Below are 62,603 nucleotides of genomic sequence, written 5' to 3' on the forward strand. Positions count from 1 at the left end.
CAACTTTTTGAATTTTATGTCAAAAAATTAATTTAAAAAAAAAACAAGTGATTGGAGCTGCTTCGAAAGAAAATGGCTCCATTTGGAGCCCTTTTGGTAGAAAACGACTCCATTTGGAGCTGTTTTGGAAGGAAAGGGCTCCAACTGGAGTCGTTTCTTCCAAAACAGGTCTAAATTTCGGGCGTACAGCAAAAAAAAAAAAAAATCAACTTTTTAAATTTTATATCAAAAAATTAATTAAAAAAAAAAAAGTGATTAGAGCCGCTTTGAAAGATAAATGGCTCCATTTGGAGCCCTTTTGGTAGAAAATGGCTCCATTTGGAGCCGTTTTGGAAGGAAAGGGCTCCAACTAGAGCCGTTTCTTCCAAAACGGCTCTAAATTTCGAGCGTACAGCAAAAAAAAATCAACTTTCTAAATTTTATATCAATTTTTTTTTTTTTTTTTTTTTTTTTTTTTTTTTTTTTTTTTTTAAAGTGATTAAAGCCACTTTGAAGCAAAAGGGCTCCATTTGGAGCCCTTTTGATAGAAAACGACTCCATTTGGAGCCGTTTTTGAAGGAAAGGGCTCCAACTAGAGCTGTTTCTTCCAAAACGGCTCTAAATTTTGGGCGGACAGCAAAAAAAAAAAAATGAACTTTTTAAATTTTATATCAAAATATTAATTAAAAATAAAAACAAGTGATTGGAACCCTTTTGGTATAAAACGACTCCATTTGGAGCCGTTTTGGAAGGAAAGGGCTCCAACTAGAGCCGTTTCTTCCAAAACGGCTCTAAATTTTGGGTGCCCACAAAAAAAAAAAAAAAAAAAAATTCAACTTTTTGAATTTTATATCAAAAAATTAATTAAAATAAAAACAAGTGATTGGAGCCGCTTTGAAATAAAAGGGCTCCAAATGGAGCCCTTTTGGTAGAAAACGGCTCTAAATTTTGGGCGGGACACGAAAATTTCATGTCTCGCGCGCACAGTAAAAAAAATTCAAATTAATTAAAAATAAAAACAAGTGATTGGAGCCGCTTTGAAAAAAAAGGCTCCATTTGGAGCCCTTTTGGTAGAAAACGGCTCCATTTGGAGCCGTTTTGGAAGGAAAGGGCTCCAACTCGAGCCCTTTTCTTCGAAAACGGCTCTAAATTTTGGGCGGGACACGAAAATTTCGTGTCCTGCGCCCATAGCGCAAAAAAAATCAATTTTTTAAATTTTAAATGTTTTTTTTCCTTTCTCCCACCCTTTAAATATCTAGATGTCTTTCTTTACTCTCTTTCTCTCATCATCACTCTCATGTCTCCATAACTCTCCATCATCTTCCTTTCTTTGTTCTTTCATTTTCTTCTTCTCCCTTCTCTCTCTCTCTCTCTCTTTCCCTCTCTCTCTCTCTCCGATCACTGTCTACGTGGGACTCTTGAGACCCAGCCATGGGTCTCAAGTGACCCATGTACGGGTCCCTTGAGACCCACATCCTGGGTCTCAATAGACCCACGTCTTGGGTCTCTTGTGACCTAGGAGTAGGTCTATCCTGCGTCTCAAGAGACCCGGCTGTGGGCCTCTTGAGTTTTGAAATTTTGATTGAAAAAAAATTAATGTTGCTCATTTTATGGTTTTCTTATTTTTTTTTTTGACTAGGTAACTCCAGGATCTTTCTTGGTAATATTGTAATTGAATTTGATGGAAACCTGTTGAAAGCATCAAGGAAATATTTGCTATTTTGTTTAGTTTTCTGTTTTTGTTGCTTTGTTGTTGCGGTGTTGGGTGTTTCTATTATAAAGGTTTTGGTGTTTTGTATTGTCTTTTGCTTTGTTGTTGCAGTAATGTAATGGAATATTTTTTCTCTTAATTGTGATTCATCTAGCCGTATTCATTCATAAAAAAAAGAATTTTTTTTTTTTCTTTTTTTTGTTTTCTTTAGGCCGTGAATTATGTTTGTAAAATGGATATGTTATGTTTGGTTGTTTAGAAAATGAGGAAAATAAAAGAAAAAACGGTGCATTTTAGTTTTCTAGGTAACCAAACGTTGCCATGCAAGTCTCTTTTTTTTTTTTTTTTTTTTTTTTTTTTTTTTTTTAAATTTAGAGTCGTTTTAGGGACCCTAAAACGACTCACATTTTTTTAATTTTTTAATTTATTTAGAGCCGTTTTAGGGTCCTTAAAACGACTCTAATTTTTGAACCGTTTTTCTAAAGCGGCTCTATTTTTTTAAAATTTTTTAATTTATTTAGAGCCGTTTTAGAGTCCTTAAAACGGCTCTAATTTTTGAACCGTTTTTATAAAGCGGCTCTAATTTTTTAAAATTTTAATTTATTTAGAGCCGTTTTAGAGTCCTTAAAACGGCTCTAACCGTTTTGAGCTGCTTTGAAAAAGCGACTCTAATCATTTTGAGCATCTTTTATAAAAACGGTTTTAACCAGTTAGAGTCGTTTTACAAAAGCGGCTCTAACAAGTTTGAGCCTCTTTTCTTGTTAGAGCCGCTTTTGTAAAAGCGGCTCAATTTAGAGTCGTTTTAAGTAAAAAGGGCTCAATTCGGATTTTTAATACTTATGTGTTGACCCGTTCTCAAAACGTTTCAAAAAAAAGGGCGCAAATTGTTTAAAGCCGTTTTAAGGACTTAAAACGGCTCTAAAAAAAGTGCTCTAAATACCTTTTTTTTCGTAGTGGCGTGTGTGTGTAAGTGAGTTTAATATTTGCATACTATATATTATAAGTGAGTTTATAACATATAAGATAAACATATAAAATTGAGATTAATTATTTAAAATTTGAGTTAGTTTTTTTAATTATTCAAATAATAAATTTTAACTACAATTAAATTAGTAATAATTAGTAATAATTTTTTTTTAAAAAATAACATTAAATAATTACAACATTTATAAATTATATAAAGAAAGAAATTAATTAAATATTTCGTTAATATCATTCGAAAAATAAGTGATTAAGTGAATGGTTATAAGCATGTGGAGGTGGAGTGCAATCTTCTTGAAATGCGTAGGCACAGTGCATGAGTGGTACACATACTGGGCAATGCTGACTTGCTCCTACCATTTGGCCTACAAAAGAAAATATGACCTTTACCATTTTCTCCTAAATTTGAGATTCGTCGCAAGAGTCTCCTTTGCTAAAGAGAAATGATGCATTTATATTTTTTTATAGGGAAAATTTTAATTTACTCCTACTAAGTTGTCACCGATTTGTAATTTACTCATCAATGTTTTAATTGTGTTAATTGCACTCTATTAAATTTTAAAAAATTTCAATTTAGCAGACGGATGCTCCTATTATACTCATAGTCTCTTAAAGATGAGAACCAACTATGTAGCATCTACATCAGGAATTCAAATATTGTCTACGTCATTAGCTCGATCCTTTGTAGGAATTACCCGTAATAACGAACTTGCAAAATGAATCTCTTTATCATAAAGAGATTCGTTGTTCCTGATCCTACTTCACCTTAATTGTTATTTGAAAAAGTAGAAATTATGTCTTGGTCTGGCTGGGTATAGCATTTCTCTTCTACATGTCCATGGAGTTTTAAAAAATCCAAACAGCTTAGAGATAGATAGAGAGGTAGGAATTTATCGAACAAACCGCACTGCTTCATCTTTAGTCTCTTAAAGATGAGAACCAACTATGTAGCATCTACATCAGGAATTCAAGTATTGTCTACGTCATTAGCTCGATCCTTTGTAGGAATTACCCGTAATAACAAACTTGCAAAATGAATCTCTTTATCATTGTTCCTGATCCTACTTCACCTTAATTGTTATTTGAAAAAGTAAAAGTTATGTCTTGGTCTGGCTGGGTATGGCATTTCTCTTCTACATGTCCATAGAGTTTTAAAAAATCCAAACAGCTTAGAGATAGATAGAGAGGTAGGAATTTATCGAACAAACCGCACTGCTTCGTATACGTCAAGAGTTCATTGATGAGAAGGGGACGAGAAAAGCTTGAACCCAATTCCAACAATGATGAATATAAGCGCAATTGAAATTCTTGAGAAATTGTACATTTGTGTATTGATAAGACCATTTACTATTTCTTGAAGCTCGTTCAATACCCCTGATGAGCCATATAGCCAAGACAAAAAAGTGAGACCACGTGTGCATCATGTTGGCTTTGATACCCGATGGCCGTCTGATCCAGACTGGCGGCTTCAACAACGGTGAACAAAGGGTCAGGATATTCTCTCCGTACGCTAGCTGTGACTGGCAACTGGCAAGAGATAGAAAACGGACTAGCGGTTTGCCGATGGTACGCTACCAATCATATTCTACTAGATGGACAGCAGATTGTGATCGGCGGTAGAAGACAGTTTAACTACGAGCTTTATCCCAAGAGTTTTATCAGTGCTAACACGTATAGTTTTGCCATTTCTGGTGCAAACCCATGACGCGAGCATAGAGAACAATCTGTACCAATTTGTTTTCCTCAACGTTGATGGGAACTTATTCGTTTTCGCGAATAACTGAGCCGCGAATTGAAGTAGTTATGTAGAACCTAGCTGCAGTAGTTACCAATAATTGATTTGAACTTCTCTATATTTATGCTTTTGTTTTCTGCATGAAAGTTTCACTTTCAGAATGCTTTTATCATAAATTCATAATGCATGTTGTGTTTATTATTTTATGGCAGGTATGTCTGCCTAGCTTCCATTATAGATGAATTTCTTGTCTATTCACCTCATCTGAGGAGTTTGTTTTTAACTACTCACTGGAGTCAGAACATTCGAGGGCTTTCGCGTACGTTGTGCAGATGGAAAAGATGAAAGCCCATGACACTCTGTTCTCCCCTGTTCTACACAACAAAAACAGGGGCCACGTACGCTTGAGTAAGACAAAACGACATCAACTGAAGCCACTTCTTTGTTTGCTGTTACATGTTGGGGTATGGAGGAAAGGAACCCACATAAGTTTTCAGTTTTGATTATGGAGCAGAGCAGGGACAGTTAGGGAGATATTTATCCCCTATTCAGAGTGGGGCAGATTAGCCCCCAAATTAGATTCCGGACTCCGGACCCCGGTTTAGCTCTCGGACCTTGAGCCTACGTCGCTAGCAACCTTCAGTATTTATTAGGTCAATCAAATGATCAAGTCAGAGAAAATATCATACGTCTACATTGAGCCTTATACTCGAAAGGGGTAAAATAGACATATAGCATATAAGGGTATAAAAAGGGGTATCCGGATCTATTTTACACACTCTCTCTATCTCTCTCTTGCTTCTTTAGACACTTGACTGACTTGACCGTCGGAGGAGGCTTCGCCGGCCAACCCCGACGAATCTTTATTATTTTGCAGGCAGAGACACGAACTAAGGAATGTCTAGGATGATGCCACGCCACCGGACAAAAATTGCATCAACAGGGACCATTCTCACGTGGCCGGCCAGTGGACTTTGGGTGAGAGTATATAGTATATACTTACAAAAAATCACAAATGGTGGATGCATCTTGATATACACAATGCTCGTAATTTGGTTCTTGGAGCGTCCATGTAACCCAGAATTTAATGGCCCGTGGAAGAACAAGATTAGCAATGCACTTTGGTACTGAATCTTTCTCTACCTGCGTGTGGTTGGAGGCATGTGAGAGAGAGAATAAGTGAAACAGATGAGATAAATGGGGGTATTTTCGTCAAGTTCGGACCAAAAGTTTTCCTCCAAAAAGCAACGTTTTTTTGTGAAAAAATGACAGCATTTTGGGTAAGATTGAACTAATAAATCAAATAATTCAAAGGGTTATATATATATATATATATATATATATATATATATATATATATATATATATATATATATAAATAAAAAATAAAAATAAATAATTTGGGGTGGCCCAGCCACCCCCATTTTGGCTTAGGGGGTGGCTTAGCCACTCCAAGGCCATTTTTGGGGGTGGCCGAACCACCTCCAAGGCCGAAACCATCCCTATTTGGCTTGAGAGCCACCCCCGTGGGCCACGGGGGTGGCCGAACCACCCTCATAGCCCATGTGGGTGGTTGAACCACCCTCAAGGGCCAAAACGAAAAAATAAAAAATAAAAAATAAATTTCACTTTGGCCCTTGGGGGTGGCCGGCCACCCCCATGTGGACCAAAGGGGTGGCTCCTAGAATTTTTTTTTTTTTTTTTAAAAAAAAAAAATCCTAAAAATTAAAAATCACAATTTTTTTTTTCCAATATATACTCATGTGGTTTTATACATTTCATGATGTACCCCATATGGTTTTAATAAGTATAAAAAATGGAACTTTAGTTTTGTAATTATATCACAAATGGTATTTATATAAAAGAAGTCATTAAAATAATAAAAAAAAAATGGTGGCCACGTCAGCACTGAGGTGTGCCACGGGGACAAGTGTCGCGCATGTATGCCGACACCTGTAGAATAACGTGGCTAAACGTTAGTTTTGGACGGAAGTACCATTTTCGTCTTTTCATATATCACAGGTACCAAATTTGATAAAAAGTAAAACTGAGAGAGCAAAAAATAAAGATCGTAAAGCACATGAGGCAAATAAATGTTTAACCCTAATTCAAAATGACTCTTTAAATTAACGAAATTTTGATTCCCGAATACCCAACCCATTGATAAAGTTTTTATAATGTACTCTATTTTTCTTGGACCCTTTAGCAGTCTAGCATTCCCCTAATTGGTCTAGTCCATAGTAAATAGGCGCAATCAGTACGAGGATTAGTTGAATTCAAAATTTTTAAAATTTAATGGGGGTGCATTTGATACAATTAAAATATTGGTAAGTGAATTGAAAATCAATGACAACTTTATAGAATAAATTGAAGTTTTTCCTTTTTATATATTTTTATTTTGTACATCTACATATAATTAAATTTTAAATAATTTATTATAGAATTTGTAAGGTTTAATATCAGAAATCCATTAAAATCTCCCTTAAGCTAGGCAGAGTTACAGTGGGATTGACCCTCTTCTCCAAATTGAACAATCATTCCGCCATTGGTAATGATTTTGCCGCTTCACTTAACTTCACACTATTTTTTTTTTATTCAAAGTTCCTTCTAATATACATCAAGAAGATCAAATGGTCAAATGTCGGTTACTAAGATTTTCTAATAAACCGAGTGCGACGTACAGAAATAGAATTTCTTCCACTTTGACAAAGTCTACAAGTTCTACCTAGACAATAGAATGATGTTCTACATGACATAAACTTTTATTTGATCTAGAGAAATGCTAGGGGTATTTACAAACTCTTACAAAAAAATTTTACAAACTGACATGACATGCATGTGGCAATTTATTAACTAAAAAAAGTTAAACATGTAGGATTCACATCCGCACTAAATCTAGGTGGAAGTTTTCGTGTACAGAGCTACCATGGACGGCTCACGATGAGCTTGGGACAGGACGGCCGGCAAGAGGGGAGAGATTGCGGGAGAGGACGGCGTGCCGACAGCCCTGTGGTCGGGGTCGGGCGCACCGGCCAGATTTGATATCCAACAAACCCACGCCGGTGTGCGTGGGTTTCGTTGGTCCGACCGGAAACGCAAATCCGTCTAGAGATCTGGCCTTCTCGAACCCATATTCAGCCAAGAATCGATCGTCCATTCCCGTACCCAGTTCCGGCTGAGCATTGAGTGTCCATTCCCGAACCCAGATCCAGCCGACCGTCCATTCCCGAACCCAGATCCGGCCGAAAACCCACCCCTGTCGCCGTTCTCTTGCTTCGTCCTCGCTGGCTGTTCTCCGTTCTCGCTGGTGAATCTGGGTTCAACCGGATCTACTGGTCGGGCTTCCACCGAGCTGGTCAGGGTCGTGGTCAGCCAGTGTGTTGGATTTTCGACGGTGTCTGGGTTTAACCAGCCGACAACTCGAGGGGAGAACGGGTCTGAAACAGCGACTATAGGGGAGGAGCATTTTTGTATTTTAACATTTATTCCATGTAGAACACCACATCAGTTTATAAACTTCATTTTGTAAATGTTTGTATGTACCCCTAGCATTTATCTTTGATCTAAGGGAGGACACACATGCTGAACTAAAAAATAGCTTTTCTATACCAGGTTCGATCTTCAAATACCGACCATACTTGAGGTAAATACAGAAAAAACAAACAAAAGTTCAAAATCTCCGGCTAAACCAAACAGTTAAAAGACCCCTGTTTTTGGAAACTGTCGCCCATACGACTGCTATTTCTAAATAACCCCCACGTCAGTAGCAGTGGATCCAAGTGATCCAAGTAGCCCATACATTTGCTTTCTCTAAAGAACCCCAACGTCAGTAGCAGCAGTTGATCCAATTGACCCAAGTCGCCCATACAACTACTATCTCTAAAGAACCCCCACGTCAGTAGCAGTTGATCCAAGTGACCCAAGTTACCCACGATAACTCCTTAATCGCCCCCTGAATATGCGCCGAAAGTAGAGCTCCCTGACTCGCTGTACCCGTTGGAGCACGTCTCCCTGACTCACAGCCGGCGATTCCGCCCATAGTGGGGAAGTTGCCTTGACAGCGAAACTGCTACTATCCCTGGCCACCGGCACGACAACGATCCTCCTACCGCCTTCGCTGCAATCCACCATGTGCAACCAACGTTTAGGGGCCACGATTATTCCATCAGCATTATCTCCTTGGACAACAGATCGACTATCCTCCCCGGCTTGGCTAAAGCAAACTGCCCACTAACTGTTCGGTAGATTTACCAATTGAAGCTCTGTCGTTTTAAAACCTGCCAAAATCAGTACGATACTGCGGTTGTACGCAGCATCATCTCCGTGGACACCAGATCGACTACCGGCAAGCTTCTTCACCACCTGGCCGTAGAGGGTCCATCAGCCTCCAGCCACCTCCCAACCCACAAGTGTAGCAAAACTGAGGAACCTCCAACGGAGAAAGAACCACAACAACATCATAAATCTACATCTCAATCCCAGAAAAGGACGAGACAAAACAACCCTGTCCACTAAAGGAACATGGCCTGCAACACCACCCTGGAACAGAAAACTAATTTCACGCAGGACCACGGTGAATCCATTCGTCCCCGGAGAAGAGCCACAAAAGAAACAGAACAAACTACAACTCCATCCCATAAAAAGGAAGAGACAAAAACTACTAAAATCTAAAAATGCAAACACAAATCACCATGGGAGGAGGAAAAGCTTCCCTCCTCCCCAAACAAAGCTAATCTCGTTGCTCTCCTGGAAATAACTGCTGCTGAGCTTTTTAACTCCACGCTTTAGTTCCATCAATCACTCTTGGAAGTTGGAAAAGGATTTCTTCTTGACATAATAAAATAAACTAAAATTCGAACACAACAAAAGCATACGCATTCATATGATAGAAGAAAATTTACATCACAAACTAGGCTTCGATTTTCACAACACAGAAAACGATTGCCTAAACCCCCACCACACCAAACGATATTTGCCATAACCCAAACCCTAACCACCGTACTCGGCAGCACACAATAGTCTAGCCAGATATGTGAATTGACCTCACATCAGGATTCTTGGCCTCCACCTTGGGCACGGTCACGGTGAGCACCCCGTCCTCCATGGCAGCCTTGACCTCCTCCAACTTGGCGTTCTCCGGCAGCCTGAACCTCCTCGAGAACTTTCCACTGCTGCGCTCCACGCGGTGCCAGGTGTCAGTCTTCTCCTCGCGCTTGTGGCTCCGCTCGCCGCTGATCTGGAGCACCCGGCCGTCCTCCACCTCCACCTTCACCTCCTCCTTCTTCAACCCCGGCACGTCCGCCTTGAAGACGTGCGCCGTCGGGGTCTCCTTCCAGTCCACCTTCGTGTGCGCGACGGACGAAGTCTCGGTGGAAAGGAAATCGGAGCGTTGAGGGAAAGAAATGGGGAAGCCCTCGAATGGATCCCAAACCTCCAGTGAGAACGGGTCGAACACGTTGGATCGGCGCCCGAAGATCGATGGAACCAGCGACATTGTTGAGTGAGAATAATATTTGATTGGGAAATCTGTTTCTTTGCAATTGGAATTGACGGTTTTGGTTGCCAAAGGGAATTTTTTTATACTTAAGAGTGATGCTTCCAGATAATTCTACGTGGCATGTTCTGGAACTTTCGGGAATGGGGGCCTGGCGGGTGCCCATCCGACGGTTGTGATCAATACCAGAAATTCCCCATTGCGTTTCCTGAAATTTCGAGGAGCAACATTGGGTTTTCCTGGTACGGGATCCCAGCCCCATAAATTTGCTATCTATGGGCATATTTTCGTAACACTTATTTTTTATTATTTCTCAAAAATATGTTTGGGTTATTTTTTTAATTAAAATTCTACTAAAGTTTTATCTAACTTTTTTTAATTTTATTTCAAATTTTTTAAACCATCCAAATATAATTTTAAAAAATAATTTTTATCGGTATTCACATTTTTAAATATAATAAAGAACTGTAAAATATAATGAAGAAAAAAAAACGCACATTCAAATTAGCCCTAAATTATTAAAAATTTGGGCAACAATTATAGAAAGTTCATATCGAAAAAATTATCGTGAAAGAGAGCATTTCTAGCCATCAACACACAAAATCATTTCCTACGGCTTATAACAAAAAAAAATTTGTAAATAAACAGAACTCGTTAATAATAGTGAGTATTTGTTCCAAAAAAAAAAAAAAATCAATAATAATGAGTATTGTTTACCCATCAATTAATTAAAATATCATTAAATACATTTTAAGCTATTAACCACCTACCTAATAAGGTAAGATCTTTCGCAAATGCTTCTCAAATTGTTAACAAATTATTAGATATTTTTAATTCGGTAATACTACGTACTCGCAAATGTCTCGGTGCGATCGGGATTGGGATCTTGGCCTTACCAGCTTCGGATGGGTGGCCCTGCAACTTAAGTTGTTTTGGAGTACATATGTAAATCTTGTAACTCTTTTGTTTTATGGATGCTTTGAATTTTACTGAAATTCAAAAATTAAATTGTAGGGAATTCTCATTTCTTATTAGTGTGGTAATGTGCGTGACATGAACACTGTTTTGCTAATCATGTACGTTATAGCTACGAGTTGGCCGGGTGGAAATTTCGAGCGATAATGTCAAGAGTTCTCCTCTTAATTAAGGTGTTTGGAATTATGTTCAATAAGTTGTATACGTACACTATTCTTTTTCTTCAATCAATTTCACAAAAAATAAATGTTAAATCATTTTACCAAAACCATAAAATAATTTTGATCAAGCAATTGAAAAGGATTCTAATTCACATATACATATATATATTTTTTGCTTTGCCCTCCCTAAAAATAAAAGAATAATTTGCAAGAACATATTAATTTCCTCATAATGAAGGTATTTCTAATATTATAGCTCTTACATTATGGACAGGAGATCATGAAAAAAAATCATAATCTTGATTTTTTGGAATCATAAACCATAGATGCAGTTGCTTGATCATACCACCATGTCTTGATGGTATGTGATCTCATGGTACACAAAGACCATGATGTTGAGACGTCTCAATGTCGCATGTTAAATCCTTAATAATAAACCTATACATAACAACTAAATTGCGCATGTATATCGATCATGCATGTGATGGTGTACGTACGTATTTACAAAATGGAAACGTACATATTCATGACTCTTCATGATCACTGTCAATGATGTCCGAGTCTTCGACATTGAGAGCAACTACCTTTGAGGAACTAATCCTAGAAGAAGCTGATCGAATCCTTAATGGTAGCCGCGTATTAGTCGTTACAACGCATACTTCTTCCTCTTTCTTTAGGTCAGCAGGAGGCAAGAAGCAATCTATGGACAATCCCTTTATGTTGAAATCGACTTCTTCGATGGTCCAAGCCTCTTCCATGCGGGTCCTAGAATGGCTTTCCGGGCTCTCGCCGAACCTAAACAGAGAAACCGAGGTCTTGCCGGCGTGTGCAATGTTGATGCCGTCGATGGTTCGGTAGTCTTGGATCAATGACTCCATGGTGGTCTCCCAATAGATGCTGTCATTTCCGGAGGCTTTGATTCTGAGGAGGTGGGAGTCTTCTAGTTGGACCAAGAGGCCTGTTCGTTGGCTGAAGTAGCCCCACACCGTGTGCCTTAATATTTCCACGTTGCTGCCGCTTCTTGCTCTTAGTGTTGAGGATTCAGCCTCAAGTTTTAGCATGAAACAGTCTTCACCGTTGATTGCCTTCTCGCCAATGCAGACAGAATTGGAGAATAAATTTGCTGTGGACATTGGATCAAGACCCTGTTGAGTGTCACACTAATATGAGTAATTTGTACAGAGAGAAGAACTGTATATATACAATTCTATGACCAAAAAAATAATAATAATAAAGAAAAGGATGGTGGGTATGAAAGCATGTAGGTGATCAGAGTGGTAGACCGTTGAAACTTGAACCGAAACTGGGCTAAATTGTAGGGTCTAACTGGCCTGTTATTGGAACAGCCTGTTGTTGCCTAAATGGGTCAAGACTAAAGCCGAACCATGAAGGTACTTAGATGCCAAGAGAGCCCATATTCTCAAATTTACTTGGTGGATGAGAGCCCATATCCTTAACAAAAAAAAAAAAAATTAATAAAATAACAAATAAGTTGCAGAACCCACTTGTTCTAGGTAACCGAAGATGCTGAATTCGTTTGTCTTAGTAAGTTGAGTTTTGCAACCACCTCTCTTAGATGGAAATTTGGGCACCCTAATAACATGAATTCTTAGGAATAATAATTTACGTTTGCGTATCGAATTTAGGTTGTATCAAGATATAGGTATAAGACTATATAAGTCAATCTTAACTTGACTCATTTTAATAAAACGAGTCTAATCGCTCAACTCTAACTCCTAATTTTGTGTTGGGTTTATTTCGATTTGCAGGTCGTATTAAAAATTATTAACTCTAAATGTCGTGTATCGTGTTCATATCATATCAATGTATGAGTGTAAAGTTATACAGATCGATCTTAATCTAACTCATTTAATTAAATAAATAAAACCTATTAAGAAGACTTTTAAAGGAATGAAAGACCAACTACCGTGGACTTTTGTTTCTCGTTTCTCATTTCGGCTTCTAAAGAAAAAACAATGTTGTTGGACATTTGATTTTTTGTCCTAATAAGTTAAACAATGATTAAGACTGTTGACTCTGAGGGATTAAAATTAAAATTGAGAACTTTTGTCTAAGAATACAACTCGAGGAAGATGCAAACTTATAATCTTTGGTGGGCTAGGCTCCACATTGAAGTGGGCCATAGAACGTGGAAAAGTTGATTAACTGGGGCGAACCAGGAACGTGAAGCTCGAACCCAAGAAAAAAAGAATATTGACAAAGTGTGAACATGGAATTGGTGGGAAAAGAAAGGGATTGAATTTTCCTACAAATTCATAGGAAATTTTATACTATTCATATATAAAAGTGATAAGTATTTTTTAAATATGTGAGAAGTCCATATTTTTTTATTAATGCTATTAAAATAGTATGTGAGAAGTACATTTTATTAAAATAAAATATATTTCTCACATGTCAAAAAATACATGTCAATCTTATACGTGAATTATATAAAAGTGACAAGTGTCTTTTAAACATGTAACAATCACATAATTTTTTTCATTAATGTTATTAAAATAATATGTGAGAAGTACATTTTATTAAAATAAAATATATTTCTTACATATCAAGAGACACATATTAATCTTATACCTGAGTTATATAAAATTTCTTACATATCGAAGTGAATGAATTTTTTTTTGTCCGGAAAATAAAAAAAAAAATAAAATAAAACAACATAGAACTCTCATGCCCTTGTCCTTCTCTTCGAGAAGTAAAAAAGGACTATTAAAGAAAGACTTTATCAGCTTTGACGCTAGGATACAGCTAAGACTAAGCCATGAGAGCCAATGAAAGCACTCGGACATGGGAATTCGTCTCAATGATTATTTACAGGTGTCAATTCGTGATTGTATCAAAAATGGTTAGCCCTACAATTAACTTCATGAATCAATTTCATCACAGCACGTTTTTCTTCAAAATTGTAATTAAAAATAAAATTAGTTTATTAAGTTGACATGTCATATGAGAGAGAGAGAGAGAGAGAGAGAGAGAGGGGTGGGTGGGGTTACCTGTAAGAAACGGCGAAGAGGCCTAGGTGGGCCACGGGAGGCGTGAGAGTGGTGCCAAGGGGTCTGCCTCCAAGCCACCTTGCCATCACTCCCGGCGCTAATCTTGCACCCGGAGACGACGAGCTCCAGGCACCAAAGCTCTGGCCTTTTCTGCCACAGTACAAACGCTCCCATCTCTCCACCCCCATGTCTCACGCTCTTCACCTTCACCACCTTACTGTTGTTCAAGCTCCCTTCTCCTGCGCAGAACTCGGAAGCCGCCATTCTCACCTTCCCCATCGCGTACATGCTGTCTATGGAACTTATAGCATTCTCTCCCCCTACTGCCGCTATGTACTGTTGCACTATATATTTCGCCATCGAAACGTCCTACATATATATCATAAGGCCACCCAGAAATAATTAAACCCCAATAAGTAGAACTCTATCTGTAACAACGTACATAGTTTAACGTAATGTATTCATAGAGAGACAGAGAAATGGAAAGGACTTGATTAAAGAACAAATGGGAGATCGAACTGCGCTTACAATAGGATGGTCTTTGATGTTGCGGTTGATGGGTTGGTGATCGCAGTGGATAGGAAGAGGGATTAATGGAGCTCCGACGACGCCAAGCAAGAGCTGGATCTCGGCGTTCCGGCTTCCAAAGACGGTTGCCAGGGAGTGCTGTGATTTTTCAGCGGTTGGCTTCATCCATGACTTCATGTTTTGCCATGACCTGTTGGTGCTCTTGTTGCAGAACATTTCTTCTGGGATTGGGACCTCCAGAACTGTATCGAGCCCATCTTCACGATCATAGTTGGGGCAGAGCTTCCTCATCGCAGTGTTAATTAGATTGGCAGAGAAAAGGTGATCGATGTGGGTTCTGCCACACTGATCGATGAATGCTAAAGAGAGAAGAGAGAGTCTTAGATTCAAAGGGATGAGGGAAGCTGGTGCAAATCACCAACCGACCATGGCCCCCTATGTAAACGTGGTACGCTTTGTCTATGTCGTGTTTGCACGCTCTCTCATTCTCTCTCTCTCTCTCTCTCTCTTTAGAAAATTAGTTTGCTCCTAACATATTAAATTGTCAAGGAGTACTGCTCATTAGATTTCATTAAAAAATTTAATGGCATATTAAATTAATTTTCCTAATTGAAAATAAGTTTCTCTCACCCCCACCCCCCCCCCCCCCCTCCCCAATTAACTTCCGTTATTTAATTGCAATAACGTTTTTCAATGATAATGACTATGATTGATTTAATTCTGTTAGAGACTTTTAATCTCTCACATTATCTTGTATTTTCCACCCTTAATCATGTGGGTGTCTCTAGTTTATTTATAAAAAATATGCTAAACATACACATGTCAGCATGTAGTTAAAAGATCGATGCTAAAAAAAAAAAATAAATAAATTATGACTTTGACTCCAGTTTCATGCTAACAAGTGTCAAGAAGTTTACCTACATTTGTTGTTGAAGTTCTTTCAAGTTCCTTAACAAATTCCAAGATTAGCGCTTGAATTGTGTAGACTTTTAACAATGGATTTAAATGGCTCAACTTACATATATATGTGCTATCAACATGTTATAATTAATCATACTTGACTCCACAAGGTTGTTAGAGAAGTTTCATTTTTCAACTCCTAGGCTCTACTTATGGTTAATTAGTCTTAATCCTATACTTTCAAGGAATTACGAAAATGTTAATTCTCTTTCAGAACTTCTTGGAATTTGGCTTGTTTTCAATGAAAAATTTACTGGAAATTCTTCTTTAAAAAATTAAAAAAATAAATAAACAGTAAAAATTACCTCCAGTGAAAGAATAACTGGAATTTTCCTTCAATTATTTTATTATCACTGTTTATTTTTTCTTACAAAAATTGTTAATAATTTTTATTATTGGAGGCCAGGCAAGCTATATAAACTCATTTTCCATAGCAAATGAAGCATCTTATTTTATAAAACAAAAGGGAAAAAGGATAAAAGCAAAAGAGGTTCAGTTACAGTCTTACAGAGGGAGGGACATATCTTTCTTTTTGGTAAATGTGTCTCCTACGTTGGGGATGGCACTTTGCGACCTTTGACGGAACTGGAAGCATATCTAACGCAAACTTTCACGCATTTAATGGATAAGAATATATATATATATATATATATATATATATATGTACAACCTTTGATTAACATTGAAATTGTCGGCGATACATGTCCGGTTGCCGGAGCATGGTACCGACATTTTAATTGAGGTTGCCACTTGCCAATCAAGCACGGTGGTTAGGAAGACACTCAATCTGATTGCTTCCCAGTTGCCGCGCCGGATTAGCTGGGTTCTGAATTAATTTCCATACTATAATTCAACGGCGTCTTTGGGATCTGACACGTAGCTAATGGACCTAAAAGAGAGGGCAGGAGAACCTAGCAGCTTAATAATCGTTTCCAATCATGACAAGCACGTCTGATGGGATAAACTTTTTTATCCATGGAAAAAATGTTTGGGATAATAAATAGACGGTAGGCATAAATTATACTTTCATTTCAATTAAATTTTAGATTTTTTTTTTCTTTTTTTTTTTTTGTTAAAAAAAGATAAAGAAATGGATTGATCCTAAGTTCTTAACATTGCCATGTTATCGAGGTGTAATAAAATAATATTTAATAGACTGTTATACAACTACCATATAATTAGGATGATGTGACATTAAATAATAAAGTTTAATTGTATTCATCCACACAAAAAAAATGACAAAAGTAAGATAAAAATGTAATTTTTATAATTAATCATAAACCCTAAAAATAATTGTAAAAACTACATTTTTATCTCATATTGAAAATGTGACACTGTCAATCAACTATTTAATCTTTTTTTTTTGGTAGTGCGATATAAGCAAAGTGAGACATATAACATTTCTCTATAGCTTTCATTGCAAATCCTTAAAAACTAGGAATTGTAACAAATAATTGACATTTTAGTGAGAGATTATTACATCAATTTATAAACGGGATAAATACAAAATAAGCTACTAGGTGATAATTTATATTTTAGAGGTAAGCTGACGTGTCATATCAATTTGTAAAGACTCGGTAGTACAAAAAGCAGTAGTAGTTCCAACATGCGAATCCGAATCCCAAGATATTGCAATGCAATCTTGCAAATCTAGATTTTTAATGTTTTTGCAAATAAAAGCCGGAAGATTTGTGCTGTTGGACCCCAACATTATTCTGTTTTAAAATATTCAATAATCAAAGAATAAGAACTAGAATAAATAACAGTCTAAAACCATTTAAAAAAGTAAGATAATGCTCACTATAGTTCTATCCATGACAAGTAAGTGGAATTTTTTTTTTTTTTTTTTTTATTATTATTATTAATTAAATGATAGATGCTTTTTTATTTTATTTTAATTCCTTTATAGTCTTGTTTAAAAAAAAAAAAATTGGATGATAATTCATAATATTAGATTGCATAAACAAAGTGTTGTGGGAAATGTGATTAATGTGTTTACTATATAGTGTAATATAAATTTGATTTTGTTGCTTGAAACGTGTAAAATAGCTGAATAAGTCATAATGTTGTTACCATGTCCGTGTTAGTGAAAAATTTTGTATATACTAATTTCTAAGCAAGCGCCTTCAGTGATGAAGTTATGAATTCATGCTTCAGTTTGGTCCCATCAAGCATAAATTCCTATCTACGTCACTGATGATATGATTAGTGCCACGTAAACTGTCATATCAATTTGTAAAAAACTTATAGTTGAAGTTGTAGTATTCTTAGCACTCCAACTTAATATTCTAAGTTATTTAAGGGTCATAGCTATTAACTAAATCTCAATAGATAACTCAATCGATTGAGAACCACATCTCATAAAATGAAAAATCGCTAATCACATGAAAAATAGCTAGGTTTCATGTGATTACAGTTTATATAGATTATGATTTCCGGAGGGCAAACACCCAAAGTTGATACCATACAAAAGAATGTAGATAGAGTAAAGCAGATTTGGAAACATGATTGCAAATCTCTTATAAACTTTAGATTTATTTGTCGTTTATGTGACATTTATATTGTAAAATAATATTTAATATACTATCATATGACTATCATATATATATATATATAACTAGTATTTGTTATAAAAGGGGAATTGGTAAGTACACAATTGGAATAGTGAAAATTAAAGGGGAAAAAAACAAAGTTATCAAAGAATAAGTTTCTTTATGAATGGCATTCATGAGCATAGCACGCGCCTCCATCCGTGGTGAAATGTGATAATGACAAAAGAATTATCTATGAATTCTTCTTTTTATTATTATTAATCATTTAATTAATTAATTTACTCGTTCTGAGGGACGTTTTATGAGTGATCACCCACTAACTAGGAAGGGGAATGATATTGACAAGGATACAACATTCCAGTAAATAATATATATTTCACTAGCTATAGAAATAACGATCAGAGTCTGTTTAGTATAAATAGTTAAATATGTTAATATATATATATATATATATATATATATATATATATATATATATATATATATATATATATATATATATATACACATATAACTTACCGTTAGTGGCAGTGGTTTAGCGGTTTCATTAAAGCGTGAGTTCGAATTCAGCAATAAGAATTCTCACACAATCTTGATCAGAGTTAGCTGCTCATGAGTATAATAATATTACATAGATCAACCCTAATTTGACTTTTTTAATTACTGAAAATATGTGTCAGTTTAATAGACTGATTGATGAAATTTATTCTAACTCATTTTTTTTTTTTTTAAAAAAAAAATATTATATTTTTTTCTAGACCTTTTAAGTCTTCAATATTACCAATTCGGCAACTCGGGCAATTCCATGTATGTTGCTGTCACAAATTTTAATTTACTACTTTGATATACTCATTATTTTTTATTTGTAAGATCAAAATACAATTTTCATCTAAAAAATTTCTCACAACATAGAGAGTAAGAATTTGATGAAAATATACTCAATTCACAACTATAACATGTCACATTTTTAATATGTGACATTTTTTAAGTGTTTTGATGCTTAAAAACGACTAAAATTGCATAATTCAAAAATTTAAAATTCCTTTAAAATTGTAGAGGATCCAATTTTTTTTTTTTTTTTTTTTTATAACCAATTATGATAAGTTATGTGCTATATTGTTCATTAATATAATCACATATTTTATTGGTTTTAACAACGTCATAGTTAAATATATAAGAGTATAAGACTTCCTAAAAATCATTAATTTCAACTTTAAAGTCAAGGTAAATGAATGACTGTCTCCCTACCACGAGCTTGTCTGTGTCTCTGGAAGATCGAGATTGAGACCATGAATCACGGCATATTCATCGGTAGCCACTCGTGCAACGACCAAACTTGACCTGAACAGCACATCTAATCTAATCATACTGAGACCGGCGGTGTTTGTCTTTAATGGCACCTAATCTTACTTTGGCACCCTCAACCATGTTATTGATGTCTGTCTGAATAATTTTATTTTTTTATTCTAACTATTATTCAAAGAAAAAGCTAATCACATCTAAATGCAGGGTTCTAATCACGTACATCTATGTTATAACTATAAAAGGATTAGTCAAATTGCAATTAGAGTAATGAATCGATGTAGATCTTAATACTCATAATAAGTGCCTTAATAATCGACCCACTTTATGAGGACTATTCACTTTCACTTGTTCATTTAAAATATTCTTTCTTGATCTACTTTCATTATTGTTAAAGAAAAAAAGAGAATCAGATTGATTTTTTTTATTAATATAAATTATACATTGTTGAACTACGATGCTTAAAAAAATAGTTAACAAACCCTTAGCTATTTTGATTAATTTTTTTAACTAGTTGAATATAGAGCTTTTTGTGAAAATATTTTGATATGGGGGCCGGGCTAGCCAAAATAGTTAAAAATGGCTAGCCCAATATGAGTACTCTAAGCTTGGATCCCATGACCTCAAGGTTACTTACTTATGTCTTCTTCCAGTTGAAGGCTTCCAGGATGTCTAAACAACGTGGATGGTCAATATTCATAGTATTGAGAAGAAAATATACTTTTTTTTTTGTTGCCAAGTAAAAACTCAAAGAAGAAAGAAAATATACTTTAGCTGTTTGAACTCTATTATCATGTTTTTATTTACGGCTCCAAATTTTATAAAGTGACATTGGGGCCTTTTATACTACAATCAGCATGTAAAATTCGACATATTTTCATTTTTCTCTAAAAAAATACCCTTAAAAGTTATTAAAAAATTGCCATTTGAAGGAAAATTAAAGCATATTTTTCCCTAGTTTTTATTTAAGAAAATGTATACACTTTTGTGCCTTTTCTCTTCTTTCTTTCTTTCTTGTGGCCAAGGGTTTCCAAAGCTGCCAAGGTTGCAATTGCAGCTGAAAAGAAGCTCCATCCTCGATAGCTTTCATTTCCCTTGGTCCCATTAGACTAATCCTACTTTGTTCTTCTCTGATTACTAGGGCCTTCTGTGCTTTGCGGCTTTGGAATGCAGCTGGGGGTGGGTGGGGATTGGGGGGCTTAAACTTGAACTTGTGGGCTAAAGTTTCAGCGAGTAAATAAGCTTATTCAGGGTTTTTCCAGGCCATTGGAACCTCGACTCAATTCTAAGTTTTTAGAAGTTGGTGATCTAGATGCCTGTAATAAGAACATTTGCTTGCTAAGAATTTGATATTCATAGACATGTATTAATCTAGTTGAACAAAACTTAATTGATGCAACCATCCAGCTGGTCTACCCAATACAAATTCTAGATCCCAGAAGAGACTGAGAAGACTACATTGTGATACAAACGTAACAAAGCAAGTAAGGTACAACTGTAACATGATGCAGTTTTGGGAAACACAACATAAATTAGAAAGTCTGATGAAGCTCTGTTACTAGTATAAACATCAAAGCAGATAAGAGAAATACTAACTCCAAGTGTGGAGATGCGGGCACTGAGGATGGTACCTGTGCAAGTGCTAAAAACCATAAGCTTGCTTGCTGCTTCTCAATCATCAACCCCAGAAAAATGTTTTTGTTCTTTTCTTTTTTTTCTTTTTGCCACAGGATTTCATGAGGGTACATTGAAGTGAAAGAGCCAAGAGATGACAAAGGCAAAGACCATACAAGCAAGCAGAAAATTCAGAAACCGGTGACCCTGCCAGAAGTTTCGAGTCTCTGTCGGGTTCACAGGTGCTGCTGCTGCTGCTGCTGTGGCAGCAGCATCATTTGTCTCGTTCCACCGTTCCATCAACTCAGCCTCATTTGCACCAGCAACATTGCGTGCAATTGATCCACAGATCTCACAGGTCCTGCATTTATAGAAAGAAGATTAGTAAACGGTTAGAGAGAAAAAGAATACACAGAGGTTATTCCTAAAGAAGAAGGTATAACATCTTCACATTTTGTTTTGAAACATGATGCTGTAGGTAGATGAATCTGAAACAAATAAGAGGGTAAGAATTTCTACTTTCTGAAAACAAAAGCAAAACTAGTAGGATACGATACCAACCAAGTCAACAAGCCTCCTGATATGTTCTCCATGACCCACAAAATTTTCTGATAGTATACATTTGTTTCATTGGAAAACCATTTTCTGAAATAACTAGAGAATTCAGGTACAATGCATAAATGTTCATAGCCATTATTTTTCATACTATGTCCAATCATCCATAAGCATGGTCAATCCCCTGTCTCCCATCCACACAAACAAGCATCAGTTCTTTCTTCTAAGAAGGAAAACAATATAGACAGAGATATCAGAATATCCAATATTTTCATATTCAATCTTGATAAGAACATTTATACAACAAATAAACGCATAAAATATGTTGCAATCTAAAGATAAAGTAACATCTTAGGAAAACTCACACATCTTAAACCAACCATTAAAGAAAAGTTTCTTTTAATTGGGTATCGAACACCTCAACGCATTTAGCGTGTTTGAGTTTCACCAACTCAGTCGAATTGAACATAGTTTCTACAAAAGATTTTCACAAAAAAAAAAAAAAAAAAAAAACCCACACACACACACAAAGACTTCAGAATAGCAATCAATGAGGTCATTAAGATACTATAGATTGCATTCCACAGCTCATAAGTATAGATAAAAGTTAATAAGATCATGGCTAGTACTTACCTTTTCAAGATCGGAAAAAAAATAAACATGAATTACTAATTCATGACAACAACAAATTTGAATTACCAGTTGGGAACTCAGTAGGATAAACGTAAGAAAGCACATAAGATTGTATGGACTCAATATGTTGGTTTCTTTCCCCCTTGAGGAAGCTTGTGTAGGACCGTAGGTTTTGATGCATGGCATTTTAGTTATTTTAGTTCATGATACTTTACAACACCAGGAGAAAATTCTGTGTCAATTTATGTCTCGAGTGTCCAAAATTGGAACAGAGCTAAAATAAAATCCGAACGGTGGACGGCTTTTTAATGCTGCCAGGCAGGAGGGTATCATTACTGTTTCTTTGTGCGGGGCACATATATAGTTCAAGTTTGACAAAGAGACAACTAGGAATCATTGTATGGAAAAGGAGTGAGAGAGATGCAATATGTCTGCTAATGTAATTAAATACGAGGACAAAGAACAGTGAAGAATCATTTGCACGGCTAGGAGCAGGACGACCATGCGCTTTCTACTTTTGCTTTATTAATTTTTGATTCCCTGTGCGCAGTATACTATAATCTACCATTAACTTTTTTTTATAAGTATAATCTACCATTAACTTTTGCTTTTATCTTCTAAAGCAGAGATTTCATTCTTATTAGGGTTCCCATTATCATATTCCTTGCATTAAGCATGGCCCTTTGCCTGAATTATCCCCAAATATTTGTCCAATTTCGATGAGAAGCTAACCAATAATATCCAAGTCACGACACCCCAAAGATCACAGCTTTACACAAACAGTGTCTCCAACGAGAGAGCATGGCCTCCAAATATGAAAATATCCGCAAGTAAAAATAACAAATTTAACTAGCATTTCACTATAAGCACATCCACATATCATTTAAACAACCAAATTGATGAAACTAACAAAACACTAAGAACCCCAAGATACAAGACAATTCTAAAAAATTCACAATACCCAGAATAAACTAGAAAAACGAAAGAGGGCACATTTTCTGATGATATCCAGACGAAACGCGAGAATTCAAAAATTGCAAAAGAACCAACATCTTCAAAACATACATGACATCATTCTTTTTTCTTTGTTTTCATTTTTTGGTCTCTTTTTGGACTTAAGCAACTTACTTGTTTCCCTTGATCTTGAACCAAGCCTCAGCACACTGCTTGTGGGCAGCAGCTAAATCATCCTTACAAGAACATCCCAACTCCATGGGAACCCCAGATTCCTGATTGGCTGCATCAAAGCTCAGATGACAAATTCTACAATCCCTCTCCACTTTTGCCAAATGCAGCTTAATCTCTGGCACCCCACATTCCAGATCCACCTCCGCAGAACACACTGACAAAGAGGATCCGCTCTCCTTGTCAGACACCCCCACAATCTCGTTCCCGGACCCGCTCGAACACATGTGCTCCTCATCTGACCGATCGCCGGAATCGGAGTACAGGTCAAAGCCGTCGGCTCCGGATCTCCGACGACCACTTTCCTCCACATCAACAACATGGGATTTCTCTACGGTTGCCATTGTCAAGACCCAGAAATAGAATCTTCATGTAATGGGTATGTGAGACTGAGATCATTAATGCCCACAAAGGTCAAAAAGAAGCTCTCTTTGAGTTTCTCTTTACCTCAGTAAGCAAAACATAATAGATTTTTTGTCGGGTTTTCAACAACTGGGCTACTATTTCGTGGATCTGTGGTAGGTGATCTCTCTCTCTCTGTTCTGTGTCAGTCCTGAACAGGACTTGGAAGAAGTAGACAGAGAGAAAAAGATCAAGAAAGATCTTATAGAGAAAATACTGCACTATTATGCAGAGAGAGTACAGGAACGTATAAAAAAAAAAAAAAAAAAATGCAGAGAGTATAGGAAAGAAGGAACCTTTTTCTTGTATTTTCTTTTCTTTGAGAATTTCTATGTTCTTGTAGCTTTTCTTTCCTTTTCTTTTTCCTGTTTTTAAGAGTAAGGACAACATGGCTGCTCTTTTCTTTTATATTTTTTAATGTTTGTTTGTTCTTCTTTTTGGGCATGATGATTGAGGGGCTGCTAAATCATCGTGAGGAGAGAATAAAAAGAAGAAAAAGAATGTGGGTATTTCCCTTTCGGAAATGTTTTGATTGAGATGACTCTGAAAACACTGTTCGTTTTTCTCAGAGACTCAGACAGCACGGCTTTAATTTATAATAATTTTCTTTTCTTTTGTTTCTGATTGCGTCATCCCCATCCTATGCCTCCCTAGCCTGATTTGACCATGCTTTACTCAAAGACAAATGGCTGTATGGAGGGCAATTTTGACTTCTTCCATTTGCATGTTGATTGTTGGGAGGGCTAAAGCAGAGGTGCACAATGACGAATTTACCACTTTTTTTTTTTTTATAAGAAAACAAAATATCCTAATTTATACATTCTGGTCAGTAGTCACTGTCATTAACACAGCCGCGTCAGACAGATCAACAACTTTATTGTTCAATTAACCAAAAGAAAAAAAAAGACACACACACAAGAGAAACAAGCCAAATATCACAAATACATATAATAATAATAATAATATGGGACATATTTAAATCACGTGGAAGGACATTTTTATTATTTAGATACTTTTCTGTTGGCAGCCCACGTGAAAACCATGTACCGCCCAAGTTGTTTGGCTGTCCCAACATTATTGGAGCAACTTAAAAAAAAAAAAAAAAAAAAAAAAAAAACTATTATTGGAGCAAGGACAACCCTATTATCCCCAAGAGAAATACTAAATATTGTAATTTTACTTTATATTCATTCAATTAGATTGGCGTGTGACATTTATAATTAATTCATTTTTAATAAAAAAATTCTAATTAATTGAAAGTTTCACATCAATATTAATGAACAATTATAAAATAAAAATATAATACATTACCCACTACGAACCCCCCCCCCCCCCCCCCCCCCAAATTCTGAACTTAGTTATTCATGAGTACTTTTTTTTTTTTTTTTTGCCTTTTGATGTTTGGAAATTCTATTGGTCTCAAAATCCATAGCACCATCCATGCCTACCATTCTTCGTAACAAGGAAAGCATGCCACAAGGCCAAATCCACGATTTTCATGGCTTTAGAAGTCTCACGGCTAAAGAGAAAACAAACAGAGATATGGAGTCCATTGGATAGAGATAGGATTAGGAGTGTCAATTTGTATTTACGTGTCGACTTCAGATTTTGTCAAGACATAGATATGAGATTATATAAATTAACTATAACCCGACCAATTAATTAAATGGGTGGATCAGATCCCTAAAAACTAACTCACTAAATTTGTGTCGAGTTCGTAACAAATTCGCAAAATTAAAACCCTAAATACCAAGCCCACCTTGCCCACTCAAAATTTTTTGAAATAGGCCCGGTTCGGCCTCTTAATGGTGACAACACTGACAATCCAAGAAAAACATAATATATATATATATATTAGAGGTTTATATCTCTATCTAACAAAGCATAACCATTTCAGTAACTGCTATACACGAGATTCATTTCTTTAGTGGATCGAGGAGGAATATATTTTCAGAAACATGTCAGAATTTTTGTCAGCCAAAATGTATTGATATCTTCACCTGGAATGAGGAAACCTCTTCACAAAACTGATTCCCCCGCCTTCTATAATGTCGCAGATAATTGTCACAACTCACTAATTTGATAATAGTGCAAAAAGACAAGCTGTAAGCTGGTCATAACTTTTAGCTCAAGCCCTCAACTTCGGCTGGCACTGCAAATGTTTGCCTAGGCATCTGGGTAGATATCATTTCTGTCATCATGCCTATTAACTTGTTCCGTCCCTCTTCAACGCACACATGGTCATTCTTTATACTCTGTTCAAATGTTCCCGTCTGAGGGGCTGCAGCCGCCTTTCCAGACACCCTCTGGCTTGCTGCGTTGTCTGGCATTGTAGCGCCATTCTTCTCAAGGCCACTCTTAATCCATGCCATATTGTTCAAATCTGTAGCTATGGAGATCAGCTCATGACTAGAAAAAGATGGAGGCTCTACATATTCAACAAACTCAGGCCCCAACAACGAGCTATGAGAATGATGACCCCCACTACTAGCATCTGCACAACAACCATGGCCGCATTGCAAAGGAACCATTGGCTCACCATAAACATCTTCAAGGAATTTGGAGGTCCCAAGCTCTGGTTTGGAAGCTTGGACCAATGGCCCTTGAGCTGGAACTGTCCTTGAAAACACAGAATGGTTTGGCCCACTAGGAGGGTTATAAATACCGAACGCACTGACACGTGCCACTGGACGAGGAAGAGCAGGATGCTCTCTCGCTTCAGCAACAAAACGACCCTCCTTTGTTTGAAATTTTTCTTCACATGAGTGGGGTGTATCCACCATTGGTACATCTCTTCCTTCATTATCTCTTTCTTCAGCAACAAAATGACCCTCCTTTGTTTGAAATTTATCTCCACACGTTTGGGGTCTATCAAGCATTGGGACATCTCTTCCTTCTGGGGTATTGAATAGATCGATAACCCCAACTGACACAGTTTCTTCTGAAGATACCCTTGTTCTGTCAAGACTGCCATCTTCCATCTTGTCAGAAGATGCCAGGTTAAACTTCTCTGTGCACCTGCGCCTTAGTGTAGAATTCCAGTGGTTCTTGATTGCATTATCTGTTCTACCAGGAAGAAGCTTTGCAATTGCAGCCCATTTGTTTCCATGAATCGAATGGGCCTTAACTATAATTCGATCCTCTTCATCTGCAGCCATTCAAGTTTGTAAGAATCCATTGAAGTGCAGAATATATGTATCACATTTATGATAAGAATGACAAAAGAATTATAAAATTGCAAGTTTACTTCCATGACATATTACTTAAAAATAAAGATAACACACTCTTCGGATATAAAATAAAAACAAAGACAACACACTCTTTGTCTACGAATTAAACATTCAAGTCAAGTTGAGCAGACAAGCTTGCCTTTTTGAACCCCTTTACAACATTAATAGAAAAACAAAAGGAATGAATTGAAATTCTAGCTTGGCTTCTGATTTGAGAACCGCTTACACCACAACAGAAACATTACCACTGAAATGACATTCATTTACCATGAGTTTGCTTCTTCTTTTTTGGTTTGTGGTATGAATCGTGTGGCTTGCACAACTGAAGAATGGGTAGGAAGACCTTAAATAAAAAGAACTTTTTTTACAAAATAATTGCAAAATGGAAGAACGCGTAAAAGCTAGGAAAAATAAAATTATGAAAAAGCATTTTGATAGGACAGAGTAAGAGAATGGTTTATATGACTTCAGGACTGCAAATCTAGGATAAATGAAATTATGAAAGCTCAAAAGAAAACTCAGTAGCATCAATATATTGAACATACACGCCTGCCCATCACACACACACACACACACAGAGACACATATATTATGTTAATATGTATATTCTGGTCAGTTTCTAATAAATGGAATAAAACTACAACATTATCGATTTGAGATAAAATAGTTTTATATGAACGTTAATCTTCTTGATGCCTGAAACTGAACACATGGTATCAAATTCAGCTGGACTGAAAAAAAAAAGAAAACAGAGAAAATTAAAAGAAAAATATTTTCTCAACAGCAGCCTGCAGAGAATATTCCTACAAAAGACCTATTACTGGGGAGGTGCAAAAGATTGGTATCTCCTTTCTACTGTTATGTCCCCCGTTTTGACAAATTCTTTGTGTTAACATATAACACAAATAACCAAACTCAAAAATTGCCCAGCCAACCCAAATACCCATGATTTTTAGCTAAGTAAAAATTCACGAATTGGCTACAAGTTTTTGCTGATATTGCTCTAAATAAAGGTTCAACGCCAGTTATCAACCTGAAAAAATCTCATCCTTCACAAGAATACCTGGATAGAAGACATTGCAAGTAAACTTAGTTGGCAAACTTCAGGCTCTTGATATAAGGTTTGTGGAGTTAGTTGATTCATATCAATAGACAATAAGGCTCTTGATATAAGGCTTTGTAAGGCTATAGACTTAAAGAGAGGAGCAGAATGCAATTACAGCTTAGCTGAAAATGCCCCAAACCAGGAAAAGATCCTGCTATAGAACTACAATTTCACGTTTCTCACCTACATATTTATAGTTCAATGTATGCTATGAAGTAAACATATATCTAATATGAGAAATATCTAGAAAAATAGAAGAGCATGAGATCAATTGTTGCAGACAGAAAGCATGATAAATACATGAGTGCCTCTATACAAAAGTTTACTTCCTGTCCATATCCTATATAACATAGTGCCCCCAAACATGAGTGCCTGTGTACAAAAGTTTATAGACACTCCTATATCCTATATGAAATAATTAAACAATAAGCAATAACATGAGACCTGCTACAGTTCAAAACGATTGTGAACAACCCTGAAATTTCCAGAGCTAGTTAAGCCGTCATGATGATCATGGACACAATGAACCATTCCGACAACCATTTCTCCAAAATATAGATCCTAGCCTTCAACCTATCTTGTGAAGTCCAACCATACTAAACTACCTTACAAATTGAGAATGAAGGACTATGATGGGCCCTTGATAACCTTCTTTTCCTACCAATTAAAGCTTCAACTTACATCTGAAACCACCAACTACCTAATATAACCTGCTCATATTATGTTGTATGCCAACATACACTGAAATTTTGAATGAATATAAACAACAATCATAAACAACATACACCCTACATTCTAGACATACTAGGCATTACTTACAAGTTTATTCCTTTCTTTTATCTGATATCGGTTAAGTCCTTATAATCCAATGCAAAAGTGATTTACAAGCTGTCCCAATATCCAGCATGTAGTTTGACTGCATCCAATAATTGTTCTCATTACCATGTCAAATTTCCTCCATAAACACGAAATAATAATAATAATAATAGTTCCGTGTCCATGGTTTGCTTTGGTTCTAATGGGACTCTATAAGTCATCAGTTACTAAAAGTTCGGTTTCTAATCTGAACTAGATAGCACTAAAATGGTACACCATCATTCACTTCAAAGTCTGCTATTTTCTTAAGGAGTTCCATTTAAGACGATGGATTTATGCACAAACTTATACTTAAAACACGGGTAATTCAGTTGGTATAGGAGCACACCTTTAGAAGCTGTGTCGTCATTGATTTAGAAAGTTACAGCGGAGCTTAGAGACCAAGGCCACCATTGCATTGACTCCGAATCAACACTGTCATCATATAGACATGTTCTTTTCATATATGGACATCCAATATAAAATTATGGCTCTTGACCATTAAAATACATGAACATCTACAACCCAAACCATGATTAAAAGACAACAGCTCAAAGCCCAACAAATTTTCTCATTAAAACTTCAAACCTAACCAGACATCAACAGTTGTTTCTTTGTTTCTTTTCTCCAGTGTTTCATTTAACTGCCATTATCGAAAGCTACGGTACCTCCTTAATTGACTCCTTGAGTCCCTCATCAAAACAGAGAAGAACCTAACTCTGTATGCCAAATCCCAAATACCTCAAAACAACAACGAAAAACCAACACCCAACTCCGTACGCCAAGAAGAACTCCAACAAATTCCAAACCCCAAACACCAACATATGGTTTACCACCTTCGCAAAAGAAAATAAATAAATAAATAAAAACCCCGCAATACAAAAACCGATATACATACTACATATATAGGTAATGGCGTTTACCGGTGAAGGGCTTGCGCTTGAGGCAGGGGTCGAGCTGATTACACCATCGGAGGCGGCACGACTTGCCAGAGCGGCCGGGGATTCCGCGGGCGATTAGGCTCCAATTTCTGGCCCCGAACTGCCCCACCAGACTACTCAGCACCGCGTCCTCCTCCGGCGACCACGGCCCCTTGACTTTCCCCCTCCCGCTCACCCCCTCGCCGTCTCCGAGTCCCGCCGACTCGCCGCCGCATTTGGCGTGCTCTTCTTCGCTCATGGCGGTTTAGCTTTTTGGGTAGTGTCAGTCTCGTTCGGCGTGGTTTATCAGCCTCTCTGTCTTTCTCTCTACTCTGTCACTACGGCACTACCTACCTGCCTAACTGCAAATGGGCACGAATTGAAACCGAGTTGTGCGGGGCAAATGTTTCGGACTCTTCTTTCGAAATGACAGACATGTCCCTATATTCTATAATACATTAATACGACTTCATGTTCAAAGATCGAGCCGGCGTCGTTTTATTGGAAGATGTACCCACTTCCGTTGACTTCGTTTGGACCAAAAATGCTCCTGCTCCATTATTACCCCTGAAATTGTGCTAATTTACTGTGAGAGTAGTTTACTTGTATCGTGAGGAAAGCCATCGAAACCGCCTCCAAGAATTTTTCTAAATTCCAAAGTTTATGAATTGGGGGACGATTGAGATTCTGTGATAAATTAATGTTATTTAATAAATTGGTATATAATTTATTTATTTTTTTTAATTTGAATGATGGGGTAATAAAAATGATTTTGTAATTTTTTTTAAAAAATATTTCATTTCATTCTCTGACACATCTTCGGCTCATCTCCTTATAAGAGATGCACAATTTTATCATTGAATTTATGGGATGTGAATTTCACAGATTCAATAATAAATTTGCAAAAGAATAACACCAAACACGTTTTTTTTTTTTTTTTAACAAATGCTTTTCTAAATGTTAATTTTTACTGCCATATTATAAAGTTGAAAGACAATTATATAACAATTTATTAAATAGAATTACTCTTCTCCAATAACATGCTGAAATTGGTCCGGCCTAAAAGAGGGAGTTGTAGAGTGTTCATTCGTTCCCATGATTTATCGGTTTAGTCGTTTAGAATAGGTGAGTTCTATAGCCCTATTTTTTAAATTTATTCAACTTTTTGTGAAATTCAAGCAACCTAATAAGAGAACGGTAAAACTAATTTATCTCCTTACTTAAATAAGATATGTTATTTGCACAACTCTTATACAACAATTACATAATAATGCTAATGTGTCCGACCTGAAATATGTTAGCTACACAAAAATTACACAACAATGCTAATATGTCTAGCATTTTCAATTTTTTTTTTTTTTTAAAAAAAAATGCTGGACACATCAGTATTGTTGTGAAAATAACATATCTCATCCAACATTTCTCTTTTTTTTTTTTTTTTAAATAAAAATAAAAATAATGGACATATCAACATTATTGTGTAATTATTATACAAAATTATTGTTTAGCTAACATATTTCTATATAAATGGACGCCTGCTAGGCCCAAGTACAACGTTGTATGGATTGAACCAGACAAAACCTCATGGGCGGTTTTCACTTTTCAATTGCCTAAACAGTATGGAATGCAGAATCACAAAACCCGGTTCAGTTGGTATATGGTAATGGCATATCAGCAGGCCCATAGTATTCAGCACGGGAATTGGGCTCGTTTAAGTTGGAGAACTTCAGTTTGAAGATGAGCCCAAATAGATCGAGAACACAAAAATGTGATTTAAGAGACATTATTGATATCCAATCCTGTCTATCTTAAGAAGAGTAATGCTACTCGGATGCCAAGTATAAAAAAATTAAAAAAATTAAAAAAATAAAAATAAAAATGTTATTTTTCACACTTGTTTAATTCACTTATCAATAAAGATTTTTTCCTTTTTTTTTTTAGTAGTTTAACATTAAAAACCATTTAGTATTAAGCCATGTTATTCTTTTGCAAATCTCTTTTTCAATACTCTTTGTAAAATATATTTTAATTTTAATTTGTTCCTTTACTCGCGGTCTAATTTCTCACTGCTAGTTCACAATTGAATATTGCTTGTACGTGGTTTGCAAAACCGGATTTGGTTTAGGTGCTATAAAAAAATAAAAAATAAAAAATAAAAAATGTAGAAAATCTATCGTAGTTTTATGAATGGTCAAGATTTACATCTAAGTTTTCTATGAGAAATGGAGAGAATAAAATTAAATCTGAACAGTTAAAATTACTACAAAAAATCTCATGTAGCTTTAGCTTTTTCTTTTACGGTACCTAAGCCAAATCCGTCAAAACCTCTCATTACCAAGATCGAATTAAGTGGGTGGAGAGGTAAACCGAATATGGCACTCCTCTTTAGTTGTCGTTGCTTTTGTTCTTCATGTCTTTGTCCCATAACCTACATGTTATGTTCATGGTAGACATGAAATTCTGAGTTCCTTTCATTCTAGTAAAAGCCTGACTAAAGTAGGAGGTGGCTAAGTCGTGGAATCGTCTTTCCTTTATCCCTATTGCTGAACAAAGATGCTCCTAGGCTTTGTTTTTATGGAACAGGTTCTGGCCCATTTTCAACTCATTTAATTTTTGGCTGTTAATCAGAATTTGCAGCTGATTGCATACTACCTTTTATGTTTGATTTTTATTTATTTATTTTTTAAAAAAAGGTTGCAAAATTCTCATCCCAATGAGATGGATAGAAGAATGAAAATGAGAGAGAGGCCACTCAAGAAACACACATGCCCCAAATCGCTACCGATGATAGCGCAAAGCTAGACACTTGGAAAATGACATGGATTGATACTTGCCATGGATTTTGCACCTTATGTTCATTTTTTTTTTTAAAAAAAAGAAATATATTTGAAAAAAGAAATAACGAAAAGGACATACATCCATAAATTGTTCAAATTGGAAAATAATAGGAAAACAAAATGGAAGAGGACAAATTAAGGAATTTCTTACTAGGATTGAAAGTGCGTTTGGCATATATATATATAGCAACTTTAAGGGCCCGTTTGGGTTTGAAATTTCAATAAGTGCAATTTAAAAATAGCGATTTGAAAATGAGATTTTTAAAAACGTAGTTTAGCTTCTAAAATTGTGTATTTTCAAAAAAAATCCAATTGCGTGCGATTTGTAGATGCATATTTTTTTGTGTTTTTAAATCGCCTTTTTTTTTTTAAAAAAAAAAAATGCAATCCTAAACGATTCATTTTCTATAATTTTGTTTATAATTCAATTTTTTATCTACGAAATCGCAATGTCATTTTCTGTAATTTGGCTTATAGATACCGTTAGAATGTTAATTTAAATAATTAACTTTATCATTTTTTGTCTGCTTAAATTTTTATAATAAATGGTAATTTAACAAAATACTTCACAATTTACTGCATTTAAATTAAATATTTCACGTGTTGATTCTCATTGAGCCCACAAACACGATTTTTAAATGTACAGAAGAATTATGATGATGATAGTTGTCTCATGTGGTATTTTAACACAGAAGAAAAAAAAAAGTGTTAAATTAATTAATTAGCCGGTGCACAAAGCATGCATGTGTTCCTATCATGCTCTAGTTATGGAATATTCGTACGTTATATATGGATAATATTTATGCTCTAAGATAAGGATTAGGTAGCTAGTGAAGCATTAAAAAGAAAAACATATATACTCTTTGGACTCTCTTTTTTTTGGATGAATGTATACTCTTTGGACTCTTCACATGGTTCCCTCCTGCATTTGGCCACGACTTTGATTCCTCTATACTTTCCAAAATTTCCTTAAAGCTTGCGTAACTCTTCGGGGAATGGAGTAGCATATATATATATAATATTTCTCTTTATTTTGTAAAGGTAAAAAAAAAGAAAGAAAGAAAGAAGAAGCATAGTTTGAATAAGCAACTAGCTATAGCTAGCAAAGAGGAAGCACGATGACAGCACCAAAAGGGATATATGTGCATGCTTTCCAACCAACCAAAGTGCATGGACCAAGTTCCTTTGCAGAATGAAAACTCGAAAGGACCACACACATGAAAGAGCCAATGGGACAGACACAAATATATGCATGCCAAGCAAATTCACTAGTTAAGATCTCACTGACGTGACTAGGATTTGCACAATTGTATTTGTGCCCATTGGCTTGGAAGAATGTCTTGACGATCGATCGAGGGGGCTAGCTAGAACCTTCATGCTCATCAACATTTGAAGGGTCCCAATTAAGACCCATTCCGATTGTTGATTTCACATTGAGAAAGTACAAATATATATATATATACAAGAAACTGATCAAAACTATCCCTTTCAAAAGCTATAGCTTAGCCAAAACGTAAAAAACGTACACTAAAAATAGTACTAGCTAGAAGCCAGCCGCTTAAGATCGAGAACTCTCAATCTCAGAAATTCCCATAAAAGAATATTTGTAGTCATAAATTAAACATCGATCCATGAGGATTGATCGAGGACCATGACCAATATATTATGTCCAAAAAAACCAAATTCTAAAATTTCACTTTTGTGAGATGTGCTTGGATATGTACGTGAGGATATGCTAGCCGTTGATATATATATATCGATCAGTTAGATGTCCATGTCATTGGATAAATTAAGATCGACGCCACCGGCCTAGCTAGTACAAGATGCTTAGCCTAAGCAATTCATTTAGTTTGACATGGAGGGATTCAGAATTGTCCTTGCCGACGGTTAGGTAATTAGCATGGCGTACATTCAAGTCTTGAGATGAACTAAATCGGAGGGTATATATTGTGGCCTTTGGCCGCTTCACTTCTATATATATGGAAACCATCTCTTGGCACGCAACTGCTAATTTTTAATTTAGAGTTGAAGGTAGAGCTGATAATTCGTGTTTATGTATTGGGTTTACGTTGTTTCAAGTCATGAATATTATAAGATTATATAAGTCAATCTTAACCTGACGTATTTAATGAAACATGTCAGATTCATTAACGCTAACTCGTTAATTTCATGTTGGGCTCGTATCGGGTTCGTAATTTGTGTAAAAAAATTGTCAGTCTTTATCACATGTTGGGTTCGGGTCATGTCAAGACATAAATATAAGACTACATAAGTCAATTATAACTCAACTCATTTAAATAAACGGGTCATATATCCTTCAAATCTAACCCACTAATTTTGTGTTGGGTTCATATCGGCTTCGCGGGTCGTGTAAGAAATGGACAGTCTATATGTCGGGTTCGGGTTGTGTCAAGACATGGATTGGTATAATACTATATAAGTTGGTATGGTGTGACAGCATACTCTACGATGTTCTTCACGTCCCACGTCCGCTGTAAAACAGACAAAGTTAAGAGAACACGCTAAGGGTTGGCCGGCGTTCCTCCTCCGATGCCTAAATCAGTATCTAAGTGTATAGTATATTCAAGCGTAATAATATCAGTCTCCCACTTTCTCATACTTGAGGTCTTGGCCTATTTATAGGCTGAGTAATAAATACCTTCATCGTATTAGGGTTTCGTTTCTTTTCTTCTTCCTTGACTTATGAGCGCCACCAAAATCCCACCTCAACTCGGAATCATCTTCCTTACAAACCAAGGTTCTTTCCTTAACAGTCTCAATGCGAGATTCACGGCAACAAATCTAGGATTAGCGTTAATCCCAGATTTCTACTAATCCTGGATTTCTAGGGATCGCGTATAATCGGATCCCTAGTCCGCTATGCTAGTCTCGGGACAATACCTTATCGAGACTCCTGGGTATTTACTTCTGTGGGTTAATATTTGATGGGCCTTGGGCCCATATTCCCACATGGGCTAATGTAGGCTTAGAGGCTCATAGTTCCCGACGTGGGCCGGGCCGAGTGAGATTATTCCCAACATAGGTCAACCATAATCCAATCATTTTATTATATGGGTTAGATCTTTTAATTATAATCGATTAATTTTGTGTTGAGTTCATGTCGGTTTCATGGGTCGTGCAAAAAATGGACAATCTTTATGTCCTGTGTTGGCTTCGGGTCATACCGAGACATATGTATAAGATTATGTAAATCAACCATAATTCAATTAACTTATTTAATTAAATAGGTTAGAGCTCTTAATCATAACCGTTAACGTGTCAAAAATTGTCTCCCTAATTGAAGGGCCCCATCCTGCCATCCATCACGGTGGATGCTAATTAATCTCAAGTTGGACGATGACTTGTATGCATATCTGATAGATATTTTAGAGCTATGAGTTAGCTAAGATGGGTAATGGGTTCAATGATGGCTGCAGGCTAATAAATCCCCAGCTGGTTGTTATTTGACCTTTTCGATCTTTTCTCTCTTTGATTTATCTAAATGTGAAAGTTGGAACATGTAAAAAGAGAGAGTAATTAAGTGTGTGTGTATATATATATATATGGAATTTCAATGATGCTGCAGAGCAGTAGATAAGACTGATCAGTACCAAACGTCAGTCGTCAACCTATTTGAGCAGAAAACATATTGCAGAAATCGGAGCCCATTGCCGAACATATGGAACTGTAATAAGGGGATCCAATGTGACAGCTAGCTGGAGTCATGTTAGCAGTGGAAAAAAAAAACATCCTAATATGGGAAAACAATATAAAAGAAAAAATACATGAAACCCTTAATCCTCTGCATGTGAGGGTCCAAAAAACCCTAATTCCTTATCAGACACTCAATGTCCCACTTCTTACACAGACCAGATTGAAAGCTGTAGACTTTGATGCCAAACAAAATGGGGTAGAGTCGGAGGATGTGGGGTAGGGTTGGTGTCCTTAGCACTAATTGAATTGTCCTTTATTGGAGAACCTCTAATTGGCTCCACGTGACATTGCAAATCTTGTGCTTCTCAGAAAACAACGGGTGTCTACGTTTTGAAACTCTAATATATATTGTCCACATATATTTTTGAAAATCCCTAGTGGGAATTAATTAATTACCGTACGTTTTTTTATATTACTAATAGAGAATGAATGAAGGTTTTTTCTTTTTCTGATTCAAATTTCCCTAGCTGATCTTGTCCTGTTGAAACCCAAGTTATTGCATGCAACATTTTTTTTAACCTGAAAAGAAATTCGTTTGGGTTCAAAAAAATACCAGGATCAGATAATTAGGTCTGGTCATGATCAGGAGAAAAAGTTAAAGACTCCCATGGAAATAATAGCACCATGTTCTTCTTTCTTTTTGCCGCTCGATACGTACGTACCCATGGACTGGGGACTCAATTTTTTTTTCTTCTTACACGGATTGATGTCAAGCCAGCGGTTGTGGTCCAAAAGCTTCAGACATTGAATAAAGGAATAGATCGATGTAGGGGCTAGCCGCTCAAGTTTGGACCACCCTATTAATCATCGATCTTAATGACTTAAAAAAAAAAAATTAAAAAAAAAAAAAAGAAAGAAGAAGGAGATCGAAGAAGAAGATCGAAAAGAAAGAAATAGTATAATCTAACTAGCTAGCTAGAGTAAGCTAAATTCAAAAATGACTTTGGTCGATCGTCACAATAGTAGATGTAGTAGTAGTTGTGTTTGCGTCATTTTTATACCCATTATTTTGATGAAGATAGATGAGTAGAGGAAAAGCATATAATAGGTGATCATGCATGTGGTCACTTCGATCAGCAGGGCCGGCATCATGGAAATTGAATGAAAGAACGTGTGACCTTAAAATTAGTGTCATAATTAATGACAACCAACAGAGACTGATGACTGATGAGTCCATTCTAACCCAATCCCCCTCTAAAAGTGAATCCAAACAAGAAGAGATCGACTTTGAGTGGCATATATATATATGCAAGCTGGCACTTAGTGAATTTCATGTGTGAAAGATGAAAGATATGATCGATCAAATACAAAAGATCGCAGGAAATGGCAGGTTCTTTCAAGGTCCTTGTGCTCCACTAGATGGGTTACAAGGCCTGGGTGGAAATAACATCTGTGTCCTGAAAATCTCCAACATATGTCCTCCGGGTTGAACCAAAACCCTACTTTCAAATCACATCACACCACAAAATTACCCCCACTATATGCATTATGTGTGAGAGAGTAAATATATGGTGGTGGGGTCTCCATAGCACCACAGAGAAAAAGTCTTCAGTGTGCTCCTGGTCCATCTGTGCTTCACTAGTGTGGACAAGATCTAGCACCATCCATCATCACCTGATATGAAGGGGTCAACTAGGAGACCCAGTGATGGCCTTCCTCACGAATGGCTGAGATCACTTCCGAACTATAGCCATGTTTCTTTCTCGGCACTAGACTCAAATTTTCCTCCTTTCCCTTTCACGTTCTCGTTTGAAACTAACTAGCTAGAATTTTTGAGAAGACTGAAAAAGTATGCACAGAGAGAGAGAGAGAGAGAGAGAGAGAGAATTCGATCGTTTTCCTTTTCAAATTCTCATGTGGTGAAATGTTATGATAATTGGAGTGGATTCGAACAGTAAATTATAAACTCAATCAAGTGATGGAATTATGGCACCTACCTTACGAGTCACCATCTTTAATAGAGAGCTTCTGTTTTATTTTTAGGGTTAAATACTTTAGCGGTATATCAGTAATTAAGAGTTAAAATCAAAAAGTCGTCTCAATTTTAAAAAGTATTATTGACGGTACCTGTCGTTAATGGAAATGCTGGCCACTTGGTACTTCTGTCTAAGTTTCGTCCATTTTTTTACGGCCATCCATGTCACCCCCTTAAAATGGTGACACCTGTCCCGATTAAGGCAAGTCAAAATATCATCCGACATGGCTATATATATATATATATCACAAGTGATATCTATGTTTTTAATGCCATGTAGAATGCAGGAAATAAAATAAAATAAAAAATTACTTAAGCTTGTTTTAAAAAAATAATTTTTTTTAAAAAAAAAACGAGAAGTAAAAATAATTTAGAACTTGAAAATTTTGAGGTGTCCGACCACCTCCATTTTGGCCAAGGGGTGGCTCAATCCACCCCCTATGGCCAGCTAGGGGGTGGTCAAACCATCCCATGACCAAAATAGGGGTGGCCGAAACCACCCCTAAAAAGCCAAAGAAAAAAAAAATGGAGGTTTGGCCCTTTACCTCCAAGGGGCATAGGAGTGGTTCGGCTACCCTTAGACCAGTCTAAGGTGGTGGCCGAACCCACCCCAAGCCAAAAGGGGGTGACTGAAACCACCCCCAAGATTGGTGGTGGTTTCGGCCACCCCATTTTGATCAAACCACCGCCTAGTCTTTTCAAGATCTGAATTTATTTTATTTATTTTTCGTTTTTTTTTTAAATAAAAAGTTTAGATAATTTATTATTATTATTATTTTCTGCATCCTACATGGCATTAAAAGCATAGGTATCAACTGTGATACACGGCCACGTAGGATGATATTCTGACTTGGCTTAAATATGTGGCAAACCGGGACATGTGTCACCATATTAAGGAGGTGATGTGGACGGCCATAAAAAAATTGGATGGAACCTAGATGAAAGTAACAAGTGGGTATTTCTATTAACGACAAGTATTACATGTGATATTTTAAAAAAAAATTGATGAGCTTTTTTATTTTGGCCCTTACCACAGGTACCGCCGAAATTTTTAACCATTATTTTGAATTACCATTGTACGTAGCTAATATTTGAATTTTTCATCACACAAATCATATATCTTTGTAGCGAAATAATTAAGAAGCTCATTCTACATACATATCATAATTAGTTGTGTTATTGTTTAATTTAAATGAATAAGGTTACTATTTTTTATCAGCTTATTTTAAGTTTTTGAGACAAGTGAGTAATTTAACATGGCCGATATCATAGTAAAGTTCCTGAATTCAAACATATTTTTGCCGTTCACTTCTTATTTCAGTTAAATATATCATGTATTTAATCTAATCTCTCGTTAAGGAGGCGAAGCGTGTCAAAATATTAATTTAAATGATTAAGGCTACAATTTTCTAATTTTTTTTGAAATACTTAATTATTTAACAGTTTGACTAGTACAATGCTGCATGTCCTTAGTTAAATCAGATTCTGTATTGGTGGCATAATTTTTATCAGCATTTGAGTGGTTTGCATATTATTCTAACCGATCCTATACCTTTAATTTCTTATTGGGAATTTAATTTGATGCCCAAAATCCAGATCTTCAAGCTATTCATATGTCAAGAATGTTTTGGTTTGGATGAATGGATCACAGCTCAGCCATTCTTCTTGGTCAGACTATATGCACCCTATTTGGTACCTATCCATGTGCATAGTTTATAGGGCCTTACCGGGAAAATAAATGTTCCTTCCTATTATTTAAGGTGGAAAGATCGAGTACTTACAATTTGTTCACATGCATGTCATTATAAATTTATAAGGATAAGGATCCTCTCCCTTTCATAAGCATTATTCCTCAACTGATAGGGGAAATATCAGAGTTATTGATGTTATATATTATGAATCAGGCTGGTTTGGATTTACAATTTTAAAACTTGCAATTTTATAGGGTGTAATTTGCAAACAAGATTTTAAAAACGTAGTTAAACATTTGGTAAAATCGCAGTTTAACATTTTAGAGGAAAAAAAAAATGCAAAATCAGTCTCTATGGTTTATCTAATTTACAATTAGATCCATCTGGGATTAAAATAAACTCAGAGGTCCTTGAGGAATGCAAAAAAAAAAAAAAAAAAACTCTCTATAATCAAATTATGTCAACATAATTAACAAATTTCGATAGTGTGATATGTTGGGGCCAATAAAATTATAACATGTGTCATATTTATGTCAGTATTACACTAATAAAATCCATTAAGTTAACAGACGGAATTTAACTGTACGTTGGCAATAAATTGTTTTTTCGACATATCTCAAACACCTTTGAATATAATTTTATACCAAAGTGAGCTACTTGTAAATCAGGTAAACCACTGCAACTATTATTAATTGCTGATTTAATTTTGAAGATCCCAAGAAAATCACAAAATACATGCACCTTTGACCACGTCGATATAAGCAATCGACAGCTTGCATATATATATATATGCTTCGGATCCCCACTATATATATATATATATGCATTCCCGGGTCAATCATATGATCGTACCATTGACCAATACAAATATATATAAAAAAGTTGATTAAAAATTATAAAATTAGAGAGAATAATTATTAATTATTATGAGGAGAATGTATTTCTTAAGAAACAAGCATAAAAAAAAAAAGTTTGGTGTGTGAGAGGGAACATGGACTGGACCACAAACCTTCATTAAAAATAAGGAAATTATTAAAATCAAATAAAATTATTAATATCGCTACCCAACTTGTTGGGAAATTCTAAGATAGGATAGGTGACCCACTACTACTAAACCCTTCCCATGTACCGTCTGGTTTTCTTCGTAAAATGGGGTCTACAAGCATATAAATATCTTTGAAAACATTTGTGATGATTTGGTAAATCTAAAGAAATTTATTAAATTGGATTTTATTTTCACAAAAAAAAAAGAAAAAAAAAAAGAAAAAAGGTGAAATTTAAGTCATTGTTAGAGCACTTAAGTCTCTTTTATATTGAAGTCTCCCTCAAACCACTTTCCTCTACAACACACAGAAAAGAGAGAGATTTCTGTGAGCTGATCAGAGAGAGAGGTTGATGATGAAGGTTTCTGGGTTTTTTCTACTGCAACTAGAGGATGCATCCAAAGGGATCGCATTGATCCCAAGTTCCAACTCTCCCACAATTTTCCAATTTCGGATCATGCTATCCCTTTGGATTCCTCCTTTGGTAGCTTCTTCTTAGCTTGCAGACTCCATGCATGAACACCTCTAGGCTCTATATCCAGCCACACTCATGCCAGAGAAGAGCTCATCATGTACTGAAACCTACCACAAACAGACGCAAAAAAAAGAAGTAGAAAAAAAACCCTTCTAATTCAAGTAAGTCATTGATATATATATAGATATATAACCCTCTTGCTCGGATTTTTAGCCTTTGTCTAGCTTTCAACTCATCACCAAGAACCCACCTTTGCATGAATTTTACAGTTAATTTGTTTGTTTTCTTCTTAAGTTTCTTATATATATATATATACCAAAGATCATATTACATAGTTTTTCAACATTCATTGTTTATTTTCTTATACATGGATGAAATCATAATTATTCAAAACCCAAAACCTATTTCTGAACATATTGGATCTGATTTTAGAGGAATATGGCTCAACCCTAGAAAACGGAGATCCCTTAATTCCCAAGTCCAAGAGGCAAGAAGTGAGTTCTCTTAGTATTAATGTTGTTTACAGTTGCCAAAAAAAGGCGAATTTTACTTATTTTTATGTTTGTATGGGTGTGTATGTAGTCTTCCTCCCAAAAGATTCAATATTTATTCCTTAATTTTAACTAAATAACATGTAATTAAAGTAGCATAGTTTAAAACAACTCATATTTGGTGAAACTTAAACATCTTTTGCTGTTAAATTTAGAGATCTATATATGTATAGTTTGGCGTTCCTTTCTCCAGCTTTGGCTAAACTGTTGAAGATCTTCTCGCAAGTAATACAAGGCAATTAAATTAACACCTTTTTTAGGTACTTCTGTCGATCTGATGGTAAATAACTTGTTTTAGCAGCTCTTCTATTTGAACAGATCGATTTTGGTTAATTTTCACAAACTGCAATGCTTCTGTTCACAATATCATATGATTTGACAGATAACAAAGTGGAAGCTAGCTAGCTATTAGCAACCATAGCAAATAAAACAGTGATGGGTTGTAAAGACTTTCAATTTTCTAGATACGTAAACTGACATTCTATCTCATTTGCAGAAACTTTTTGATCATTACATACTTCCAACATTTTGATTCACCTTTTAGAAAAGTAACCTTTTTTTTTTTTTTTTTTCCCCGGAAATGATTCACACGTAACAATATTTGACCGACTACCAACAATATTATACAGTTTTTTAGTTTCAGGCCAAATATAAGTTATGCTATGCTTCACATTTGATTAATATTTATTAGCGTGTTATATTTTAAGTGGTTTTTCTTTTATTTTGTTCTAAACGATTAATATAAAAATGTTACTTAAAACGATTAACATAATAAATAGATGATTACTATTTTTAATGGTCCCAAAAACTCGAGGGGAGACTTGGATGAATGGTGAATAGGGTGGCCCTAAGTGAAGAGCCCAAATCACATGCTTGGAGGGACTTTAATTAGAATCCAAGGCTATGAAAGATGGTATATATTTAAGAACTTTCCTTTTTTCCACTTTGGGCCTCACATTGAGTGTCCTAAAGGGCAAAGGAATCATGTACATGCATGTGATGAGACCCTAAAAAGAGTCCTTTAAACATTGCTGTAATTTTGAAATAAAGGTTCTTTTAGGCATATCCCTCTTAGCACATGAACCCAACAAACAGCGACTCTCTCACGCATATGATCCTCTCTTTTTTCACATGGCCCCAACCGGCCTATGAGATCATCTCCTTCCGTTTTTCTTTCTTATTCCAGGCATTGTTTCATGCCTCTTTGATGAATGATAAAGGTACCCTCAAATAATAAGGAACAACGTACACATGCAGGGCACAGAGTGGGGCTTATTCCAACAAATTTTAAATTACCCTTCAATATATTATAATGTTAATGCCAAACCATAGCTAATAATTAGTACAGGCCAAAAAAATCATTTGAAAATTGAATAATACTACTTTTCATACACATTTCGTTCCGATTGACGTGACTTATTTTAAAGTTCTTTCCTTTTATTTGTTTTTGTTTTTTCGCTAATATGAAAAGTCACATAAAACACGCTATGTCAATCAGTGTAATAAATAAGTGTAAAGAATAACATTATTCAATATCAAATGATAAATAGGTGTGAAAATAGCATTACGCTTTGACATTAGAGTAACTAATGCTAAAATACAACAACCTTATTCTACTGAGTTAATGGACACTGCCACATCAAACGAGTGAAATGAAGATGAGATGAAGGTATAATATTTAACGTACGTACATTACTCAATCTTGATATTATAAACAACCGAATCTCTTACTGATATAGAAACCAAACTCCTTTTAGTCGGGGTTTTTGTGACAAACTTAATTAATTTAGTACAATTGAAACATAAAACGGAATGGGCATATATAGAAGCTGTTTGGTAAGTAAGTGGGAAATAGAATATTTATTTGAATAGTAATAAGAAGTGATTGATGTGATATAAAATTTGAGAATATTTTAATTGGAATTATGAAGTTAATTTAATTTAGTCTTTTAAACTAATTAACATGATCAGTTTTGAGGAAATTCCTCTTAATTACCCATACGAAAACTTTGTCCAAATGGCATAATCTAATGCCCACTTATTATAATCATGAATACCTATATATTCTGTAGTGAATTCTTTTTCTATTTCCTTCAACTCCATTAATTAGGAGAAAAAACTCACTTCCATGGAAAACTTTGTCCAAATGGCATAACCTCATAGGCTAATGACAAGTATATGTTTTGACTGTTGAACATATGACTCACAATCAGCTTCGCGCTAAATTTGTCGTACGACTGGTTTCGATTAGACCATTCCGAATCCGACTTCCGTCTCATAGGGCATCATTGAAGGCAACGACTGGAAAAGCCGACACCAAATTTTATTATTATTACTATTATTTTTTACTATATAGATTTTTGTGAAATTTAGGTGCGTTTAAAATTGTGAATTTTTAATTAAAAAAAAAAAAAAAAAAGAAGCAATTTTTAATCAAATAGTAAAAAATTGATCATTTAAGATTGTGATTTAAATATAAAGAAATTTGCTTTTTTAAATCGTAGACAATATAATATTTATTTTTGAAAATGCATAATTTTAAAGGTAAAATTGCGATTTTGTCAAACGCTTGACTGTACGAGGATATAAAATTTTATTTCAAATTATATTTAAAGAAAATATTTTTCACTTAATCTATTAAATTATTAACATATGTTCTTAAAATATGTAATATTTACCTACATTTTAAAATATGTGTGAAAATATTCAACCTTTTGCATGTTTGGTTTCCATAAAACCCAAGAGTATTATATGAATATTTAGACAAAATGGGCATTCTTGAAACATTTTGATAGTTTGATTGGTTACTTTAGTACATTTGAAAATTCAATGAGCTATTTTAAAATTGACTGTTAGTTCAGGGAGGGGCTTTTTAATATTTTTCTCTGACTAAAATTGGAGATAAAACTTAACATTTTGAAATAAATAATGATTTAACAACAAAGAATGCATTAACAATATATGTTTCTTTTGCGTAAAATTAGCAACCGGTACTCAAATTTGCATAGAACAAAAAGTCGTGAACCATATATGTATATATATATGGGCAAAATATAGTGAAAATTTTGCGTTTGTCAACAATTTAGGGCAAATAAAAGAAACTCCATGATCCATTAAAAAAAAAAAAAAAAAAAAATGTCCTTGAATATATTGCGAAGAAAAATTGGGAAAATATAATCAGTTGTTCGATCTAGTGGAGTTAAACTCTTGAAGGAAATTATGAGGGATTGAAATGTTAAAAGAAGTTGGGGTCCTATTTAGGTCACTGTGAAGAATTGTTGGACACTAGAATGTACAAAATTTTCTTCAATTAATTGTGAAATATGTCGTCCAAATGTCTCCCTCTTCAACTACATAGCCTTTTGGAAGGACACAAGTTGCTAAAAAAAATCATAAACATTATCATTTTCATGTCAATATATGAAAGATTGGATGCTTCTTGCCTGGGGACAAAAATCCCTTGACCTACGTCCTTATTCAAACCTTAAAAAGCATTCAAACTCGCCACCCAAAGGCCAAATTAAAGATTATTTTGGTTACTCTTTTATGTCAATTTGGATGAAAAATCAACAGCATTTAATTTAATAAAAATCATCACAATATTTATATTCTATCATTATTTCTCCTCTAAATAAATAAATATTTAAAAAAAAAACATTTAAATGGACTAGTAAAAGTAAGTAGTTAAAATTTTAAATGGTAAAAAAATAAAAATTGTTTTAATTTATACGAGATATGCAAGTTACTTGTGGGTTAATCGGATTGATTCGAAATTGACACTTTTATTAATCACGGTGATCTGATTTGACTTATTTTTTATTTTACAAATCGTATCAAAAATTATTAACACGGAGAGCTAGGACTTTTGAGCTGTCGCAGCCTTGCACTCTAAATCCAATAATGAGATGACTCCAGGCCATAAGAATGCGTTCAGGCCCAGAAATCCAAAGAGTTGTAGGCCTGGACCTGCGTCCGCCCCACTTTGGCCTATAGCCTTGTAAAGGTGTCTTAAAAGTTGGCTGTGTATTACTGTTCAACCAAAAACGTTTCATGTGTGTGGATAGGCAGGGGTCATAAAATGCTTTCAATTTCTGCATATACTTTATCCCTTTCTTTCAAAATTTATATTAATTTATTTTTATATTCAAAATTATCGATAATAAAGAAGTCATACAGCGATTTCAAAATATGAAAACTCGTAGAAAACAATTGTATAAATTAACACTAGGCATGAAATAATGAATTACAATTAATTACATTTATATGTTATAAACGATATTTAAACTTTGTTGAATTGTATATTTATTTGTTAGTTTTATTTTTTTTTAATATGTTTAACTATTTTTAGTTCAATTCTATCTTTTAATATTGTCTTTTGTGAACCAAAATTTTCCCCCCCTAACCCTAAGGGTGTAAGTAAATAAAAGAACATAAATAAGTCAGAAAAGTTTGGCAGATTATCTAACTGATGTTACGTTAACTTGCATTAGCCACCTTCTCTTTAATTAGCTAGTTTCCCGTGGAAGAAAGATTACGCAATAAACACATTGGAAATAGATTACGCCAAGTCGTAGAAAAACATGATTTCTACATGCATTTTTAATCTCGAGGACACACTTTATAAAATGCATGTAAAATGTGAATCTTATAATTAAAAATGTATTTAATAATTACATGGTCTAAAAATGAATATTAATTGAATAGACTGAAAAAAAAAAAACTTTGGTCCAACCTAAAAGAAGACGTATCGTAAAGAGTTTGGTCATCGCGTTTTTCCACCATCGATGTGATAATTAGTTCTTTACTATTATTTACAGGGATAATTTTGTAAAAGATTATCGAATTATAGACTGTTTTGAGATAAGGGTACTGAACTAGTAAGCGTTTCAAACTGAGGTAATCACGTTTTCAAACGTATCACTTAAAGGGTATTTCATTAGGATTTGCTATTAAATTTTAAATGAGTACCTAAAATACCCATATTTTTTTAGTAAAAGAAAAAAGAAAAAAAAATGGCATGATTTAGATGTTGGTCAAAATTTAACAGAATTTACTTTAAAAAAAAAATAAAAATTTACCAGAGTATTTTGAAAATTTTGACAAGATTTAACAGTAAATCCTAACAGAATACTCTTAAATAAAATGTTTGGAAACATGAATATCTCAATTTAAAACATTTATTACTTTAATACGCTTATCTCAAAATAACATATCATTTAATACCCTTATGTGAAGCTTACTTCTTATTTATAATATTTATTGGGCATACCATTACGGCACATGAAGTCAACTAAAACACGTACCACGTAAACATAGAATAACATATCTCCAGCAAAGAAAAGTGTGCTCCTTATAAATAAATCTTAAAATATTTCGCTTTATGGATCAATTATTTACCACACGGAAAAGCGTGATTTTATTATTAATATTTCCCTTTTTCTTTGGAAAAAAATAAATAGAATATATCCTCCCCATTTTAAATGGAATTGATTTATCAACTTTGAAATCTTCATCAAATATTGTGTGGGTGGACCCATCTTTCCTTTTATTTTTTTATTATTTTTTAAATGCATAGATCGATGACCATTTAGTTTTCTTTTCTAGCAATTCTTTCTATATTAATGTAATTCCTTAAAAAATTTACTATATTTATGTAACCTCTTGGTTCATGTTACAGTCTTTCATATTTCTTATCCTCACATTGCATATATAAGAAAGTTGGAGGACTATGTGAGACACAAGACAAAGAAGATGATATATTTCTTTGATTTCACAACACTTTTTAATTTGTTGGGTCATTATGGAAGAACCTTTTTATACCACTGAAAAATGAAATAATTTGATAAATAAAGCAACCCTAATACTTACAAAAGTTGGTGGAAATGTTTTTTGAGATGGTGTAATAATTAAAGGTAGCTAACAAAAAATTGAAAAAAAAAAAAGAAACAAAAAGCCGACAAAAAAGGGAGCCTCTAATAGGAGTGTACAAATGGTTATAATCGGTGGTTATTGGCTAAAATCGCTAATTGCTAACCCCACCTAGGTGATTATTGTATTTTACCAACTCCAATTGCCTTTGTCTAGGCGGTTGGTGGTTATTGAGTATATAACTGACGGTTGTATAACCGCTTTTCAATTTAGGTTTTTAGCCAGTTTTGGACCGATTTTGGGCTGATTTTTAATCCAAAACAGTAACAAATTCAAATAACCAAAATATAAACAAATCCAAATCTAAATCCAAACTTTTATTCTGACCCACTTGCTTAGCCAAACAAGGAAAATCTCGAGAGACCTGCTAACACTACCACTAAAGTTCAAAGCAGCAGGCCCAATGATGAGAGGGACCACCTTAGCCTCCTTATCGCCAAAATCTAATAGAGTGGGGGAGAGAGTTGTTTCAGCTGGATAACTAGAGGCTCCACCATGGACGGCATACTTCTAGCTCCAAGCCAAATCCCTAATCAAAAACCCACAAAAAAGAAAAAACCATTCCACCACCATAAAAAAAGTACAAAACCAAATAATCTATTGCATACGCATAAAACAAAGCATAAGAGTTCATCAAAATACAAAGAACATATTATATACCCTACAAATCTAAACAAAATCGACTTCAAAACAAGCACGTATGGAAAGAAAACGATAGAAAGAGAAGCTTATGGAGTAGCAACGGCGGAGATGGTTGAGATGAGCGTAGAGGAACAAAGCAAGGCAAGAGAGGGCCGAGACTCGAGAGGCTGGAGAGTGGAGAGCAAACGGCGGGCGCAAGGCTGGAGAGTGGAGAGCAAACGGCGGGCGCAAGGCTGGAGAGTTGAGAGAAAATGAGAAATGAAACCCTAAAGGCTAAGGCTAGCCTAAATCATATGTTTAATAAACATCTTGTGTCTTCAAAGGGCGTCGTTTTGCTATTTAAAATACCAAAACGACGTCATTCTCTCACAAGCCTATAGTGTTTATATATATATAGGTAGGAGGTTAGCGATTATTAACCGCTTTCCGTAATCTCTATAATCGTTAACCACCTCCATACAGGCGGTTAGCGATTATTTATAACTGCTTTCGAAAGCAGTTATAATCGGTTATAACCGCTCCGTTTGTACACCCGTAACCTCTAGCCTTTTATTAGCTAAAAAATTGTTGTCACATTATTAAATTGTATAACAATAATTTATATATAAGAGTGTTAATTATTGCGGTCACAACGTAACCAAATTGACCATTTTATCCAAATTTATTTGGAATTATTCTCCATTCCTTTTTTTTTTCTTTTTTTTTTCGTTCTTTTGTTAACTTTGTCGCGGTTAGTGAGAAGAACCCTTTGTAATGGAATTTATTTATTTGTTTTTATATCTCTTTTCTTCTCATCTAAGAAAGAAAAAGAAAAAGAAAAAAGACATGAATCATATGCTGCTTTGACAAGTCCGGGGAGTACAATTATTTCACATTTATTTATTTATTCATACAATAATTAAAATATTAAATTATAGTAATGAAAGGACAAATTAGACAATGGCATATTCTTTTGGGTAACAAATTAAATAAAAAGAAAGAGGCAATAATTGGTGGGAGCCCATCTCAAAGCTTTTGATCTGGACTGATCCTTCACTAAGAACCAAGAACCCCCAACGAATAAAAGCTAACACGCACTCCGACTAAAAGATTTTACACTGGTGGGCTTAATTATATATTAAGATTATCTTAAATTATTTATTTGAATTAAAAAAAATTATATTGTAATTATAAGATATTATTTAAAAAATTCATCTTATCTGATAAATGATTGAACAACTCAATTTTATTTGGTCAAATAAAAAAATGATACTGATCCATTAATTACACTATTCTCCCAAAAACAAGTTTGTACATATTCCACGTGGCACCTTATAATCCACCAGCACCATAAAAATCCTCCCAAATAAATGGAAAAGATAATCATCCATTAATTACTCTACTCCTCTCCAAAAACAAGTTTGTCCATGTCCCACGTGGCACCTTATAATCCACCAACACCATAAAACTCAATGTGACCCAAATCCACATCAAGTCATCAACCGACAACCACCCTCATGGCTTATATTTTCCTTTCTTTTTTTCTTTTTTTTCTTTTTTTTCTTTTTTTTCCTAGTAGAACAGAGAAAAAAAAAGAAAAAAAAAAACATTCATTTGTAAACAAACAAAAGAAACTCTCACCATTACCGTTTGTCCATGCTCATATTATGAGTCGTAGGTTGCGTTTAGAATACGATTTCGCAGATTAAAAATATAATTTTAAATTAAATTATAAAAAATATATTGTTGATCGGTGCATTTTTTAAATATTATGATTTTAAAAACATATAAAAATATGTGTTTAAAAATCACAACCAAGGGAAGGGGCCATGAGGTACGTTTTTGAAAACGTACTAATTAAAGGCAAAAATGCGATTTATCAAATATTAATTATATTTTTAAAAATTATGTTTTTAAATTTTATGTTTTAAAATTACACTTTTAAGAATATCTTTAGTTTAGTGATTTGAAAAGTTACGTTAAAAGAAAAATAATAACAATTTTAAAATGTAGTAAAGCATTTAATAACATAGCAATTCCACCTTTAAAATTGTGAGATTTTTGCTTGCTAATTATTTTTCAAATACATTCCAAAAAGAAATTATTTCCACGATTTTATTTAAAATTTTGCATTTGACGTACGAAATTGAAGGGTCAATAATCAAACTCTTAATTACGTAACATACACGACAAACAATCAGTAAACCCGCAACAAATGCATGATGTTGACGGTTGTTAGCAGGGTGGAACCACCTTTATGTGTTGTGGATGTCTACTAAATTCAGATTATATCATATTTAAGAAAACATGTTTGGGATGATTTTTGAATTTAGAATTTAGAATTAAAATTGTATTCGGGTTTTTACTAAATTCTCTTTTCAACTCGTTTTTAACCCAACTTAAAAATAATAATAAAAACAAAAAATAAAATAAAATAAAAACCCAACAACAATGAATCTTTTTCAACCTTCTACTCTACTACAATGTTATGGCACGGTTTTTTTTTTTTTTTTTTTTTTTTGACATAAAATTTGTAAAATCTAGATTATGCATTAAAATGAAGTATGAGTTTCTAGCAAATCATTTGATAAATTATATTGAAAAAAAAAATTGCTAAATATTTATTTACAAAAATGATAATTGATAAATTTTATTCTACAAAAAATCGTTGTTGAACTAGAAAACTTTGAAGGAGATGACAAAGTTTTTTTTTTTTTTTAATGATTTTTTTTTTTTGTACACGTATAGTAAACTAGAAAACTTTTGTATTAAAGGAAAAATCTTTTTAAAGATAATTTTATAAATAAACATGTAATTTTTTTTTATACAGTTATGACTTTTGACTTAATATCAAATTAAGTTTAAGCCTTATCTACTTTTTATACATAAACTCACTCGTATACACATAAAGAAATTATATGCATTTAATATTTATTTATTTACGTAAGTTTAAACTCCTACGAAAAAATCTCGGTTCCGTCCCTAGTTGTTGGCCCATAGATAACATTTTTTTTTTTTTTTAGAATTTACAAATAATTTTATACTAAAGTTCTTAAAATTTTGAAAAAACTACATTTATCCCTCTTGGTATGCCACCCAATTTGTAATGCTCCCAATCTTTCAATTTAGCCAATTTTGCAGATATAATATAAAGATAAAATTAATTTTAAATATTTTATAAATGTTTTTTTTTTTATGGATTGTTAATATTTTTATTTTGAATGGCGAAAAAGAAAATGCCATTCCAAATCCACGTACCATAAAAAAAAGGAGAAAAAATCTGACTCCACCAAGTTGGGTCGTTCTCTTTGGGATTCGCATCGGCAGGCTAAAAAGAGACAGTCTTATCATTCGCTCAAGTGCATTAACTCATAAATGTTTCTAAAAAAGTGCGGTCGCTTCGAGGGATTCGCTGGTTTATTTAAAATTGCTGTATAAAAGCTGTCGATTCGATACGCTGGCTGTGAGCTGTATAGTTGAAGAAGACGAGGAAGAGAGCACGGCGCTCTTGGGAGTACGAGAAACGAGCATGGAAGGCGGCGAAGCAGATTATCGTCATGGCAAAGTACTTGACGAGGATCAGTTGGCCGTGGACATCCCAGAAACAGCTCATCAGATTAGCAAAGGTTTCGTATTTGTCTTACTTTATCTTCTATTGTCGTTTTGCTTCTTTTTCTTTTTATTTTTTTTCCATTTTTCTTTTTTCTTTTTGAGGTTGCTATGGCATTTATTGGCGTGTATGGTAGTTGGGTTGTGAAAGTGGATTTATTGGTCTATGGGTTTATATGGTATCTGGGTGTGGCAGGTATTGCTTGTACGGTATTTGGGTTCTGAAAGTGATTTTTTTTGGGGTGAGTTGGGGTGTTGGAGAATCATTTCTAATGGTTTATCATTCTTTGGAGCAAGAGAGGATCGAATCAATGCTTTTTTGCTGACAGAGCTTGAAGTTGTATGCTTGATTGGACACTTCAATGCTTTCCGTCTCAAATGGAATGGCTTTCTGTTCGTGTTGTGTGTTTCGTTTGCTAAAAACATTTGGGCCTTTAGTATCAAAAACAATTTTACTTATATTGTATCGATTCTGGCGTCTGCCATGCTTCGCATGTTTGATACCTCTACAATTTGAAGAACCTCTTCCCGGCCGCAAATATCTAAGGAAGAGGAAATTTTGTATCTGGGTAATCTTAAGGATAAAGAATTTCATTTTCCATAAGTTAATGATGTTGAATTTTATGTTTTTTGGGAGCTCATTTTTACTCATTTTTTTTAATGCATGTACAGATTCATGGTTTCAAGTGGGGTTCGTCCTAACTACTGGTATCAACAGTGCTTATGTACTGGGATATTCTGGGACCATCATGGTCCCTCTGGGTTGGATATATGGGGTAGTTGGTTTGATAGCTGCCACCGCTATATCTTTGTATGCAAATGCTCTTATTGCCAAGCTTCATGAATTTGGGGGGAAGAGGCATATCAGATACAGAGATCTTGCCGGATTTATATATGGTATGAGCAAAATGGAAAAGAGCAGAGGAGAATTAATTGGACCCCTTTTTTCCCAAAAACATCTCATTTGATTTGTTAGTTTGGCTTATTTTCTAACATTGCTTTATTTTTTGGGGTTGTCTCAAGAGCAGGCAGGAAAGCTTATTCTCTTACATGGGGATTGCAATATGTCAATCTTTTCATGATTAACACTGGGTATATCATTTTGGCTGGTTCGGCCCTAAAGGTAAGATCAAATACAATAAAAAGGGGCTTTTTTCCCATCACATTAGCATATTCCGAGAAATCAAGTTGTCCGCATACTCCCATCACATTATTGTTTCATCATTCTTGCAACTGGAAGAATTTCGGTCTTCTTCATCCTTTATAACAGCAGTTTGCATAATGGAAAGATTCTTTTTTTTTTCTTTCTCCTGTCAAGTAATCTTCCATCAAATTCAGATAATATGCTGCCTTATTCTATTTTACAATATTGGCTTTGCATCTGATAGTCATTCTCGAGCTATTTGAATGAGATTAAGCTAAACATATGACAACTTGAGGAAGCACTTTTTCCATTTTTTGTATCCCATGGGATGGGCGTGATATTGTGCTTCATCAGTTAAGAATTCTGCTTCGTGAATTGTAGTAAGTCCATAGATATAATGATTAATGTTGTCAGAATTTTTTCTTAACCTTTTGGTCTATGCATCGATGTGCAGGCTGTATATGTTCTTTTCAGTGATGACCATGTCTTGAAGCTCCCCTACTGTATTGTCATAGCTGGGTTTGTATGTGCGTTGTTTGCCATAGGGATACCCCATTTGTCAGCACTAAGGATTTGGCTGGGATTTTCAACATTCTTCAGCCTGGTTTATATCATCATAGCATTTGTGCTGTCGCTTAAAGATGGTAAGCTCTGTTCTTTGTTGTTTTATTCAGAATTGTGCCTGCTATTTTGAAAGTTCATTCAGATAATGTTATAAGCTTTGTCCTTTATGTTCCAAGGGATACAAAATACCAAATAATAAACATGCTAGTACATAGAGCTGCTGGCACCTTTCATTTGTTATTTTCTCATCTAGGCCAGTTCAACTTAATAGTAATTTTCTAGTCTCAAATTTGCATTTGCATTATAACTTAATAACTTTGCAGTTTTTAAATTTGCATTGATATTCTGTGTGTTGTTGTAGGAATTGAAGCACCAGCTAGGGATTACAGCATTCCAGGAACAACAACAACCAAAATCTTCACAACAATAGGGGCAACTGCTAATCTTGTTTTCGCATTCAATACTGGAATGCTTCCAGAGATACAGGTAGGCCAGGAGTTCAGATCCTTGATTTCTCGATAAACAAGGGAAAGTTTTATGGTCTCGTCTGCATAAATAATGTCGTGTGATTTATGTTTTGTTTCTTTTGGAAATTTTTGCCTTTCTGTGGTCATAGGGTCGTGAATGGTAGCAAATTTTGATACTTTTCAGGGGAAACCATATTTTTGTGAATCCTCTTGTTGCTTTTCAAAAATAATAAAATCAGAGCTGTTGGTGTACTTGAGCTGGTGGTAATATATCACTCAAGTATATTTCATGAAGTTGATGTATTTCATGAGCTGTTGATCATTTCAGAAGTTGGTCAAGTTTGATGTCCTGCATTTAGCTTTAATTCCTAACCATCCCTCCATTTCATGAACATGGGGCTTTTTAAATATCTTTCCAAGTTTCAGAACTTCATATTAAAAGCCGTTAAGGCGCCTCTGGCTGGTACTATCTGTAGTTGCATTCTATCCTACAACCAGAATAGCAATGCCATGTGTATCCATCTCTTTCTGTATTTTATTTTCTAGCTCTGCCTTCTAAATTCACTCTTTTTCTGCAACATTCTTGCAGGCAACGGTGAGGCAGCCTGTTGTTGACAACATGTTAAAAGCTTTGTACTTCCAGTTCACAGCGGGGGTTTTACCAATGTATGCTGTTACTTTTGTTGGGTACTGGGCCTATGGATCTTCTACATCGGCTTACTTGCTCAACAGTGTCACGGGTTCAGTTTGGGTTAAGGCAATGGCCAATATAGCTGCCTTCCTACAAACAGTCATCGCTTTGCATGTACTTGTTTTTATTCCCCATTTTGCTTTCCAAAAATTTCTTCTTATTGCTGCACTAAGCTAATATAAGCTTCCTCTGCTGTTTGAGTGTTTGTAGATATTTGCAAGTCCAATGTATGAGTATTTGGATACCAGGTATGGGATTAAAGGAAGTTCACTGTCAATTCGCAACTTGTCATTCAGAATTGCTGTAAGAGGTGGCTACCTTGCTATTAACACGCTAGTTGCAGCTCTTCTGCCATTCCTGGGAGATTTCATGAGCCTCACAGGGGCAATCAGCACATTTCCTTTGACGTTTATCCTTGCAAACCACATGTATCTAGTGGCAAAGAAGAACAAACTCACTTCTTTACAGAAGCTTTGGCATTGGCTCAATGTTTGTTTCTTTGGCTGCATGTCCGTTGCAGCAGCAATTGCAGCCTTGAGGCTCATTGCCGTGGATTCCAAAACATACCATGTTTTTGCTGATTTATGATTTACCATTTTCTTCTTCCTCTCTTTTCCTTTTTTTGTTTTAATTTTTCCCATGATTGTAACTTTCCCTATATAGAATTAATTGTATGCCCCATTTATTTAAGTAAGATTTTTGTTCAATTTATACTATACTACGACTCGGATGGTGTTCTCAATGGTTGCTGTCTTTCTGACACTATAGATCGAATGCTTGATTTTTACCTTATGGAATTAAGAGATTAACCTATTATCCAACAAATACAAACCCTGAAATTAAGATTTTTTTTTTTTTTTTTTTGAAAAGAAACTGAAGATTTCATTACTGAATATGAGCCCCAAAAGGGAATACAACTGACCCAAAGGCCAAAAGAAATACAATAGGAACTTGGTGGGTTAAATACATTACTCTTTACTCCTCCCCCAAAAACAAGTTTGTCCATGTCCCACGTGGCACATTATAATCCACCAGGACCATAAAACCTCCTGTGACCCAAATCGCACATCAACCATCATTTTGTAAACAAACAAAAGACCGTTTGTCCGCGCTCATATCATGAGCCTTAATTGTCATACACACACACACGCACGTAACCTAACCCCACAAAATCAGTAAATCCACAGCATATATGCATGATATTGAATGTTATACAATAAGTGCGGTTGATGAGCTGTCTAGAGGTAAATAAATCACTTCTAATTGAGGTCTTGATTCGATCTCCCACAATAGCACCCAATGATTAAAGTCGTTACTAAACAACAACTTCGTATTGGGAGGCTATTCTGAACCTGTAAGTCTTGTAAAAATCCTCTCATATTTGTTGTCCAAATTGTTAACATTACGGGTAACAAATTATAGGCACCCAATTCGACTATTCACTATTGATGCCACCTTTTGTCCATTATTAAAATTTTTGTTTTTTTTTTTTAAAAAAAAATTTGAAACAAAAATATTAATAAACAATTCAAAACATACAAATCACGTTAGAAATTTTTTTTAACAAAAAACAAGAACACACTAGAAACTCATTTGGTGCCGCTCCAACTCCAACGTACGATAAAAAAATATAAAATTGGAAAAAAAAAAAAGTTTGGTCAGTCTCTTTTAAGTATTTTGGATTCAAGCTAAAAAGAAACACTTCTATGATTCGCTCTAAGAGTATAAACTCGTGTTTTTAAAAAAGACCGCTGGGTTTGAGATTTGTTAATTGGTATTAATTTTGAATTTCTGTATTCTAACGGCAATTTTTAGTGTCACGCCAAAAAATACATACTTAAAAGTGTGTGTAGCATTTCTCATATTCTTAATATATATATATATATATTAAAAAGAAGTGTATGAAGAAAACTTTGAAAAATCTTCCTCCTCTCTCTCTCTTGGACGCATACTTCTCTTTCCCTCCCTTGATTTTTTTTTCTTCAAAAAAAAAAAAGAAAACAAAAAGAAAAAGAGAAATCCCCCATTCATTTAAGCAATTTAATTTTAGTTTCAAAGTAATTCTCTACCTAAAAGAAAATTATATAAGCACCATGTTATACAAGGCACAATATTCACCACGAAGAGAAACACTTGTTCATCATACCAATTCATCTGGAAGAATGATAAGTTCCAGTAATGAATAGCATACTAAATCCACTTCCACCTTTTGGATCAGAAGTGGGAAGAATCCTTCATTGTAACTCTTTTTTTTTTATTCAATTAGGAAAAAAAAAGAAGAAGAAGAAGAAGAAAGAATAGTATACTAAATGCTGCATATAATCAGAAAGTTAATTCATGAATTGGAGGGAGGAACTTATGTCACCACCAACAGAGACTAAAGCATGTGCTGCATCCATCGTTTATACCTTGGCAAACAGTTACAGCATAAAGTCAAAGTACTATTGAATCATAATCTGCAAAAGCTATTTCAACAATTTTTATTTTTTATTTTTTGATAAGTAAAAGCTATTTCAACAAAATAAAAACACCACATAATAACTTTCAACCAAATTCATATTATCTTCATCATATAGAACGTCCATTTCCATAAAAAGAGTTTCTTGATTTTTCCTACTCCATACCCCCCTACAACCCCACCCCCCCCCCCCCCCCCCCCCCCCCCCTAAAAAAAAGAAAAGAACGAAGAAGATAAAATTTTCAGCATTCCAGAAGAAAAATGTCTTTTTTGTAGAGTCCCATCCATCACAAAACTTTATGAAATCTGCAATCATTCAGAAACAAAATTATGTAAATCCCCTCATCAGTATATATTTTAATCATCACATGACAAGGAAACTATAAATGACAACGTTTTTATAGCATACAAGTCAGAAAAGGTTAAAAGTCAAGCTAACCTATAAAAGACTCCAAAGGAGCTGCTTCTCTCTTGGTTAAAGAATCTTCCTATCCAAAAAAAGGAAAACCATGTGTAACCATCATTACTCTGGGGAGCGAGGTTCTTTCTTATTCCTTACCCTTCTTTTGGAAGGGGGTTTAGAAACAGGAAGGTTCAGTCAAAGATTTTACAACTGGTAGTTGCTATCATCATTAATGTGAGATACATATTTTGTCTTTGTTTAACAAATCGTGCTTTTGATATGTTGCTGTTAAAGCGATAAATGCGTCCTGAAGGAATTTCTGTTCCTGTTTACATTTGAATTAAACACCATTCAAGCACCAATGCATAGTCTCACTCACAAGGAAAACTAAGCTCAACAAATCAGCATTGTGCAGAACAAAATATAAATATATTAAACACCATTCAAGCACCAATGCATAGTCTCACTTACAAGGAAAACTAAACTCAAAAATTCAGCACTGTGCGGAACAAACTATACTATCACCATAGTTTAAACAAAAGCTAACCAGAGGAAGCTAAAGATTTGAATTTTCGGGATCTTTTTTTTTTTTTTGATAAGTTTTTCTGGATCATATGATACAAGTCAGCTTGTTTTAAGAGAGGTCAGCTTTCAATTTCAGAAAATAATTTACAACCTATTTGTATTTGACAATCAACAGAAAGTCTGTTTTCATCAAACATAAAATATCCTTGCTCCTTCAATAGCAACATAATGGTAAAAGTTTGTTCTAGTCATACTTGAGCAAACAAAAAATCCAAACTACAATAAAAACATATCTTACCTTGTGGGGTGTCATCCAGATACCAACTTTACAACGATGCAGATGAAGTTTAGCAGTATGAGAGGAACTCTTAAGTACTGGGTTGCATAAATGAGACCTATCAGTTGCCCCTTGAATGATTTTGTCTTGCCCCCTGAGAATTCTGAGAAGCTCAACCCTCTATGTGCCAGGAAGCGGTCCTCATTTAATATTGCCAATGCATTTGCAAGAAGTAGACATCCCTCCAATAATGTCCACAAACCCATTTCCTGTATGATGAAATAATAGTTATTATGCAAAACCATAATGGACTTCAATTTGAAGGCAATCTTCACCCTGCCACTCATCCCTCTTGTATTTTATACATAAAACTGCTAGAGAAGAGCGTTGCAAAATATATTCTCCACATCCATTTAACATACATGGCAGAAGGACATGAATCGTAACATTGTTTATTTTGACAACACATTCTTTACAAGTGATAAAAGTGGATGATGTCAAAGTGGCTAAGTGCCCACATGAAAGCCCAAAGGCCCCTTCAGCAATATAGCAGTCTGAATACAGCTGCCAAGTTGTCACTCCACCCTTCATAAATCAGTTCAAATACATGCTGCAGATATGAGATGCCAGGAATTGTGTACTCATCATGGTGTCATGCACATGCACTAGTTAAGCATGTTTCTCCATTGGGTGTGGAAGGGTTCACAAACAAATTTGACCATTTAACCCATAAAACACATAATAAACTCACATTTTAGCAAAAGTAACTTGTGTAGTTCTTGACTTTCCTGATCTTCATGTACTGAGAAATATCACATTCTCCCGGTGCTAGGACCAAACTCATTCCTGAATTAAACTAAACGGACCAATAGATCATTTGTTTTTCTCACAGATGTCGGGGAAAGAAGAAATTTGCCCATGTTCATAATCAGACTGCTCACCATTATATCTATCATACAATTACTCCCTATCATTAGACATTGTATCAAAAAACAAATGTAACCCATTTTCAATTATTTCGAGTAGTTGCAGATTACATATATGATTGTGCTGCAAAAACAACAATTTAGCATTCACAAACCCAGTTCTAAAGATGTACATTTTCTAAAAACCAAATAAATCCTTAACGAAAATAGGTATCAATTTAGCATTCACAAACCCAGTTCTAACGATGTGCATTTTCCAAAAATCAAATAGATCCTTAACGAAAATGGGTTTCAACCTTCCTTACCCTTCTTATTAAAATCCCAGCAAAGCGATACCCACAACAAAGCAACACAAAAAGAATAACCCAATTCAATCGACTATATGCCAGAAACACTTTTAGAGCAGTATTTCAATAACAACCCAATTGCGAGATACACAAATATGAACGAAATCTGCACACCTAATTGAAAACCCGAAGCGAATCATGGAAATCATGTAATAGTCCAAAAAGAATAACCCAATTCAATCGACTATATGCTAGAAATACTTTTAGAGCAGTATTTCAATAACAACCCAATTGCGAGATGCACAAATAGGAGCGAAATCTGCCCACCTAATTGAAAACCCGAAGCGAATCATGGAAATCATGTAATAGTCTGAAAATCTCAAATTTTACGAAGCTAGAAGAGTAATATATGAATCTGGAATTTATGGAATTAGGGACAGAATCGGAAATTTATTTGTTACTGACCTGATATCGGAAAAAGCTTCGTAGTCGGAGTATGGAGCAGAGGCTTCACCGAAACCGGAAAGGAATAGTAGAACGTGCCCTTCCTTTGTGTTGTACAACTAAGGTCGCGTTTGGTTACCGTCGTAAAATTAAAATGTGCTTTCTACTACGGAGGAAACAACATGGAAGCGGTATTTCACTATTTTGTCGGCTTAAGGTTTTTTTCTTTTTCTTTTTCTTTTTGTTTCTTTCTTTTAGGGTTTTGTTTAAGAGTAAAATAGTACACGCTAGAATGCACGTTTTTATTTTATAAATATCTCATAATTGTTAATATAATAGTCTTAACCAATTCTTAGATTATTAATCATTGTTAAAATATATATATATATATATAGTTGATTAGAATTGGCACACTATCATTATAGAATAATTATAAGATAAAAAATAATTTCTAGCATTTTTTTTAGATTAATGTGAGGAGCATTTCTCATTTTGATGACGTGACAGTATCAATTCACCATTGAATCAACCATTGATAAAATAAAAAATAAAATAAAATATATTCAATGACAATACATATTCTCTAACTATAATTGAATCGAAATTTTTAAAATACTAAAGATTTATTTAATAATAATTTTTTTTAAAAAAAAAACAAAACAAAGAAAACTTGGAAAACGTTCTTTGGTGGCCGATCATTGGCAGAACCACGATATCATTTTTATTTAATGCTGGAGGCAACTGAAAGCTTGCTTGCTATTACAAGGCAGTGAAACTGTTTCACTCTCAACAAGGAGAGAAACCACTCGTGGTGAACCCTGAAGAGTTCAAGGGGTGGTGCAACTACCCTGGTATCATCGGGGTGTACAAGGCTACCACTGATGTAACAGTTCAGAAAAAACGTTAGTTACATATACGTTATCACTCCAAAATAACAAATTAATGTAGAGTTTCTCTATAATCAGCCTATAAATTCGTTTCACCAAGCAAGTAAGAAATGTAGAACTTAGCACTTATGAGTATATTTATAAACCACACACTCTATGTGAGCGACTCATCTCCCCAATATGAAATCGGAGTGTTACAATCTCTCTCCTTAAACCCTTGACGTCTTTATCATAGCCATGCGATGAGAATGCAAAATGTCATATTTTTCTCCCTTAATGTTTAGTCTTTTTATCCTTATTTGGTGCATAAATGTACTCATTATTCTTTTATTTTGATTTAGGATGCAAATGGATGCGTTAAATGCAAAATAAAGCTAATTGGGCGATTTTGGACAGTTTCAACATCACTTCGTAATCTGGGCATAACTCTCTCATCCGAGCTCCGATTGAGATGATTCAAGATGCTATGGAACACCAAGAAAAAGATATACAACTTTTATGTTTTGATTTTTGAGAGATACTCATTGTATCAAGGTCGAAATCGGGCTTGAAGTTGACATTCTAATACGTGGTCTATGTGCCGAAGTTTTCAAATCTTGTTCACGAAAGTCCAGCTGAAAATACCACATTCTTAGTTATATTAGGACTTTATTTTATTTTTAATATTTTCCTTACTTAGTCAGATTTAGATATTTTATTAGTGTCTTAATAAACCACTCATTATATGTGATCTATTCATCACTTGTAGTCTTAATAAACCACCCATTATATGTGATCTATTCATCTTTCCAATGTGGAATCGAGGTGTTACACCAGATGAACATAGAGCTAGGGTGGCTGCTAGCCTGCTACCACCCTAGCTTGAGCTGTGGGAATAGTCTTGGCCACCCCCAATAGCATTGAGGGTAGTTGCACCATTTCCATGGTTTTGCCAAGGTGGCCGACCATTCATAGAACGTTTTGTTTATATATATGTATAAACAAAACTAGGTTGTCAGGAAAACAAATTTAAAAACCCATTCAATTCCTCAATTTTTTTTTATAGGAATATGGGATAATAGACTATTCCTAGGTATAATTTGCAACCAAACTTAGAAATAATCATTCCATTATAGGAATTTATTTCATGTATGAAACGTGTCCTAAAGATTGATTGATACTGTCACACCGGTATGGTGGATTTTTATTTTTATTTTTC

The 62,603-nt window shown here is 34.8% G+C and overlaps 6 protein-coding genes across 8 annotated transcripts; 1 reads left to right on the forward strand and 5 right to left on the reverse strand.

Moving 5' to 3' along the window:
• Positions 1-9,258: 9,258 nt before the first annotated feature.
• Positions 9,259-9,965, reverse strand: LOC133862890 (17.3 kDa class I heat shock protein-like). The gene has a single exon (XM_062298800.1). It carries the CDS (start codon positions 9,898-9,900, stop codon positions 9,427-9,429), a length of 474 nt encoding a protein of 157 aa, XP_062154784.1. The 5' UTR covers positions 9,901-9,965; the 3' UTR covers positions 9,259-9,426.
• A 1,275-nt stretch (positions 9,966-11,240) lies between these two features.
• LOC133862889 (uncharacterized) lies at positions 11,241-15,061 on the reverse strand. The gene is made up of 3 exons (XM_062298799.1): positions 14,576-15,061; positions 14,048-14,416; positions 11,241-12,181 (listed from the first exon to the last, which is right to left on the reverse strand). The coding sequence occupies exons 1-3, from the start codon at positions 14,864-14,866 to the stop codon at positions 11,561-11,563; spliced, it is 1,281 nt and encodes a 426-aa protein (XP_062154783.1). The 5' UTR covers positions 14,867-15,061; the 3' UTR covers positions 11,241-11,560.
• A 5,694-nt stretch (positions 15,062-20,755) lies between these two features.
• Positions 20,756-24,148, reverse strand: LOC133864614 (uncharacterized). Its single transcript, XM_062300999.1, has 2 exons — positions 23,320-24,148; positions 20,756-21,364 (listed from the first exon to the last, which is right to left on the reverse strand). Exons 1-2 carry the CDS (start codon positions 23,718-23,720, stop codon positions 21,124-21,126), a joined length of 642 nt encoding a protein of 213 aa, XP_062156983.1. The 5' UTR covers positions 23,721-24,148; the 3' UTR covers positions 20,756-21,123.
• A 1,454-nt stretch (positions 24,149-25,602) lies between these two features.
• Positions 25,603-30,274, reverse strand: LOC133862473 (transcription factor MYB25). Its single transcript, XM_062298305.1, has 2 exons — positions 29,892-30,274; positions 25,603-26,926 (listed from the first exon to the last, which is right to left on the reverse strand). The coding sequence occupies exons 1-2, from the start codon at positions 30,145-30,147 to the stop codon at positions 25,902-25,904; spliced, it is 1,281 nt and encodes a 426-aa protein (XP_062154289.1). The 5' UTR covers positions 30,148-30,274; the 3' UTR covers positions 25,603-25,901.
• A 21,768-nt stretch (positions 30,275-52,042) lies between these two features.
• On the forward strand, positions 52,043-55,914 carry LOC133864872 (proline transporter 2). The gene is made up of 7 exons (XM_062301301.1): positions 52,043-52,349; positions 53,005-53,229; positions 53,361-53,455; positions 53,931-54,120; positions 54,402-54,526; positions 55,097-55,312; positions 55,409-55,914. The coding sequence occupies exons 1-7, from the start codon at positions 52,253-52,255 to the stop codon at positions 55,784-55,786; spliced, it is 1,326 nt and encodes a 441-aa protein (XP_062157285.1). The 5' UTR covers positions 52,043-52,252; the 3' UTR covers positions 55,787-55,914.
• A 1,942-nt stretch (positions 55,915-57,856) lies between these two features.
• LOC133864368 (uncharacterized) lies at positions 57,857-60,698 on the reverse strand. Of its 3 annotated transcripts, none has more exons than XR_009899490.1 (4): positions 60,540-60,698; positions 58,883-59,130; positions 58,096-58,144; positions 57,864-57,962 (listed from the first exon to the last, which is right to left on the reverse strand). XR_009899490.1 is itself a non-coding variant. In XM_062300674.1 (3 exons), exon 2 carries the CDS (start codon positions 59,125-59,127, stop codon positions 58,894-58,896), a length of 234 nt encoding a protein of 77 aa, XP_062156658.1. In that variant the 5' UTR covers positions 59,128-59,130; positions 60,540-60,697; the 3' UTR covers positions 57,857-57,962; positions 58,883-58,893. The 3 variants fall into 3 exon arrangements, 1 of the variants encoding a protein (XP_062156658.1); XR_009899491.1 differs by having other exon boundaries at positions 57,878-57,962; positions 58,096-58,140; XM_062300674.1 differs by lacking the exon at positions 58,096-58,144 and having other exon boundaries at positions 57,857-57,962; positions 60,540-60,697.
• Positions 60,699-62,603: the final 1,905 nt, after the last annotated feature.

This window comes from Alnus glutinosa, chromosome 3, assembly GCF_958979055.1.
Source record: "Alnus glutinosa chromosome 3, dhAlnGlut1.1, whole genome shotgun sequence".
NCBI classification, from domain to species: domain Eukaryota; kingdom Viridiplantae; phylum Streptophyta; class Magnoliopsida; order Fagales; family Betulaceae; genus Alnus; species Alnus glutinosa.

Excerpts from the sequence above, each read along its gene's own strand:
- LOC133862890 (XM_062298800.1), bottom strand. The coding sequence starts at position 9,900 with ATGTCGCTGGTTCCATCGATCTTCGGGCGCCGATCCAACGTGTTCGAC.
- LOC133862889 (XM_062298799.1), bottom strand. The coding sequence starts at position 14,866 with ATGAGGAAGCTCTGCCCCAACTATGATCGTGAAGATGGGCTCGATACA. Across the intron at positions 14,417-14,575 it reads ACATCAAAGACCATCCTATT|GACGTTTCGATGGCGAAATA; the intron begins GTAAGCGCAGTT and ends ATATATATGTAG. Across the intron at positions 12,182-14,047 it reads CTCTTCGCCGTTTCTTACAG|GGTCTTGATCCAATGTCCAC; the intron begins GTAACCCCACCC and ends GACACTCAACAG.
- LOC133864614 (XM_062300999.1), bottom strand. The coding sequence starts at position 23,720 with ATGGCAACCGTAGAGAAATCCCATGTTGTTGATGTGGAGGAAAGTGGT. Across the intron at positions 21,365-23,319 it reads TTCAAGATCAAGGGAAACAA|GACCTGTGAGATCTGTGGAT; the intron begins GTAAGTTGCTTA and ends CTATAAATGCAG.
- LOC133862473 (XM_062298305.1), bottom strand. The coding sequence starts at position 30,147 with ATGAGCGAAGAAGAGCACGCCAAATGCGGCGGCGAGTCGGCGGGACTC. Across the intron at positions 26,927-29,891 it reads CAAGCGCAAGCCCTTCACCG|ATGAAGAGGATCGAATTATA; the intron begins GTAAACGCCATT and ends GAATGGCTGCAG.
- LOC133864872 (XM_062301301.1), top strand. The coding sequence starts at position 52,253 with ATGGAAGGCGGCGAAGCAGATTATCGTCATGGCAAAGTACTTGACGAG. Across the intron at positions 53,230-53,360 it reads TCTTGCCGGATTTATATATG|GCAGGAAAGCTTATTCTCTT; the intron begins GTATGAGCAAAA and ends TCTCAAGAGCAG. Across the intron at positions 55,313-55,408 it reads AAACAGTCATCGCTTTGCAT|ATATTTGCAAGTCCAATGTA; the intron begins GTACTTGTTTTT and ends GAGTGTTTGTAG.
- LOC133864368 (XM_062300674.1), bottom strand. The coding sequence starts at position 59,127 with ATGGGTTTGTGGACATTATTGGAGGGATGTCTACTTCTTGCAAATGCA.